At 35.8% G+C, this 71884-nt stretch overlaps 6 protein-coding genes and 1 long non-coding RNA gene across 8 annotated transcripts; 3 read left to right on the top strand and 4 right to left on the bottom strand.

Annotated features, from left to right (window-relative positions):
• The first annotated feature begins 11097 nt into the window (after window positions 1–11097).
• On the top strand, window positions 11098–11974 carry LOC137942566 (uncharacterized). The gene is made up of 2 exons (XR_011110574.1): window positions 11098–11384; window positions 11497–11974. It is a non-coding gene; the product is annotated as an uncharacterized lncRNA (long non-coding RNA).
• A 2625-nt stretch (window positions 11975–14599) lies between these two features.
• On the bottom strand, window positions 14600–17778 carry LOC137934080 (CBL-interacting protein kinase 2-like). Its single transcript, XM_068778304.1, has 2 exons — window positions 17690–17778; window positions 14600–16565 (listed from the first exon to the last, which is right to left on the bottom strand). The coding sequence occupies exon 2, from the start codon at window positions 16126–16128 to the stop codon at window positions 14782–14784; it is 1347 nt and encodes a 448-aa protein (XP_068634405.1). The 5' UTR covers window positions 16129–16565; window positions 17690–17778; the 3' UTR covers window positions 14600–14781.
• Window positions 17779–21830: 4052 nt separating this feature from the next.
• On the bottom strand, window positions 21831–23214 carry LOC137940017 (CBL-interacting serine/threonine-protein kinase 11-like). Its single transcript, XM_068784916.1, has one exon. It carries the CDS (start codon window positions 23212–23214, stop codon window positions 21955–21957), a length of 1260 nt encoding a protein of 419 aa, XP_068641017.1. The 3' UTR covers window positions 21831–21954.
• Window positions 23215–25745: 2531 nt separating this feature from the next.
• On the top strand, window positions 25746–31998 carry LOC137934092 (eukaryotic translation initiation factor 3 subunit F). The gene is made up of 6 exons (XM_068778313.1): window positions 25746–26195; window positions 26935–27014; window positions 30511–30740; window positions 31317–31438; window positions 31565–31678; window positions 31764–31998. The coding sequence occupies exons 1-6, from the start codon at window positions 25974–25976 to the stop codon at window positions 31851–31853; spliced, it is 858 nt and encodes a 285-aa protein (XP_068634414.1). The 5' UTR covers window positions 25746–25973; the 3' UTR covers window positions 31854–31998.
• Window positions 31999–37924: 5926 nt separating this feature from the next.
• On the top strand, window positions 37925–47772 carry LOC137940849 (phosphoglucan phosphatase LSF2, chloroplastic). 2 transcript variants are annotated; one of them, XM_068785976.1, is made up of 5 exons: window positions 37925–38425; window positions 45494–45699; window positions 45956–46126; window positions 46340–46553; window positions 47504–47772. In XM_068785976.1, exons 1-4 carry the CDS (start codon window positions 38149–38151, stop codon window positions 46541–46543), a joined length of 858 nt encoding a protein of 285 aa, XP_068642077.1. In that variant the 5' UTR covers window positions 37925–38148; the 3' UTR covers window positions 46544–46553; window positions 47504–47772. The 2 variants fall into 2 exon arrangements, with proteins under 2 accessions (XP_068642077.1, XP_068642073.1); XM_068785972.1 differs by lacking the exon at window positions 47504–47772 and adding an exon at window positions 47170–47436 and having other exon boundaries at window positions 37926–38425.
• Window positions 47773–54699: 6927 nt separating this feature from the next.
• Window positions 54700–56180, bottom strand: LOC137941285 (transcription repressor OFP1-like). Its single transcript, XM_068786627.1, has one exon. The coding sequence runs from the start codon at window positions 55876–55878 to the stop codon at window positions 54751–54753; it is 1128 nt and encodes a 375-aa protein (XP_068642728.1). The 5' UTR covers window positions 55879–56180; the 3' UTR covers window positions 54700–54750.
• A 12779-nt stretch (window positions 56181–68959) lies between these two features.
• Window positions 68960–71294, bottom strand: LOC137940085 (uncharacterized mitochondrial protein AtMg00810-like). The gene is made up of 4 exons (XM_068785009.1): window positions 71158–71294; window positions 70530–70932; window positions 70420–70443; window positions 68960–69112 (listed from the first exon to the last, which is right to left on the bottom strand). Exons 1-4 carry the CDS (start codon window positions 71292–71294, stop codon window positions 68960–68962), a joined length of 717 nt encoding a protein of 238 aa, XP_068641110.1.
• Window positions 71295–71884: the final 590 nt, after the last annotated feature.

The raw sequence follows: 71884 nt of genomic DNA on the forward strand, positions 1-71884 counted from the left end.
ATACAATTATTCACTTTTTTTTCCATTTTCATACATAATCTCTTTGTTTCTTCACTCAAACTGCATTATTCTCTCTCAAATTACACCGTTTTTGTCAAATTGCAGGATTCCCTCACAAATAACAGTTGTAGCCACTACAAAATATTATTTTGGCTAAAAAACTATCAAAAAAATATTAAAATTGCCAAAAAAAAAATTTTAAGGTGGTTTTTACCATCGATAAATTTTGCCATGTACATTCACCCAACAAATATTTTCTTGGCTAAAAGGAGATTCTATCAGCAAAAAAAAAAAAAAAATGAATTCTAGGTCAAAAATAATTTGTTGACAAAAATTTGGCTGAGCAATATTTTTTATTTTAATAAAATATATTATGAAAAAAATGTGCCAACATACATTATTTTTTATTTAGAAAATAAATTCTATCAAAATATTTTTCATTTTTATAAAATATTTTACTATAGAATTTTTTCCAATAAAATACTTTTTTTAGAAAATATCTTTTTGACAAAAAATTTCTCCAATTTTTTTTAATTTCAAGAAAATATTTTAAGAAAATTATTTCAAATTTTTTTACTAATACATATTCCACCAAAATATTTTTTATATTTTTGTAATATTGCTTTAGATAGAAGAGTTTCCTAGATCAAGAATCTAGCCACTAAAACTCTGGAGATTTTGTAAAGTTGTGTATTTGAGCATAAATGTGACTTTTGAAATAGAGTCAAAATATCGCTCATGTAATTTTCTGCTAATAGAGTTTATTAGTGGAATTTTCCAAGCAAGGGTTTTTGGGCTTTGATACCACTAGAGACGAGTTTTGGTTATGGCACAAGATGCTAGGACAAAAAGGAATAAATTCCTTGAGTAAATTAGTAAAGAAAAAACTTGCGAGAGGACTACCAAATCAAAGCGAAATTCACTCAAAGCGAAATATGTAGTATCTACCTCTCCACCTCTTCAACTAATCTACATGGATTTAGTTAGACCTACTCAACCTTAAGTGTGAATAGAAAACGTCTAACCTTGTGGTATAGATGACTATTCTAGGTTCACATGGGTAGATTTTTTCATTCCCAATGATGACATATTTCTATTATTTGCAAATTATGTGAGGAAGTTCAAAAAGAAAAAGTTGTCGCATTGTCAAAATTAGGAGTGACCATGGAGGAGAATTCAAAAACTCACACTTTTGAGGAATATTACACATGGCATGACATAGGTCATTCATTTTCAACTCAAATTCTTCAATAAAATGGTGTTTTGGGGAGGAAAAATAGAACCTTAATAAAAACAACAAGGGTTATGCTCCATGCATACAATTTGCCACAGAGATTTTTGGTCGAAGCCATAAACACGACTTGCAACATCATAAACTCTTTTTTTTTCCTTTTCTTCTTCTTTATTTGGGTTTACTTTCTTATTATGTTGAGCTCTTATTCTTAGTCAATTGGTGTTGCTAAGCCATTTGGATTATGTACTTTCGGACATGAGTTGTTTACTTTTTCCCTAGACTCAAACGAATAAATATGCTACCAAAAATTTCCATTGGGGGCATTATGAACTACAAGGCATTCTTAGTACACATCTTTAGTGACTAAGTATTTGCTATCATCAAATTGTCTCAATAGGGATCTTGATCCCAATAGAGATTTTGTAACTTCATTTTGTGCTTAATTTTAGTTGGATTAGTGATTTACTCCAACAATAGTTTTTGAACAGTGAATATCATTAAGAGAATATCAACAACAAAAGATTTTTTGTGCCATAGATATTCTTTGTGGTACATGTTTTAAATTTGCAACTATTTACTTTACTTATATTTGAATTTTAATTTAGTCTCAATTCTAGCCCTCCTAATGACTAATGAAATTGCTAGATTAGTCCTACTAGAATTAAGACTAAAGGAATAACTTCAACTTTGACTCCTAGATACACTGAATCTAGACCTTCCATATGCTTATTCAATTTCCCTATTTGTTCGCCAACATGTTCCTTGGTTGAGGGACAATTTGCCTCTTTTGCAATTCTTTGGTCACATGTTGTGGAGGAGTTACTGGCAATTACCTGCTTAATTTTGTCTTTTTACTGAATTGGACTCTACTTTCTATTGCTCGGTCCTATTGACGTATCCCATTTAGGGTATTCTTGTTATACTCTTCGAACAAACCTTCATAGCTAGTGTGGACTGGTTTGGGTTGCTTACATCGAACTGATACAAGTAGTTTACTTTATCACTTATTTCGTTTACTTGATCAATTATTTTTATTACTTTCAAGCACTTAGTTTATGTTTGGCAAGGGGGAGTCGACTAAAGGGTATGTTGGAAGGTTAATTGATGTCGTGCACTGGTCATAAAGAGAGATGGTGAAAAAATGACCAATTTTATGAAGTAGTTAAATAAGAATTTGAGCTGCTAGATGGGTAGAAGAAATTCAACCTATTCTTTGTTCTTCTCAAAATATAGGGAGCCAACTCCTTTTTTAACAAGAGTACAACTTGGCATCCTTCTCTTTCAGACATCCATAATTTCTCTCATTCTCCAAAATGTATCAACTGGTATCAAAGCTGGCGACCTTCATTGGGCCATACATTGTGTATGGCACGAGGGAACAAGAGTGCCCACCACTCGTTTGACAAAATTCTAGTGAAACTTTGGCTATAGAAACTATTCAATTTGAAGGTCATCCATGATAATTATACATCAAACAAGCTTGTTAATACCATCAATCCCTTGAAGAAAAATAATTGCATTTACATGACCAATTCAAGGATTATGTCTAAGGGAGAGAACCTTGAGGTTCTTTGTCCATCAGTTGCACTGAACAACAACCAGTCACAAACATTTGGACTCACATCATAAGGTACGACTATCCAAAGTACATTGATTACAATGAATCGGTAACTTGGGGGGTTAGTCCGTAATGAAGTGAAATGAATTCCCCCCGCATTACTTAGTTCATTAAATAATGTCATTAGTGTATAATGAATTGAATTAAAGTTAAATTACATCACTTCATTCTCTCAAGCAAAAATCGAGGAATTTGGTTTCCCTCCTATTTTGCGAATCAACCAATTGAGCGTTGCTCTCCCCCCTCTCCTCCCCCCCCCCCCCCCCCCCCCCGCGATCCTTCGGCCAAATTTTTTTTCTCCTCTCCCTCCCGTCGACCTTCCTCCCTCTCTTCCCGCCCACCCCCCATCAGCCTTCCTCCCTCTCCTCTCCCTCTCGATCTCCGTCGTAGAGCACGGGAGGCCGAGCTCTTCTCTCTCGGCCTCCCTCTCTTCTCATTCTCGGCGTACCGTTGGAGCGCCGCCTCCGTCGCTGTGGCCCGCCGCTGAGGAAGACGACACGCACCGTGAGGAAGACGATGGTTTAATTTTTCTTTTACTAAGTTAAGGAAAAAATAAACCATCGTAATAAGAATAATAATTTATATTTTTTATTTATAAAATAATTATTTTAATATATTTATTTTATAATTACTATATTAAATTAGTGATTTAATAGTCATAATGAAAATATTTTTAAAATAAATATTTGATAAATTGTTTGGTTTAATTATCCCATTGCTATAATTAATTAAACCAATGGTTTTAAATTTTGTGAAAATATATTATTAATTATTAATACATAAAAATATATTATGTTATTGATAAATATATTTATTTATATATTATATTTATTTTTTATTACTATATTAAATTAGTGAGTTTTAATGTTAAAATATTTTTTATGTTATAACAAAATTATTAAATAATGTCATTAGTGTAGAATGAATTGAATTAAAGTTAAATTACATCACTTCATTCTCTCAGGCAAAAATGGAGGAATTTGGTTTCCCTCCTATTTTGCGAATCAACCAATTGAATTGAGCGTTGTTCTCCCCCCCCCCCCCCCCCCCCCCGCGATCCTTCGGCCAAATTTTTTTTCTCCTCTCCCTCCCGTCGACCTTCCTCCCTCTCGGCCTCCCTCTCTTCCCGCGCCTGTCGGCCTTCCTCCCTCTCCTCTCCCTCTCGATCTCCATCGCAGAACACGGGAGGTCGAGATATTCTCTCTCGGCCTCCCTCTCTTCTCATTCTCAGCGTACCGTTGGAGCGCTGCCTCCGTCGCTGTGGCCCGCCGCTGAGGAAGACAACGCGCGCCGTGAGGAAGACGATAGTTTAATTTTTCCTTTACTAAGTTAAGGAAAAAATAAACCATCGTAATAAGAATAATAATTTATATTTTTTATTTATAAAATATTTATTTTAATATATTTATTTTATAATTACTATATTAAATTAGTGATTTAATAGTCATAATTAAAATATTTTTAAAATAAATATTTGATAAATTGTTTTGGGTTAATTATCCCATTGCTATAATTAATTAAACCAATGGTTTTAAATTTTGTGAAAATATATTATTAATTATTAATACATAAAAATATATTAGGTTATTGATAAATATATTTATTTATATATTATATTTATTTTTTATTACTATATTAAATTAGTGAGTTTTAATGTTAAAATATTTCTTATGTTATAACAAAATTATTAATTTATTTATTATATGCGCTTCTGTTATTTTTTACTTTTTTATTTACTTTTAATAATTTATTCTAGTCACACGTAATTATTGTATTAATTTATAATAAACTATAATCATTATGTAATATAATATAGTTTTTTAATTAGGATATTAACATATTGTAGTACTACACGTTAAATCACTTATAAGTGTGGTAACCATGTTTATTTTGGTTAATTATTTGTTTAGATATATGTTCTATTTAAGTATATTATAAAAGGTTACTCATTCTCTTGTTTATATCATACTTTTTATTTAGGGGCACTAACACTGTAATCTGTTTTCTAGTGCACTTGAACTCGTCTACACTAACACCCAAGGATGAGTTGAAATTAAATCAATTCATTTAAGTTCAATTCAATTCTTCACTTCAATTCAAATTCATTGTGGACTAACCCCCCCAAATGACAATTATCAGTGTATATGGCGGAGGACGACAATACTACAACTACAAAGAAGACGATGCAAGAGCTTTTGATTCTTGATTTGGATAGGATTATACAGTCAGATTACACCTAGGGAGCAATAATAAAATACACAGATTTAACGTGGTTCACCCAAATCGGACTACGTCCACAACTGCTGCAGATAATTCTTTATAGGGAATACAGTCCACAATGTTTACAATTTTCTTCTCATACAAATCCATACATTAATTTACCACTGCAGATAATAATAAATATAGATCTGTAAAAGGAACAATGGAACCTGTATGAAGATCCTGAGACTCGTCGACGCTCAAATAGTACCGGTCAAAAACATCACAAACCAAATACAACACATGTTAGTAGTAAAACGAACCAGACAAAGCCTTTGCGGAGGCGTTCCTTCTTCCTCTGCTCTGCTCTCTCCCTCTACACTGGGGATACAATGCCCTTCTTCCTTCTCTGGTCTCTCTCTCTCTACACTGAGGATAGAGACTCCCAACGGAAAGGAATCACCCAGCGTCAGAGCAGCACAAAAACTCTGTTTCGACAGAAACGTTGCGGTGGGGGAAAGAATAATCTTCTAACTGTATCGGTCGCACAAGAGCTTCTCACTCGAAGCACAAAGATTTCTCTCTCTCTGAAAATCAGTCGTTCAAAGAGCTTCACCGGAAATCTTACTGTTTTTGTTTCTCGCTGTGAAAAAATCACCGCTAAAGGAAAACCTCGGGAGGGAAGATATAAGGTGAAAGGGGTATAATGAGGTTGAGTGTTTCAGACGCCAACCTCATAAAGAAAACCAAAAAATCCCGCTATGTCCCTTTAACAATTCAAACCGAGTATTCCCTAACAATTTCCCACTTGAAGACTGATATCAATCTGTCTTCACACATATCAATGCAGCAACTTTATCTAGGTCTCTTCATTCTTGCAGGCCAACTGAAGCTGAACATAGCTCCAGTTTATCAATAGTCACCGGCTTTGTTTGCATGTTCGCAGAATTTTTATTACCTTGGATCTTCTTCAGCGTTAGCACCTCATCCTCTAACAAAGATCTGATGGAATGATAACGAAGACCAATGTGCTTGGTTCTAAAATGAAATGCAGAATTCTTTGTCATATGTATCGGATTCTAACAGTCATTGTACAAAGGATTCATCCTTTGTTTGAATCCTAGCTCGGTTAATAATCCTTGAAACCATATCATCTCTTTACTGGCTTTTGTTATTGCTATATATTCAGCCTCAGTGGTAGATAATGCAACAATCTTCTGTATCTGCGACATCCAACTAACTAACAGTTGTTGTGCCCACGGTAAACACATAACCAGTGGTGCTTCTCCGGTGATCAACTTCTCCTGCAAAATTTGCATTTGTGTACCCTTGCACTTACAATTCACCTTTGCCAAAGTGCAAACATTAATCTGTGGTGCCACACAGATATCTCAAGATCCACTTTACTACCTTCCAGTGGGTCTCACATAGGTTTGACATAAATCTACTAACAACTCTCACTGCATTCATGACCAATATCTGGTCTCGTACAGACCATTGCATACATCAAATTGCCAATGGCTGAGGCATAGGGAACCTTATCCATGAGTTCTCTCTCCTCTTCTGTGTGAGGAGACTAATCCTTGGATAGACATAAGTGTTTGTCCAAGGGTGTGCCAACTAACTTGGCATTGCTCATGTTGAATTTCTGCAAAACACAAGTGATGTACTCTACTTGAGATAACTGTAATACTCTACTTTGTTTATCTCTTGTGATTTGTATTCAGAGAATCTTCTTAGCTAGACCCAAGTCCTTCATGTCAAATTCTTTTGACAATTGTCGCTTCAAGCTTCTGATCTCATCCATATTTGACCACCTACTAACATATCATCGACATAAAGTAGCAAAATGATATAACTGGATGTGTACATTTTGAAGTAGCAACAGTGATTGACATTGCACTTCTGGAAACCTTCCTTATGCATGAAACTGTCAAACTTCATGTACCACTATCTTGGAGCCTATTTCAAACCATACAGGCTGTTTTGGAGTTTGCACACCATATTTTTTTTCTCCTTTTCTGAGAAACCTTCGGGTTGATGCATGTATAACTTCTCATCCAAGTCTCCTTGAAGAAATGCAGTTTTCACATCTAACTGCTCTAGATAAAGATCTTCAATGGCAACAATGCTCAACACTGTTCTGATAGTGGTGAGCTTTACAACGGGAGATAAGATGTCAGTGTAATCAATTCCTTCCTTATGTTGGAATCCTTTGACAACCAATCGGGTTTTGTATCTCTTAGAGTCATCGTGCTCCTCTTTCACCCGATTGTTATGGAGGGCATTCTTCCCTATGGGTAATTCAACTAGTTCCCATGTCTGGTTGGAGATTAGAGAATTCATCTCATCTTTCATAGCAAACTCCCACTTGCTAGCATCTTCAGTCTGACATGCCTTTTCATAGCATTCAGGTTCTCCTCCATCAGTCAACAATAGATAATTGATGTATCTCCTATTAGGCACATGAGGTCAAGAAAATCTTCTCAATATCAGAGCTGGAACAGGGGATTGTGATATGTCGGATTGTTGTACACTATTCTGTTCAACAGATTCCTCTGGCTGAGGGCTTGCTATAGAATTATTTGGGACATCATCCACATCTACATATATTGGCCCACTCTCTACTGAGTTAGTGTCATCTGTAGTATGTCTGTCCTTATACATCATCCTTTCACTATAAATCACATATCTGTTGTGGATCACCTTTTTGTTTACATCATCCCATATGCGGTATCCAAACTCATCATCACCATAACCGAGGAAGGTACATTTCTTGGATTTGGGATCAAACTTATTCCTGCCTTGATCACTAATATGCACATACTCTATACAGCCGAAAACTTTAAGGTGTGAGAGTCTTACTTCTTTTCCACTGCATACCTCTTCTGGTATTTTGTACTCTAGTGGAACTGATGGACCTTGGTTGATCAAATAAGTTGTTGTGTTAACTGCTTCTGCCCAGAATTGCTTTGGCAGGCCTGATTGTATACGCATACTTCTAGCTCTCTCAGTCAAAGTTCTGTTCATACGCTCAGCTACACTATTGTGGAGAGGCGTACCTAGCACGGTTCTCTCCATGCGGATCCCATGATCATAACAGAACTTCTTGAATCTGGTGTCTTCATATTCACCACCATTATCAGTTCTCAGCTTTTTTATCTTAAGCCCTGTTTCATTTTCAACCATGACTTTCCATTTTCTGAAGGTATCAAACACTTCAGACTTGTGACTTAGGAAATAAACCCATACCTCCCGTGAATGATCATCGATGAATGTCACGAAGTAGTGTTTTCCACCAATGGATGAAATAATTGTTAGCCCCCTAACTTCAGAATGAACGAGCTCTAGCCTTTCCTTGTTTAGAGCTCTGCCATGTGTCTGAAAGCTAACTTTCTTCTGCTTTCCAAGTATGCAATCCTCACACATATCAATCTCTACTGACTGTAGCTCTGATAGTTTCCCCATGGAATGCATAATCTTCATTCATTTCTCACTCATGCGGCCAAGTCTCTGGTGCCACAGGTTGGAACCTTGGTTGCTTGTTGCAGTAGCAATGGTACAACATGCTTGTGTTGTCATGTAGAGAGTACTATTCTTCTTTCCTCGTGTAACCACCAATGCACCCTTCGCAATCTTCCAATCATCACCATGGAAGGTCGTGATGTAACCTTCACTGGCTAGCTACCCTACTGAGATTAAGTTCTTTCTCGAGTCGAGAATTTGCTTGACATTTTTCAGCTCCTATACAGACCCATTCAACTGGATCTTCACTACACCTTTGCCTACAATATCGCACGGTTGATCATCACCGAGATATACCTTACCAAGGTTCTTGGACACATATTTCTCGAAGAGTTCTTTCTGCGAGGTAGCATGAAACGATGCTCCAGAGTCTAATACTCAAGACTCTTCCTTGTTCTCCAGAGAGCATATCAATGCAACATCATTCCCTAAAGAGGAAGCAACATTTGCTTCTACCTTCACTTCCTGATCCTTCGGTGCACTATTACACTGACTTTGGTAGTGCCCATTTTTCCTGCAGTTCCAGTACTTGACACTTGAGTTCTGAGATCTGTTTGGGTTTCTGGATTGAGACCTTCTATTCTGAGGTCTGTTTGGGTTTCTTGATTGAGACCTTCTATTCTGAGAAGTGCCTCGATGAGTTGACCTTCCAGGTCTATTTCCTCTAGTTTTTCCTCTTGCCGCTGTAGACAATGCTGAAGAAATAGTCCCTTCACCCAACGATTTTCTTCTGATTTCTTTACTAAGAACTAGATCATGTACATCATTGAATTTTAACTTGTTGCTTCCTGACGAGCTGCTCACTGATGTAACAGTGGCATTTCAGCTCTCTGGCAGGGAAGACAAAAGTATCAATGTTTGTACTTCATTATTGAATTCAATTTTTGACTAAATTCAATTGGGTTGTAATGATATTGAGTTCGTTTATATGTTGAACTACTGATGCTCCTTCTGTCATCCGCAAATTGAACAGTCGCCTCATCAAATGCACCTTATTTGAGGCTGACGACTTCTCGTACATGTTGGCGAGAGCCTTCATGAGATCTATTGTGGTTTTCTCTTTTGCTATGTTAAATGCAACATTGCGGGATAACGACAGTCGGATAAATTCAAGAAAGAGGTTCCACTCTTCATCCTTCATACTATCTGGCTTCACTCTATCAAGCGATAGGTATAAATTTTTCTGATATAGATAATCCTCTATCTGCATTTTCCAGAAACCAAAATCCACCCCATTGAACTTTTCAATCTTGAACTTCCCTTCATCTGCAGCCATTGGTCCCACTCAAATCTGACTTTCTGTATAACCTAGCTTTGATACCAATTTGATAGGATTAATACAATCAGATTATACCTAGGGAGCAATAATAAAATACACAGATTTAACGCAGTTCACCCAAATCGGGCTACGTCCACAGCTGTTACAGATAATTCTTTATAGGGAATATAGTCCACAATGTTTACAATTTTCTTCTCATACAAATTCTTACATTAATCTATCACTGCATATAATAATAAATACAGATCTATAAAAGGAACAATGTAACCTGTATGAAGATCCTAAGACTCGTTGACACTCAAATAGCACCGGTCAAGAACAACACAAACCAAATACAACACAGGTCAGTAATAAAACGAACTAGACAAAGCCTCTGCAGAGGCGTTCCTTCTTCCTCTCTTGTGCTCTCTCCCTCTACACTGATGATACAATGCCCTTCTTCCTTCTCTGGTCTCTCTCTATCTCTACACTGAGGATAGACACTCCCAACGGAAAGGAATCACGCAGCATCGGAGCAGCACAGTGACAGCAAGCACAAAGCCTCTGTTTCGGTAGCAACATCGCGGCGGGGGAAAGAATAATCTTCTCACTGTATCGATCCCACAAGAGCTTCTCACTCGAAGCACAAAGATTTCTCTCTCTGAAAATCAGTCGTTCAAAGAGCTTCACCGGAAATCTTACTGTTTCTTTTTCTCACTGTGAAAAAATCAAACAGATTTAGTCCTATGGAGCTTCTTATTCTTGATTTACACCAAGATACTATTGTTTCAAAGTCATGTTTCCTCTCCTTCTTGATGATCTACTCCTTCAAAGAGGAGAGACGTGTGCCTCGGACAAAGCTTTATCCTGCTTTTGTTCGAACACAAAGGTTGCCGCAGACGTGGGCAGTAGTGGCCACTAGACCTCTTCCTGTCCCAGTCATGTGTGAAGGACCTGGCCAGATTAAATGTACTTGTGATGGGTAGAAAGGTAAAAAAAGAGTGCTGGTAGTAACTGAGAAAATAGGCTTAGAAGTAAGACGCAGAGTAAGGCCTAGTTCCATGATAAATGGCAAGTTTAATCTAGGCTATTAAATTTTATTATAAACACATCACTACTCGGGTCTTACGTGCTTCTTATGGTAGCCCTGTCTCTGCGCTTTTCTTGTCTTTGTCCGTCTTACGTGCTTCTTATGGTAATGGCACGCTTCTCAAAACAAATTATTATTATGTTATTGGATGGACGTCAAATCTTGCCGGGTCTTGACATTCCCCGGGCAAAGCCACCTAACCCATCTTTCCCCTTTCCCTCTGCAAGTTCTTCCCTAAGAGGGACGGCGGAGGAGAAGACCACCATTGCAACCCCCTTGTTTCGTACATCATTCAAGAGACTCGACAATGTGCCCGCTGCGCTTGATTTTGGTGTTCCTTTCCGCCACATTCGCTGGATTTCTCCTGTTGAAAGGTGTAAAATCCACCCAAGATGAGTTTCGAAACCGCGAAGAAAAGACCCCAATCATTGAAGAAGACTCTCAATCACTTCGCTCGAAGGTAAATATTCGAAAGCATTTTCCTGGCTAGCTGTTTTTTTGGCATATGTTATTTGGTTCTTTTGCTCACCTCGATCTTGAATTTATCGCGTGCCCTTTTTCGGGACGCTTAGGTTTGGACTCGTATTTGTTCCGCATTCTGGATATTTATCGACATGGCTAGTGGCCGTTACTTGTGGACGAATCTGAAATTGGTGAAGAAGCGATCGGACTGATCGTAGGCAGGTTTTCTGCCTTCCTTCTCTATTTGTAAATTGTTAAGAGATACAAGATGCAAGTGTCTGTGCCCTGTGGTTGTTTGAGAGTTTCTGTTGAATGTTTGATTTCCTGCCATGCCGAGAAGGTTTGTTGGAGGGAATTGATAAGAATTGGTGTGAACATCTATTTGCTTATGAGTTATGTGCCTATAAAATTTATCGATATAGCACTTTCTGTAGTTTGTGAAACATGTTTAATGTTCCCTATCATAGCTACTGTTTCCAATGAACCTGTCAAGGACCAGAATTTGATTTAGGCCAATCTTGGTTGCTAGATCTTGTTTAGGTCTCTTCTCCAAACCTATAATCGAATTGTTTTTTACAGTGTTCACAAGTTCTTTTTCTGAAACTATGTTTTTATTAGAGTGGGTTTCAATATTACAGCTTAATTGAATGCAATTAGTCGTTTATTTTTTATGCTGCTACTGACTGAAAAGAAACCTCTATCTTGTCTTTTATTCTTTTGAGCAAGGACCCTTCATTTGGTCTTGAAACTGGCTGTTTAAATTAAGTTTGAAGTTCAAAGAATGACATTTCATAATCGTTTCTTTTCATCTGGATTCTGCCTTAAAGCCCAAGTAGGGAATAAAGAAACTTTAGAAAGCTTAGAAATGTTGCTAGCAAGACTGGTAGTAGAGGCTTATATGATTTTTTTTTTTTTTGAAAAGTACGTATATATTAACAAAAAGAATTACAAAGAAACTGGGTGTAAATCCCTAATAACAAGAGATTGAAAGGCTGCTCCTGATTTGGCGAACACATCTACCACTGAGTTAGTAGATCTCGGAATGTGATACCAAATACAAGAAAATTGAGAAACAATTTAAAAATTTTCCCAAAGAGAATCCCAATGCCGCTAAAAGGCTGAAATGACTTAGTTTTTGATTTTGAATCAAGAGAACTTAAATGTAAGAGTTATTTTTTAATTTTTTTGGTTAAAATCTAGAAGAACTCAAGTGATGTTATTTTGTCTAAATTCTTCAAAAGAGTAAACTTATGAATTGTATGTTCTTATGGGTTTGCTTATTGTTGGATTACATGAAAGAAGAAGAGAGGAGAGGAAAAAGTGTGAAGGGAGAAATGAAAGGAAAGAATTTTGCTAATGGCACGAGCCATAGCTGGAATTTTGCCTTGACATAATATTTTCTCCAACAATAGTGCAATAATAACCAGAGGTCGGCTTCCAATTATTTAGAGTTCTAGTAGAGTTTGCATCGGCATAACCTTCAATATTAATATGTCTATATGATTTATAAACCAACCCCTCTTTAGAAGATTTCTTGTGATACCTTAAAAATCTATAAGGTTTGACAATGAGAAAGTTGAGGTTCGTACATGTATTGACTAGTCATACTTACGAGAAAAGAAATAGTAAGTTAAATTAACTTAGCCACCAGTGAGTGATTGCTATCTAAACTCTAGAAACCTTCACTTTGGGATCCATGATTAAACATCTTTTTATCTCTTCGTATATATAATAATATGTATTTCCCTTGTGACAAGGTTATCTCGTGCCGGGACTGCCACACCTCAATACATATGAAATGTTTTCAACAAGCCAAGATTTTTAGTTTGAAAATATGCATATAAAAATTGTCACAGTTTCTATAGTTTAGCTACGTCACCACTTATGAGAATAATATCATTGGCATGAATAGCCATAAGGAATACACAAACATTTGTTTTTTATTTCACAAACACCAAATGGTCCACAACACATCTTTTAAAGCCAAATTGGAGAAGCATTGAGGTCTATATGTGTGTCAATAAAACATTCAAAAAAAAAAAAAAATAGAAATTCAAGATGTTCCAAAAGCCATTGAGGTAACTGATTCTTTAGTGAGACAATAACATCGGACTAGGGCATTACCTCTAGTGTGTCAACAAGTTGTTCAAGTGGTACGACAAGCTTTTAAGCACAAAGGAGTCAACCCCAAGTTACAAAAATAGAAATTCAAGATTTTCCAAAAGCCATAGCTTTGGCTATATGTCTCTGGATCATATAATTGACTATCAAAATGACAAACAACACCAGGAGAATTTAATAAGTATATTTTTTTTAAATCAGATTTTTTTAAAGACTTTTTTATGAGAGATAGGAACGAGTCTGATTTCTTGCAACAATTAGATTTTTTAACTTGGATTTTGTCCTATAAATACAAAGTCTTTTTATGGCCTTAACAACAAACCTTCAGTGTCCTATCCAAGTGGTTTCAAATGATCGGAGTTTAAAATTTGATATTGAAGACTCGATTCAAGCATTGAGTTAAGTACGCTCGCATTTGATTCTCATATCTCTTGAATATATCTCAAAATTATCTGAAGTTTTGATTATTATCTTATTGATAATTTATTTTTAATTCAATAAACTTTTATTTTGATTACATTTAATTATTTTATATCTACAAAAGTTCTACCAATCAATTTTGATAGTTTCACTTAGGATTCTTTGATGTAATTTTATCATTGTTTCAAATTTGTATATTTGAGCAAAATCTTCTTACTCTTAAATCTATGGGAGAAGGTTTCAAAATTATCGTAAATTGTAAAATGTTGCCTTCAGTTTTTCAATTTCTTAGTTTTTTTAGATTATGTAACTTGAAAAAATACTCAAGATAATATTCTAAATTAAATTAATATTATAATATATTTATGATAAAATTAAATTATCATTTATTTCTTTTCTAGACGATTTTTCCGAAATAATTATGTCTTAAACAAATAAAAAAAATTAAAATTTAACACTTTAAAAAAATAAGATAGTTTTTTTTTTTGCCCCATATGAAGTTGTAACGTGCAAAATCACATCATCCATATAAACCAAGAATGTGGAGTCTCCTATGTAAGTTCAGAAAAAGCAATAGAGAAGTTGTATTTGTTCAGAGTTCGGACCACCCAAGGAGAGAGGAAAATAGAGCTTATCTTGGCTAACTCGGAAGGACGATATATGTAGATGTGATTTTACCACCCAAACGAAGATCACGAGAACTAATAAACTTTTAAGTAGCAAAGTTAAGATACAAACATTGTTAAATAGAAAAGTAGAAATTAGGGAGTCGCTTAATTGAGTAACAATGGTACCACAAAAGATGAATACTATGGAAGAACAACGTGGGCACCCGTGAATATAATTGCTAGACATCAAGATGGTTGGGGCTGCAGCTGTGGTTGTGGTTGTGGCTGTGATGCCTGTGGCTGGTCACCTTGCCAAGCCCAAACAATGTCCTTCAGGGCTGGCCTTATCTCCTGCTTTAACAGATTCTGATATTCTAATGTGTCTCCGCTTGACTTTTTCACCTCTATCAAATGAAATGTGGGAGTAACCTCAAAGATCTCTGCGTCAATGGCCAACACTCCTTTTCTCCCTACCTTCGTCCCCTCCAGTTTCAAGACTCCTCCATCCTTCTTCTTGACTTCGAACTTCAAATGCCTTGCAATATCCTCAAATTTCGAGATGATGGTTGACGCAGGCTGGGCAGAGGTAAACCGTGCCTCTCTTTTGTGCTCGGTATCTTCGAACAAACCAGAGAGGTCAAATCCTGCAGAGAGAGAAATTATATCAAAGGCATTCAACTGCTTCCCATCTGGTAAACTGTTATCGCAGGTACCAACAAGCAAATCGGTATCCTGAGGAGCAACATCTGTATTCTCAGTTTCTGATTTGTTTTGTTTTGCATCATACCCTTTCCTAAACCAAGAATTTTCCATAATATTTGAAATGGAAATTCTAGTGCTTGGGTTAGGATCCAATATCCTGCATAATAGTCTGCGTACATCGGATGGAAACCAATTAGGACACCTAAACTCCCCTTTGCCTATCTTCCTGTACATTTCCATGAGATTTGAATCATGGAAAGGGAGGTAACCAGCCAAGAGCACAAACAGGACCACCCCAGATGACCAAATGTCTGCTTTTGCACCATCATAACCTTTTCTACTAATCACTTCAGGGGCTACGTAAGCCGGGGTGCCACAGGTTGTGTGAAGCAGACCATCCTGTCGCTTTGATTCAGCCAGAGCACTCAATCCAAAATCTGAAACTTTAAGATTCCCATTCTCGTCCAACAACAAATTTTCAGGCTTCAGATCCCGGTGGTATACACCTCTACTATGACAATAATCAACTGCACCAATCAACTGTTGGAAATATTTCCGTGCTAAATCCTCCTTTAACTTGCCCTTAGCCACCTTGTTAAAGAGCTCCCCACCTTTAACATACTCCATTACAAAGTAAATTTTGGTCTTGCTTGCCATAACCTCATAAAGTTGGACCACGTGTGGGTGCCTTACCAGTCTCATCACTGAAATCTCTCGCTTTATCTGATCTACCATTCCAACTTTCAAGACCTTCTCTTTGTCAATCACTTTTATGGCAACGCTTTGTGCAGTTTTGATGTTTCTTGCATAATAGACCTTTGCAAATGTGCCTTGCCCTAACAACCTTCCTAGTTCATACCTTTGCATCAAAATGCTCCCTTTATTTTCCATTTGAAGTCCAAGAGAACTACTTTAGCACACAATACTCAGATATAGTCTCCCCCAGTTATAAAATATATACTATTTACAGTCTGGGAGCTTATTATTGCGGAGACGCTCAACCGTCTTCACACAGGTCGTGATTTAACACGACAGGTTTTCTTGGAGTTGGACGCCCATTGTGCACTATTGCACAGGAAGAGGAGAGTTGAGTTGGTCGACGGTATTTATGCTCAAATTGATCAACGATGAAGAAGGGAGGCTCAACATGAGCAATAGCATCCCAACTTTCAGAGACTGACTTCTCAGCAGTTAAACACATCTTTCAGCATTCCCTGAGCTTTGTCGTCCAAACAAGAAAATATTGAAAAAAATGCTCAAGTCTTCTGAATCAAAAGAAACCGAGTCCAAGATTGCAGCAAGGTTGCTTATAAATGGGTGGATGGGATCTGAAAGAAGAAATAATTAAGAATGTTCAAAGGTCCAATTTGAAATATCTTAAAAATTACCAACAGAAAAGAAGTAAGATAGGACAAAACCATCACAGTTGGTTTAATCTTTTGTATAACTTTGAGAAACAAGCTATACTCTTTCAAGCCTAGAATACCATAAAACAGAACCATAACAAGCCAGTTTAGATCAACGCAGAGAATCAATCTATACTCTCTCAAGCCTGGAAAGCACATATTTAAGCACACCAAGAAGAGGAAGACAAGATCTTTCTATAAACATATACAAAAGATCCCAAAGCTAACGAGAATCATCACAGTGTAAAAATTAAAATAGATTTTGCAAGTAACGTTGCTGCCGCTTTTGCAGCTCATACCTATCATGAAAGTCTACCGATCTCCATGAGTAAAATGCTTAATTTCCTTCTCTCAAGTATCCAAAGAAAGAGCCACGCAGCTTAAATCCAATTCCATACATATATATTATTTGAAGAAGCAGCATATCAATGAAACTGACTTAATTTGAAAAATTAAATAAAACTAGAAAATATCATCTTATCACTGACAGAAAATCACAGTCACATACCAAAGAAATAGTTTAGTGAATACGAGCTACTCGAGCGAGGAGCGAGGGAAAAAAAAAAATTTCAAAACAGCAACACCTCTTAACCCTCAAATTGATGAAATCCTATTGCACAAGAAAAAGAGACATGCATGTCTAGTGAAACTAAAGAAGAGTATATAGAGAGAAAAGCAGAAACTGTTCGTCACGGAACTGACGTAACTTGAAAATATCCAACAAAACAAATCGCAAAAAACATGCCTAGAAAAGCAGGGGACGAAACATTTAATCAAAAACAGTTCATGAAGAAGCAATCAGATCAAGACATACCTAATGGTAATAAAAAAAAATACAAAGTAAATTCATTGGATTACGCTAGAAAAACCAGTTTAGAAAATAAATAGATCGAACCTCCACAAATATACGAGTTAGGCGTCAACGAAGAATTCCACACGAAACGAATGTTTGATAAGCAGATAAATATCACAAATCTCCGACAACATCAATAAAAGGGAAAGCACGAAGCAATTAGGAGAGAGAATCGAAGATGGAATTTCTGTACCTCAGAGAGATCGAAGCCTGAGAGAGCCTGCTCCAACAGATCCGAACCTCAGAGACAAAAGAAAAGGAAAGTGGTGAGAAAGCCCTAGCCTTTATGCTGCGGTCCAGGCGATCCAGCCGTTATCGTTTAAATGTATTATTGGTTATTCATTATTTTCCTCACCAGTCACCGCCTCCTTTAGTTTTTAGATTTCCACTCCTAAACTACCCCTAGTCTTGATCGAAATTACATGGAAAAGGTCTCTCTGCTCTCTCGGTCACATGGTCTCAAGTCTCAACCAGAACCAGCTAAACGCGCTTCCGCTCCGCCAAACACGTGTACCCTCTCTTCTCATTTAACCTAATTGCTCGCCTAACCCATCGCCCTGCACCCATTTACATGTGGTCACCCTCGACTAAGCCCCATAGCCTCGCTCCTTAGTCCCATTCACAATATATATATATATATATATATATATATATATATATATATATATATATATATATAGAGAGAGAGAGAGAGAGAGAGAGAGAGAGAGAGAGAGAGAGAGAGAGAGAGAGAGAGAGAGAGAGAGAGAGAGAGAGAACATTCTTATTTTGGTGAGTCCCACCAGCTCATGTGATCAATGAATTAATGTAATCAGAGTATATGAACTCATATTTATAATAGAAAAAAGTAGTAGAGTCCAATTACAATTAAACTACATTTGTCCTAATTACACCCAGACTCTAACACTTAAAAGATAAGTTCTAGCATAATTAAATAACTCAATATAAATAGAAGACTAACATAACTAAAACACTTTTAAACTGAAACTCTTATGTAAAACCTGCTTCCATAATAATTTTGGTTTTGTAAGACTTCTTATTGTGAGAGTCATCATGATCATGGTGGGTCCCACCTTGTAACATGTATCACCACAACAAAATATATAAACGTAAAACGCCAATATAACCATTTAGATAACTCACCATTATTTGCATTTGTTGTTGAAGCTCGAGACTCATGCAAGGGTTGCCCCTCTATTGATATAGATGTTTCACTTAAAAAAACAAAAAGAGTGAAAACAAACTTAATGAACAAATACTTAAGAATACAAAATAAATTATTTTAAACATAACTAACTAAGTAATTAATTAACTTTTATTCAATTTAAGACAATTTCGCTTATCATGGTGTGCTAACTTTTATTAAAATTAGGACAACCTTTTGATTCGAGTTGCCTCTTCCATTCCCTTCTCTTTACCTCTCTTCAATCTCTTACAACTACTTTTGGATTACCTTTAGTTTTCTCATTCTCAAATTCATTTCCCACTAGTTCAGGTGATTGGAACTCAAGTAATTGCTGGTGAAGGACAACTATTTTCTCTTTTGTGAATTCATATGTATTATTAGAACAATTTGTCATAGATAAGTAATCAGTCCAAATAAATCCCAACTCCCTCATTCAATTAGGTGTTAAGGGCACTACATCACCTCGAAATTCATAGCATTTTTTATCTGAATTAATAGTTATACATTGTGTCCATCTCTTCATGGTGTAATGCTCAGGAAGTTGATCAATATACTTATTCCTAAAATAATAAAAATGTGTCTACAAGGAATACCTTCCACTCAAACTTCATACAAGGACAACAGGCAAGTTGTTGATGTGGATCATATGAAACATTTTGAGGCCGTTATCTTACGAGGAATCAATAGGATATGATTGTGACCCTCCATAAATTTCACCACTTTCCACTTCTTATCATAATCTTTAGTGAATCTAATTAATGCCCCACACCCATCTCTTACGATTACTCGCATTCATTTCTTTGGTATTTTGATGATAATTCACATAGCCTTTACGTACATTGAATCCTCCATCCGTAGCATAATTATAATAAAATGTTTTTGGTTCCTCAATTGAGTAAAAAAACATACCTACTCTAGGCTTTTTATTGTTGGATTCCACACATTGTCCCGTGTATAATTCAAGGTGCCTTCATCATCTAATAATTCTTCACATATGTTTGTTGGATGCTAAACATATTGAATCATTCTTGTTCAATTTTCATATCACTTTATTAGAAGCTTCATCACTCCTCACCGAGATAATAAGCACCCTCAAATCACTAAGATGAATAATTATTCTAATTTAAACAAGAACCGAGATAATAAGAGCTCGTTTAGCATTCCAAAGATAAGTGTTTATGGGTGGTGATAACATCATTTTCTTATCGCTTTCAACAAAAATCAAGAAAATATTCAAAATGTAAAAAAGAAAAAAAATTGCATTCACTAAAGAAATTAATAAAAATTTAAGCAAACAAAGCTACAAAAAAAAAAAAAAAGGCAAATAAGCAGACTAAGCAATGGGAATGGGGGGAGGCGAGTTTGATTAAGCCTCGTTCATACCTTACAATAGAATGGCAACCAGACAGTTGACGGTGTCACCAAGGACGGTGATGGAGACTCTAGGAGAAACTATGGTGGAAGAGGAAAAACAAAATGAAAGAAGGAATAAAGGATCAGGCGCCATTCAAAATGAGTGGTGATGGAGAGGAAGAGGAAGAGGACGACGACAATGATAGTGACGGTGAGCAAGGGGACGACTTCCAAATGGGAATGGGGCGACCGATTAGAGAGAGGGAAAGAATGGGGAATGAGAGGTGAATGGGAGAGTCGAGCAGGGATCTTTCGCCTCCGTCGTTGATCAAGATCTAATGGCTAGAAACGTTGTTTTGTATTTTTCGCATGAAATCGAGTTTCATACCTGATCACACATAGTTACCACGTAAGCAAATTCTGAATTTTTCTCCACCCACGTTTCTTTACTATATATATTAGATTAGGTAAGCACTTTTTTGTTTTGATCATTCGTGGTGACTAGAGCCAACAAGTCTAAATTGAGTGGGCGTGAATCAATCTAACAAAACAAAGTTTGTGGCCGAAACCTATGCTCCTCATGCCCCAAATGTATAGCCAAGATCATTTGATCATCCAAGCATAGACATGAAAAACAAAAAATGAAAAGTAGAGGTTGTGATCTAAGTTAATTTTATGCAAATTTGTCGTACTAGTCATAGATTTATTGATTAAATGAATATCTTTTTTATTTATTATTTAAAAAATCAGTATTTTGGTCCTATCGGACCGTAAATCGGACTACTTGAATCGGGTCAATTTGTGTAAAAGATTTGAAAAGAATTTTATCAGAAGGATGATTCAAAGTTAATATTTTGGTCTAATTTATGATAGGATTAGATTAAAACAAATCATCTTAATGGTCAATCCAATTTTAATAAATAGTGCTATTCATATCTTAAAAAGGAATTAAATTTGAAAATGTACTACTCTCTTAATTCAAGAAATCAATTAAAATGATTTTTTATTTAAACCCTCAATTAAGGTTCCAAAGAAAAGTAAAATTAGTAGAACAACAATTAACCTAAGAGTTAAGGCTTCAATGGCAATGTAACTAACATCTATTTGCAACATATGAGAAGGAATTGAGGAAAATCAAACTCAGCCTACCATGGCTAAAATTGTGGGTTTCAACAAGCAAAAACATCAATTTGACTTGTTTCTAATTGCAAAAACAAAAAACACTTATCTTGGTGAATGAAAGATGTCATCTTTAGATGGTTGAAGCAACAATCCTTCAAATTCTCATTTCTCTTTATTTCAACAACTTTACCATGGCTTTTTAAGCCTCTAATTTGAAAGAAAAATCATTTGCTGAATTCCATGAGAAGTCTAGGAAACTTTTATCTGGGTGACAGGATTATGAGCTTCAACGCCAGCTACAGAATCAGGAATTCACGATTAAACACTTTCATGAGAACTGTCAAATGCTTTCCATGAGTGAAACAATATCGAATTGACTTAATCTGTTTACAGGAAGTTCCATGATTAAAAACTGAAGCCCGCGACGAAGGGATCCGACTGTCCAGAAGGGTAAGTTCTTGACTAATAAGATCCCTGCAAGCAGAGGGTAGAGCTGATAAAGAGTAAATAAGATTAAGAAAGAGAAAAACGAATAGGGTTTCAGAGATGTTATACCTCAACAGTGCTACGAATCGTAAATCCACCTGGAAAGAACAGAGGAGGCAGGCTCTCATGGCATAATTCTCTCTTTTATCTTTTAATACACAAAATTATAGATATTTACTCTGTACATTCTTCCGGTGAGCCAAAAACAACCGGGAAGTCTGTGGGAGATAATATTTTTTTAATGGTGACTGTCTGTGGGATAAAGAGGAAAAACCCCAACTGAAGACAACGCCCACAAGCACCTTAACGGCCTAACGGGTAACCGGCGATCCCTGGTCATTCAAGGCCAGCTTCATCTTGTCCCTCCAGAACCGATCGTACGTCTGTACATCTCCGCCGCTTCTTTTAGCCTCCACCACCACCAACGTCTCTGTCAGTGGGCGGATCTCCACCACGGCACCGAAATTACCATTATGTCCTTCCAGATCAATCCTCCACCCTCTCCCTCTTTTCACCTCCAAACTTTCCCCTCTCGCTAGCCCCTCCACTTTCTCTATTATCTTCTCCGCAACTTCGGCCGACACGAATCGTTCAGGCTCCGGCGCGCACGGCTCGCTGACCAGACCGGAGAGGTCTAACCCGGGCGAGAAAGAAATGATGTCGAAGGCGTTCAGGTGCCTCAGCTCCGCGCATTCTTCTTTGGGCTCCTCTTCGTGGAACTTCTTCTCCTTGAGCCCCTTCTTGAACCAAGGATCGTTCACGATCTCGTCCACGGTTATACGCGTCTCCGGATTCGGATCTAGTAGCCGGTGAATCATGTGCTTCAACTCTGGCGATGTCCACCGCGGGCACCGGAAATCGCCTTTGTAGATCTTCCGGTACATGGCCATGATGTTGGGATTATTGAAGGGAAGGTAGCCCGCGTTGAGCACGAAGAGGATTACGCCGCAGGACCACAGGTCCACCTTTGCACCACTGTAGCCTCGCTTCGCGAGGATTTCCGGCGCGACGTAGGCAGGTGTCCCGCATAAGGTGTGAAAGAGGCCGTCGTTCCGGATCTGCTCCGACACGGCGGAGAGGCCGAAGTCGGAGACTTTGAGATCCCCGTTCTCGTCGATGAGGAGATTCTCCGGTTTGAGGTCACGGTGGTAAACTCCACGCGAGTGGCAGTACCCGACGGTGGAGATCAGCTGCTGGAAGTGCCGGCGCGATACGTCCTCTGGCAACCGGCCCTTGGCTACCTTGGCGAAGAGCTCCCCTCCTTTTACATACTCCATGATGAAGTAGATCTTCGTCCGAGAGGCGAGGACCTCGTACAGTTTGACGATGTGCTGGTGCCGAAGCCGCCTCATGATGGCGATTTCACGCTTGACATGAGAGACAAGGCCGGATTTCATTACCTTCTGCTTGCTGATCGATTTAATGGCAACGCTTTGGCCGGTTCTAACATTCCTCCCGTGGTAGACTTTGGCGAATGCTCCACGGCCGAGTAGCTTCCCAATCTCGTATTTTCCATGCAGGAGCGAAGACTTGTCGCCGGATTCCAGCATCCTCGTGCTGGAAACCGGCATCGTGGATTATAAAATTGGGGAGTTCAGCGCCTTGCGTTGCTCAAGGAATCCCTGCAATCGATATTAACAGGGCTCGAGTGCAATCGACCGGCTTCTCTCCTATTTAAAACGAATGTACAGTTTTTTTTTTTTTTTTTTCTCACTGTTCCTTCAGCGGTTTTATACAGCCCGGATTTTCAAACTGCCAACGACCGTAGACGTACACGTGTCCATATGATGTTCCGGGAAGCACTAGAGTCCCGTAGAACCATGACACGCTTTGTGGCTCCAAAAATTCGCACGAGCAAAGGAGCATTAAAAAAAGGGCGAATTGAAAATTTAAAATAAAAAATTAAGTATTTGTGATTAAAATTAAAGAAGTAAATTAATAAAAAATATCGATATTCCCTTATTGGTAGTTATTGCTAAGAGTTGTTACTTGAGAAAATTTCATTAATAACTCTATTAGCAAAAAAATTATACAAAGGAGATCTCAGCTCTCTTTTAAACCACAAGGATGCTCCAATACATGATTATGAATTTCTCCTTGAGATTGATCAACTAGAATCTAGCTTTAGCAAATTCTCTTGTCTAAATTTTTTCACTCTAGATTAGTTGTAAGAAAAAAAAATAAAAATTTAAAATAAAACTAATACTCTTTAATGCACAAGAGAAAAAGTTTATGGAGCTTGAATTGCTAGTATGCACAAAGAATTTGAAAGAGATATGGAATTTTTGCAAGTTTCAAACTTTTTTTCTCTCAAAAATGGGTTTCTAAAGCGATTTCAAATAAAAATAGTGGTTGAATGTAATAAGTTGACCCTAAATTCTCTTATTACTCTTCACAAGACATTTGGGGGAAAATAGTCTCCCCCCCTCAACTTAGGTATCCGAACTTTAGGTATCCGGGGGTTCTGTGTTGTTCCGACGAGAGCGGTGGCCGACTGATTTGATGGTGGCAGCAGGCGGTGGTAGGAGGGTCACGACGACGGGAGAGGGTCCAGAGTAGCCGCTCTAGTTGGGGTACGACGAGGCGAGGGCGACGCTATGGGAGTCGACGACGACGACAATGAGAGGCAGAGAAGGCGATGAGCGGGGGGAAGGATTAAGTGCAGCGGCGGCGGAAGGGGCACCGACGACGAGAGGGAGAAGGGAGATGGAGACCGAGAGAGGAAATTTCAGAGGAAGAAGAGAGAAGGGAAGGAGGAGACGAAGAGAGCGAGGGCGGGAGAGAGACCGAATTCTTTTTTTTCGGGAGAGAGAGTGAGAGACTCCTGAAAATTTGCCCCATCCCACCGCTCGTTAAATTAATGAGTCGGCTAGCGAACCGACGAGTTGAACCTGGTTTTGCTCGAGCTCGAGCTCGTTAACTTAAACAAGCCCATTTCTGAGTTTGAGTTCGGCTCGAGCTCGATATATAACGAGTCGAACCGAGCCGAACACGAGCCGGCTCGATTCGAAGCCACCCCTAAATTCATGCTCTTTATAGCTCAATATGTCAATTCTCTGTATGATGGATCAATTAGTTACATTGACCGATCATGCTTTTGCCAAACTATATTTTGTATGATCCATAAAACCCATGTAGGTTTATTAATTATGCTTTATGACATATAATGAATGTTTGATTTTAAGCATGGTGATGTAGCTAAGGGGTTTTGCAAGTTTAAAACTTTATAATGCATCAGTTAAATATGATTATGAGAAATATGTCCTAAAGCTCCAAAGTCTCTTTACCTCAAAATCAGAGTTTGGTGTTGTCTTATTCACATGGCTGGACTTCTTGAGATATAGCTTAAACTTTAATCTTCATTTGTTCACTTGTTATTGCTTCTTCAAGATAACTTGACACACTGTTGAGGTCGAGGTTTTGCATTGAGTTTTGCCGGTTCTTTGTGTAGACCTTAATATTTGTCTCTTAAAGGAATTGCATATGAAATGTTTGATTACAAATATTAGTATAAACGTGATTAAGTTTTATTATCATCAAAATATAGATAGAAATCAACCTAGGTAAAAAACCAATCAACTCTAGAAAACTAAAATACACGATCCATCTTCTTTGTAATTGCTCCCTCTAAATTTGTGTATTAAATTTTGAATTAATGCATGTAAAAAAGAGGAACTAGTGCTTGACCGGCCTAACAGAGGCTAACAAGATAGAGAAAGGACGTCGATCATTGAGTGAAGGAGGTTTTTCTATAAAAGATAGTCAGTCTACTTTGTAATTGCTTTAATTAGAAAATTGCACGGAGTTTATAAAATTTTGAACACAGTTGGAAACTTTAAACCAGTTGAAGTAGAACTGGCTCTACTACTCAGTTCAATATCTTTAGGGTTTGTTTAGAACTCCAAAAAAAAGAAAAGAAAATAAAAGAAAATTAGACTTTGACCATTATTCTTTAAAAATTAATTAATAAAAAAATATGATCATTATTTCATTTTTACTAACTATTTTTATGAATAATAATGAATAAATTCTGATTTTCTTTTATTTTCTATGGCTTATAAAGAGACCTTATGGCCCCGAGCGTGCGAGTTGGGCTAAATTAACAAGGTAAACCCTAAGCCTAAGCCAAAGCGGATGAGGGCGGTTGTGCTCTATTGAATCTGTGGTCTCTCTACTGTCTGCTGCCTCCGCTTCTTGTCTAAGAGCTTCCAAAACCCTAGTCGTGTTTCGCCAGACGCAAAGTGTTAAGAGGAAGCCTGGCATCCTGACTCATTACGTTTCTCCATTTTTTCTTCTTGAGCTTGTTGGGTTTTAATTAAACCTGCGGACAATGGCTACTAGCGAAAAGACGGTTTTGCAGTTCGTTCCCTCGTCGTCGAGCTTATCTGCTAAAGTTCATCCCGTGGTTATATTTAGCATCTGTGACTGCTACGTGAGGCGTCCAGATCAAGCAGAACGAGTCATCGGAACTCTGCTGGGCTCTATCCTTCCTGATGGCACTGTTGATATCAGAAACTCGTACGCCGTTCCTCATAACGAGTCCTCGGATCAGGTTTTAATATAATCCACTTGGTTTTTCGCCTTGCCTTCATACTCTATTTCTGAAGTTGTCTGATTCGATTTTTTTCTTGGATTGGTTTGGATTCTTGGGGCCTTTATTTTGGGATTTTGGTTTGGATTCTATACTTTCTCCTCCTCAACCACTTTATTCTACTAGAGGTTTGCATCTAGCTTCACAGGCTTTTGGGATCCCGTGATGTTAGTTTCTATTTCCCATTTCAAAAACAACAAAAATATAATTTTTTTTTCTAAACCTAACGACCCTCTGACAGCTTCAAACATATTGAAATCTTAGTGAGCCAGTGTGTATAAGCTATAGATAATTCAGTTCAAATATGTGTCCTCTAGTAGGATATGTTCTCGGATCTGCTGCAGTATGGGCACAATTTATCTACTCCTAAATAAGCACTTGATAGTGTTCCTAAAACCAACATTACTGCAATACAAGTTTGTGGAATGACCAGGCAAGTACCGGCATCTTAGTTTTTCACAGTCTTATCCTTTAGTGTTTTTCATCGTAATTGTTTGCTGCTGTAATAGTTTCCCATTGATGTTAAAATTTTAAATGAAATGAAAAGAAAAGGGAGTGCTGCTTTTTTTGGTACTACTGTGTGAGCTTTTTTTTCTTTCTTTTTTATTTTTAACAAAAGCATGACTGCTTAGTAAGTTGTGGTTGGTAATTGATAAAAGGTAGATTTTAGTAATATTGTGTCACTTTGTCTTTTCTACAGGTTGCGTTGGATATTGATTATCACCATAACATGTATTTGTCTCACCAGAAAGTGAACCCAAAGGAAGTAATTGTTGGATGGTAAGAGTCTCTTACATCAGAATTTTAGTATTTGATGAATACAGGGACTAAAAGCTTCATTTTATTTTTTTTGATTTCGATCTACTCTTGATGTTGAATAGTTGTCTTTAGCATTTTGCTTTTGTACCATGCGAATTGTAAATATATATACCACATAGTTTGCAGGAATAGTTCTATGGGCATGTGAGGTCCATGGTGACCTCTGTGTAAAGGAACTCGTAGTAACTATTGGCTTATCTCATGTTCATGAGCCTAGTTTGCATTTTTTTCTTCAAATCAGTTAAGACATACTATAAATATTTTAGCAATGCTTTATCATAATATAAATATATTGAATTTTTGGAGAAAGAAAATAATTCATTATAGGTGTGTAAATTGAGTACAATGAGTCTCTATTTATAATAGAGGAAATATATAGAATCAAAGTAAAATTAAACTACCCATGTCCCAGATAAACCCAAAATCTAACTCCTAAAGATAAGCCTTAGAATAATTGAACATTTGTAACATAAATAGAAGTTTAAAACAACTAAAATTCTTTGAACTTGAAACAATTATGTAAAACTTCCTCCTATGAGACTCCTATAAGATTTTCTCATATTAATTATTCCATTATGAGATTTCATCCTATGAAAGTCATGTGAGATTCTTTTATAATTCTTCTTCAACATTTCCTCCCAAGTTAGAGTTTTTAACTTCATCTTGTAAAGAAAAAAATTCTTGGTCGTCAATCTTGGTCTTCAATTTTCTTTGGTTGAAAGAATTCTTCATTGATGCAAACTTTTAATCTTCTGATCTCCCTTGTTCTTTGATATTTTGGTCACTTATAAAATTACCATAACATGTGGAACAAATTACTTTTTTCTTATACTTCTCTCCTTCCATCTCGGGATAAAATAGGTTGTAAATATCCAGTTTGGACAAAACAAATATAGATGAAAAAAAATCACTTCTAACCATATAATAGAACTCCATACACCATCAAAATGGTTTAGGTAATAACAAATCCGCTCAATTTCAAAGGCAGGAAAAAAATGCCCAATGTTGGGGCACAAAAAAGAGATTACTCACTTTTTAAAGGTAACTCAAACAAAAAATCACCTCTTGGGTGAAGAATAAAAGACTTAACTCAAACTGGATGTTGGGTGCACTCCTATTTTGTGCAGGTACTGGATCTATAGGCTTGCAGAAATGATGGAACATAAAAGATGGTAGTTTGAAGAAATACTAGAGGGAAACAAAGATAACTACGTTCATACTTTAAAAGGAAGGATGCCACAATGCAACACTTATACTTCCAAAATAACTCTAAAAATTTCAGTCAGAAGAATTCGACCATGCAACACTACTTTCAAATCAAGTTTCTGAAAGAAAATAAGAAAAAAAACTGCTTATCGGTAGAGTATGATAATTACTAATTTTTTTTTCATTTGGAAAAATTCTAGGGGGACTGTAATGGTAGAATCATAAAATTAACAAAGTTTGACCAAATGTGACCTGAAAGGAAAATTTTTAGGGGTGAGCTAAATTTTTCGGAGATGACGACGTGGAAATATATGCAATAGATGTAAACAAGCAAGCCATCTCAAGGGAGAAGATCTTAGGTCAAATTACTACATGCAAACTCCCCTTGAAACCAAATAATAACTTTATTGAATTTTTATAACAATTCGAGACTGGACCAATTCTATTTGTTTGAACTAGATTTATTTGACCCAGACCTGGATCACAACTTCATATATTCCTCCATCTTTGGCAGCGGCTTTGGCATGAGGAACTTCAATGTTGTATCTAGGCAGAACTTCAAGATGCAACAAACAAGGCATGGAGGAAGCTTCCTCTTCCTCATCATTGTCGTTCTGATTAGTGCGAGAGATTCGAATCCTACAAACAAGTCAAGACCAAAAAATAGGAAACTTTCAAAATAGAAGCTACAACAAGATCTCTTAGTTCAACTAGGAGACTGAATTCCAGAGTCGAATTAGACTCCACTAAATCTCCTCCTACGTCTTTTCTTCTCCGTTTAAGTGGATTTCTTTTTTGTCTTCAACAATGCTAAACGTTTGCATGGCTGATTGCTTGAAGGAAAGTTCTTTGATTCAAGTTAAGAGTTGTATTCGGATGCAATCTCAAAGTTATAAAGAAATAAAAAAACAATCCTAGTGAAATAAGCAATTGCTTAAGTAGAATAGAAACTGGAAGTTTTTGAAGGATCACCTCTGCATCTATCGGTCATTGCGATGATTGCTTGATGTGGAATTTATAGAGTCAAAGAAAGCCTTATTTTGGAACAAACTTGATCTTCTAGTTGTTGTAGGAGGAGTGTTGCTTGATGGTTGGATGGATCTTCAGAAAATTAGGGAAGACACGGTAGTAAGGTACTTGAGCTGATTCTTCTCGTGTTGTCGTTGATTCTTCACCTTAGTTTTCTCGTACCGTTACTGGTCAACTCAAGAACCTCAACAATAAGGTACTCGAGGATTGCTTCTGAGTAAACAGTTGTAGTTGCACCAACAAGCCCATTGGTAGTGATTCTTGACTTTAGAGGACAATGAATTCTGCCTTACTGGAGCCTCGCTTGAGAGGACGTGGAAACAGGCTACTTCTTATTCTTGTTCACGGTTGTCTTTTGGCTCCTTTTTGCAATAAGAGCTATCCAAGGGCCAAAGTTTCTTGGGTCCTCTGAAACTAATGCATGAGTTTGAACTCTTCATTAGAAGCAGCTGCATGGAGCAGAATTCTTCTAATCAGAAAGGAGACTAACTCATTGAGGAGATTTCTAAGGTTATGCTCAAAAGGCAAATTTGGTCGAGGAAGACGAGGCAAAAAACGCTGTTGTAGGCACTAGGATTAGATGAGGCAAAGAAACAAGGAGGAAGATGATGATAGAAGAAGGATGTGGATTTCTAAAACAAATACTCTATTTTTGAATTTCTAGGCTTGTGAGATTGAGTAGGAACAAAACGAAAACTGAGATATATAACTAGGGCAATGAAAAAACGCTAAGCTAAACTAAAACCCTGTTGGGAGAGAGAAACACATCATCTATATAAATTTATAGACCTTGCTCTAACTCCATGTTGAATTTATGGAGAAAAAAATAATTCATTGAAGGTGCTTAAATTGAGTACAATGTAAAATTAAATTATCCATGACCCACATACACCCAATGTCTAACTCCTAAAAACAAGTCCTAAAATAATTAAACAATTGTAACATAAATAGAAGACTAAAATAACTGAAAGGCTTCTAAACACTTGTGTGAGACTTTCTCCCATGAGTCTCCTATAAGATTCTACTATATTAATTGTTCAACTGTGAGATTTCTTCTTGTGAAAACCATGTAATACTCTTCTATAATTGCTCTTCAACTATATATTTATATTTACATAATATATATTAGCAATTTGGTAACCACAAAGAATCATTCATGGTCAAAATTATGGTGAGGCATACCTGTTCTCTGATGTCGATTGATATAATGTCCTGCTTGTAGGTATTCAACAGGCTTTGGTGTTTCAGGTGGCAGTGCATTATTTCATGACTTTTATTCCCGGGAAGTAGCAAACCCTGTGCACTTGACTGTTGATACAGGTTTCCAGAATGGAGAGGCTATAATTAAAGCTCACACATCTGTCAACTTGTCTTTAGGGGATAGGCCACTTGCTGCACAATTTCAAGAAATTCCTTTGGATCTCCGCCTGATAGAAGCTGAGCGTGTTGGCTGTATGTATCTTGTTTTTATTTTCTATTCTCATACATAACCCAAAATCTCCTATCTGAGACTTTCAATGTGCTTCAAATTTTGAATGTTAACTTCTTACATTGATGTTATGGGTACTATTACTATTTGATTTATTTATCAAATTGGTGAATATTTCATTTAAACTCTCAAGGCAGCATGCTAGTTTACAAGGATCCTGAATTTGTTGTTTGTGAGGTCCATGATATCTGTAGTTCTAGGGGTCTTTATCCCTAGCACCAAATTGATCACTCGTTAATTAAATCTGTTAGGAACAATGAAACATATGCTTTTCCCCTGATCCAGAAAATAAGCATATCGTTACTCAAAATCTGTTAGGGACATTGTGCTAAAAATTCATCATGTCCAGTTCCAGGAAATATGAATAATTGGCCTCTTTGTCAGTCCTATGTTCATGTTTTATATTTTCCCTTCAAGAATAGTTTGAGGAAATTCATTAATCATCCGACAAAAATTAATAATTTTCACTTATTTTTTCTCCTGTTTTAGACTGCCTATTTCACTGAATTTTTCATAAATCCTGTTTTCCATGATGGCAGTTGATATTCTCAAAAAGACTACAGTGGACAAAATCCCCAATGATCTGGAGAGTATGGAAGCTTCGATGGAGAGGTTGCTTGCACTGATTGATGATGTTTACAAATATGTGGATGATGTTGTGGTGAGAAATGGACCTTTTTAGAATCCAGTAGTTTTTTTTTCCTTGTATTCCGTCCTATCTTTGTCAATATGATCTATGTGTCACTTTTTAGTCTGAACCATGATATTGTACCAAATTTCTTCACAGGAACACCGCATTGCTCCAGATAATAGAATTGGGAGAACACTTGCAGACACTGTGGCATCTCTTCCTAAAATGAGCCCTGGTGCCTTTGACAAACTCATGAATGACAGATTACAGGTAAAGATACTTCATCATGGGATTTTAAGTCAAATACAGGTTTTCGTATGCATTCTACTCACCTCGTTGTTTGTGTTGTTTCTAGGATCACTTATTGTTGCTCTACCTAACAAGTCTCACCAGGACACAGCTTAGTCTAGCGGAGAAGTTAAATACTGCTGCTCAGATCCTGTAACTTCACTTGATTACTAACATTTGCCGCTTTAGTTTTCTTGACTGAGAGAAGGCTTTCTGTTTTTGAGGAAATTCTACAGCCATTTTCAGACTGAAACATATTTGCTAGAAAAAAGAGCTTATATTTAAGAACTATTGGATCAGCATCCCTCGTTTCTTGATTATGTGGACCTTACGGTTTTTCTTCTTGGGGTAACCCTGTTCTCGTTAGCCTTCTTCAAAGAGTGGCTTCTTCGAGAGTGAGCTGAACTAGCATCTAAGAGATCCTGTCATCCCAAAAGCTTCCAGTTTTAGTTTGTGGATTGGCGAAGAAAGCTGAAAGTGTAAAAATTATGATGAAGAACAAATGAGAATTACTAGAAAGCAAGAGGATGAAATGGTTGTGATAATTCAAAAGAAGGGGGAGAAGCTCATAAATGAGAGGGAGGAAATAGAAAAGGAAAATAATGTGTGAAGTTGGGTCTAAATTTAAGATCTTTACATTTACTAATTGATGTGAGATTATTCCTTAAACGTACTTGGTAGTACGTAGGTGAAAGTTGAGTCAGGTAACTTTGCTCCACAAGAGAAATTAGATCCCGATGTCAACCATTAGCTTGGTCACTATGTGATGTAGCAAATGTTTGAAAATTGAGACAAGGTTTGAACTCAAAATCTCTCAAAAGTGTGCAATAATGGTGGTTTTATTTGTAGATTATTTATGAATTAATGCATAACATACAAATATGGGGAGTAGGAAAGTAAGGGGGAGTAGAAGTGCATAGCAACAAGTACATGCAATAGAAAAGGGGAGAAATATAGTAAAAAATGACAGGAAGAGCATACCTATAGTCCTTGTTGGCCCAGGTGGAGTCTCAAGAGGGGGGTAAATTGAAAACAAAAATTTTAATTCAAGCATTTTTTTATGTTTACAAACAAGTAATCAAAATTGTATGTACATGCACACAACCACAAAGAGGCAAAAAATTCTCTATTTTACTCTACTAGAAAATATTATAAAATAGATTTAGGCTCTCTTTAAGCCAATTGTAATACCCAATTACCCTATCCTAATCTCTCCCAAAAGATATTTCCTTACAACTAGATTCTGGTTTTAGTAGACATTTTCCTTTCAGAATTAAGATTCCGAAAAACCTCTTAAAAGAAAATAGAAAATAGAAATTTACACCTTTTGGAGAGACAACCACTCCCAGTGAGATTTCAAACTTTCGATCATTTAGTCACATTCAAAAAGTATGTAGAGCTATGGAGGAACTTGGAATGCCAAGAAATGCAAAGAGATGTGAAGTATTAGTCCAAAATGAGATTTTTTCTTACAAAGGGTAAAATCAGGAGGTTATGTACAAAATATTTGTTGAAACCTTGGGTATGCTAATAAATTGCTCAATGAATACTTAAGATTGAGTTTGGGTTCTTGTTTATAAAGTTCTTAGCAAAACTAGTCATTTTAGATCGTTGATCGAGTATACTTTTCATTGATCAATCAATCGACCACTAGTGATTATATTTTTGAGCTCCTATGGTTTTTTTATATAGAACCATCCATCAATTAATTTTCACTTTTTTTTTTAAAAGCAGAATGATTAATCAAGTTTTCTATCATTGATCGATCATGCTTTATAAACTTGTCTGGTAAGATTTGAATGATCAATCATGCCCATAGAGGTTGATCAATCATATTTTATAACTTCTTCCTTGTATAATTTTGCATTGTCGATCATCCTAAGGGGGTTGATGGATCAGGCATTATAAGTATGCATTTCAACTTTGTTTTATGAATGATCATGCCTACAAAGGTTGATCGATTATGCATTATACTAAAGGCTTGCTGAACATTGGACGATCGATCATGCTTTTTGGAAGTATATATTATTAGGCTCTAAACATTATATTATAGGCCAAAATTGGATGAATGAAAGATTCTAAAACATTTGAATAAGTTTGAAAAACATGGTTTAAAAAAATTGCATGTCCTATGCACCAAAACATACTTGAAGTATTGGAACTTGGCTAGCTATCATCATAGAAATAGAATTTTTGAGATTTCTCTTTATGACTTAGATTCCAGGTCTTCAATTTTGCGTTCTTCCTCAATGTGTTTCTTCAAGGTGTCTTGTTACTTTATTTGGGTCGAGGTCTTTGCGTCAAATTTGTTAGTTCTTGCTTATAGACCTTATAGTTGTATCACTTGAAGGAAATGCATATGAAATGTTTTGAATTACAAATTATTATTATTAAGAGTAACACTGAGGGTAGACAACAAACAAAAAAAAAGACTTATATATAAAGAACTTCAAACCGAAGATCTATGACTCATATTTCCTAGGTATAGAAGTTTTGCAATCTAATCATTGCATTATCTTGTCGTAGAGGAAGTATGTTCTTGATTTATTAAAATAAACCAGAATGCTTGGATGCAAGCTCATTGATACACCAATGGAACCAAACAGTAAATTGTATTATGAATCTGGGGGTACTGGACAGTTCTAAGGTTTGGTTGGAAAATTAATTTATATCACAATCAAAATAATTGACATATCTTATTTGTGACTGTCATCAGTCAACCTTGACGGTCTCATTGGATAGCACTAGAGAGTACTCTGGTATCTAAAGAAAAATATAGGTCAAGGGTTATTATATAAATTCAATGGACATACTAATATCGAGTGTTTTGCATGCAAATTGGATTGGCTCTCTAGATGACAGAAAAATAACTTTCTGTTATTGTACAACCTCGAGAGGTAATTTAGTCATTTGGAGAAGCAACAAAAAAGATGTTGTAGCTAGGTCAAGTGTTGAAGCAGAATACAGGGTCATGCAGTGAGTGAACTGTTATGGCTAAAATCCCTCATGAAAGAGCTCAGATTTCAGATAACTAAGCTTATGCAACTCCACTGTGACAACCAATTAGCTATTCACATTGTAACCAATCTAGTTTTTTCATGAAAGAACCAAACACATTGAAATTGACTATCATTTTGTTCGAGAAAATTACAAATAGGTGTCATATCCATGCAGTTGTTCCTTCCAAGAACTAATAAGCAAATATTTGTACAAAAGTTATTCCTACAAGCTCCATCTCAACCATATTTACCAAGTTGGGGATATTTGATGTTTTTGCACTATCTTGAGGGGGAGTGTTGAAGTAGTGTGTGTATGACATCTATTGTAATTAAGTGAATGAGTGACATAAGTTGTGATTATGATAGATTTTATGTTTTTTTTTTAACTCATGTACTAGAGTTTCTACCCTGAAACTATAAGAATCAAGCTAAGGGGGAGTACACAAAAATTCGTGCTCTAATTTTCTTTCTCCGTCTCCTTTCTTGCCTTACGTGCCTAGCCTTCTCTCCTAAACTCTCTTCTCTTATGTCCTCCTTTCTCCTTCTTATTCTCCTATACCCTAGTTGTTCTAAGAATAGAACCTTAGAATCTAACAAATGAGTTGAAAATATGTGTCATTGCCAATTCAAATAACTACAACAAGTTCTTCTCTTTGCCTCTCCCAGACAATAATGTTTGTGGTATATGGTTCGACAAGCTTCCACTCTTGTAAGAGTCCTCTCAATCGAGCAAAATATTCATTGAGGTTGTCTCCTTGTTTAATATTATACATTGCTTAGAAGATATCCTAAAGCTTTTGTATGCTATAAGAACTAGAATCCCAGTTGAATAATATTGTTAATTCTTCCATACTATTACTCAACCAATTGATTACTATGATGTCTTCTTTCAACCACTTCTTATTGTTGACATTCCTCTCATTAATGGAGGGAGGTGACTTTCAGATGATTGAACAAGTACCGAGGGATGATAAATCTCTTGATAAATTGAGTCTAAGAAGGATAATTTGAAACACCCTTCAATGGGATTGTAGTTATTTAAAAAAAAATGTTTCCCATAGTCATGAAAGGGAGAATTTGCTGACATGGTTGGAATAGACATTAGGAAACTTAAATACCAAACAACAATTTAATGTCAAAGAATAAGGGGAGCACAATGGCAATAAAGGAAGGGCACATTTGCAATTCCTAAGAGAAGTCTGAAATCATTTAAAAATTGCAGTAATAGGAGCTAAAACATTGGCTCCTCCTTTTGGCTTGCTTTCCACATATAGGAGAAGAGCTCTTTGTGAAAAAAAGAAGAAGCTTTGGGTGGTTCCGGCCCTCAAATTGGTTGTAGATACTAGGAAAGTAAGCAAGACTAATAATTGCAAGATAAAACAATTGCTTACTTAACAACCAAAGCTTCTATAATTTTTTTTTCTTCAAAAAACTGCCTTGAAGTCGTAAATTAGGGTTTGAACATAAAAACACTGAGACAACAACCAGGAAACTCAATGCCAAAGCCATGTAATGAAGTGTCATTTTCGAAAATCACTAATTGAATTCATGGAATGGTTTTAGGTGGTAGGTTTCAAGGATTAATAGAATAAGAGACTCGGAGGAAAAAAGGTTTGTTGGACGTGCATGCTGAATTTGCCATGCATGGGAGAATGAAAAGGATACACTTTGGCATGAAAAAAAAGACTTGGGATTCATAAACTCATCTCTCTACACTACAAGAAAAAAATGAGTTTAGCCAACAAAAAACCCGATAGTCCCTTCTACCTACGGATCTCAAAAATTTGCTCGGAGAATGTTTCACGCGAAATTTTCACCTTCCTAGGAAAAGCTTCTCCCAATGAGTTTTATAAATTTTCTGCAAAAAAGTTCAAAGTTCCCAACGAATTAAACAATTTTCTGGGCCGTTCTTTTTGTTTTCTTTTTGTTTCTTTGTCCTCATCTATCCTTGTGCAAGAACAAAACTAAATTGGAAAAGTTAAAAATTTATATTTCTACTAGTGAATTAAGATAGCTTGTGCATATCCCTATATTAAGATAACTATTATAAAATTTTCAATTAAATCCTCCTTTTAGTTTTTCTAGTTTATAATATTAAGGTTGGTAATGTTATGTGTTACAGGAAAAACTTGATGTCAGTTTCACTAGTAAATCGGCAACACGAGCGAAATTAAAATTCACTGGTAGAGTTTCTATAAAAAAATATTTTATAAAATAACTTCTTTATTCTTCTCCTTATTGCAACAGCCATGTGTGGTCTTCTCATGCAAACAAAATGTAATCAGGCCTTAGAACCCCTACTTTGATACCATGTTAAAATTCTAGAAATTTAATCAATAATAATTGAGAAGAAAAGAGAAAGAAAAAGAAGAAGATGGAGGAGATGGAGGAGGAGAAGGAAAAACTAAGCTCCTAGGAGTAATTGAAATGAACATGTGAGAAAACCTAGAAGATTGGTTCCCAACGCATGCATAAGACGTACTCTTCAGCCTTTATTTATAACGAATAACATTACATAAAAATAATTATGCCTTATTGAAGAGCAAATATGGAAAAATCTTACATGACTCTCACAATAAGAAGTCTTACAGAACCAAATTTATATTGAAGGAGGTCTTAGAGAAGAGTTCAGTTAAAAGGTGTTTTAGTTATGTTAGTCTTCTATTTATGTTTATTCGTTTAATTATGCTAGGACTTATTTTAAGTGTTAGACTTTGGGTGTAATTATGATGAGGGTAATTTAATTGTAATTGGATTCTACTATTTTTCTCTATTATAAATAGATGTTCATGTACTCAAATTACAACAAGTTAGTGAAGTTTTTATCTTTTCTAGAAATTCAACATACCCTTATACCAATGATAAAATAATGAGTGAAACTAAACAAAAGTTAAGTAAAAAACATATGACAACACTATCTTCAAAAATCTAACAAAATTCTATTTGAGCATTTGAATGCCCAACTTTTACTTAAATTTCATTTGATGCATATGGTTAGCTTAACTTGTTTGTTACATCAAAATTAGGTAGAGTATGAATTTTGAGACAAACTCCATACAACAATAAAGACATTCAATATGAGATTAAAATGGAGAGATAGGGAGGGCAAGAGATCTTGTAACCAAGAGAAACCAAAGAGAAGGCAAAGGAGACAAATGACAATATACTTCATGGGTGACATAACCTCAATGATTCATGTCAATGGGGAGATTATTTCTATAGTTTCAATTTTACATAGATTATTCAAAACCATATTTTTTTTTTTTTTTGTGTTGATTTAGGATAATCGATTTTCAGCTATCCAACACGTTTCGGAAACCGAGATGCCCACACCTTCCAGGCATGTGCTGCTTCGCCAGTTTCCTGCACAATCTCGCTGAAAGATTCAGAGAGCACCAATTGTCGACACTGCGGAGATTGAAGTGAGTACGAGGGAGAGAGGGAGGGACGCCAATGGGATCTCTCTGCAGCCACGGAGGCATTTCTTCATTTTTACTGTCTCGTACAGATACTGCCAACAAAAACGAGCTATTTGACTTCAAAAAGAAATGTTTAAGCAAATTCATCATTTGTGCCGGGCTTCCCAGAAACAATAACATCTGCGCAATATCTCGGACTGGAATTGACGAGAACACCAACAGCAAAAGGGAATCACGTGGCAAAATGGAGGAGTACAACGCTGCTATGAAGAGAATGATGAGAAACCCTTATGAGTACCACCATGATCTAGGTGAGTGTCTTCTAAGGTTCCTATTGGATTTTGAAATTTAGGTCTGTGTTGTTGGTAGTGTTTGTTAGGATGCTTTACACTTAATTTTTTCGTCCTTATCTGAGAAAATGCAACCCGCAAAGTTTCATGATTCGATTTTTGTGCTATTTTTTTCCTCTCTAAGCCCATGTTCCCGCAAGATGGAATCTGTTTACTTTTCCAAAAAGATAACTGCCTAATTGATTATTGACTGGGCTATCGAGATTGGATTGGAAGTTGTGGGAACTCGTTAGTTATAAGGGTAATTCCAGTTCATAGTGCTTGTTGGATCTCTTTTGTTCTCCTTTTAGCAGAACCACCGAAAGCAGGAATTATGCTATCTGCATTCTTGGGAAGGGAGTTCAAAGTGCTTGCAAGTATACACTAAGAGTAAAGTAAGAATTTGCTACTTTTAGGAAATAGTAAATTTTTCTGTAGTGGGTCTCATCTAGCTTGTTTGGCACGCCCTTGACCTTTTTTTTTGATAAAAGTGATAGGCACGTCCTTGAACTTGATAAGCAGGTTGAAAATGGCTGCATCCTCGGTTGGGCCATAACAAGATTGAGGTCCCCAAGCAGGCACCTCAACCACCTAGTTATCTTGTCTTCTGAATTAGATAATTCTATGGAAACCCCTGTTTTGACATAATGTTTCTCTGTAAGAACAGGTGAAAACCTGAAAATCTTAATGTTCTTTGTATTATTCACTTAAATCTCTTCAATAAATATTTAGTTGTTTCTGAGCTATAATTATGTTCCATGTTGTTTTCAGCAGTGACTATATGGGATAACGAAAGTAGGATTTGTTTTCCAAGTTAGATAATTATATGGGAACTCTTTTTAGTGACATAAATATTTCTCTGCAAGAACAGCTGAAAACCTGAGAACTTGTCTGTTTCTGTGTACTATCTGATGAACTCTTCAGCTATTATTCAGTTGTTTCGGATCGATACAGTATGTTCAATGTTGTTGTCTGCAGTAATATTTTGGGATAAATATAGTAGGATTTGTTTTTGTGTCGGTTAAATGCGTGTATATGTGTGTGTTAAATTCATTCATAAAAAATTCAAACCATGGTCCAAAACATGATATTGGTGAGATCTATTAGCCTTTAGATAAGTCGACCTAGCTAACTAATTTAAACACGGTCCGGGACAACATTCCATCATAGTTCACCCACAAAATCACCCTGCCTACATCTGTTAACTACATCTTTAGACAATACTTCAGCTATTTTATACACTTCTCTATAATAAATGTTGAATCCTCCACATAGTCCTCTTCAAAAAAAGCTTGCATATTAGGTTTCTAATCTTCCATGGTCCTAAACACTTCACATTCAGACAGTTCATATAAGGTTGCAGTCCCCATGAATCTCCACATATCATCATCATCACCTGCAATAAATCAAGTAACAAATGCACATTCCAAGAAATGCCTCAGCTTTCAAAGGGCCAGAAAACATGCAGTTATACTCTCACTTTCATCAGAAATGCATCCTCTGGTCTCTACCCACAAATTAGAAGCCTGAGCTGCCCCGTCAAATGTGGCCACAACTTGTTGCTTGTCAGGATTGCCTTCAAACGATCTTTTGCTTATTCTTCATGACAGGCTCAACCTGTGCAATGATTCCAAGGCTTGCATAAACACAACCTGACTTTCGTTTGACAGCACTGTTTTTTCAGAAGCAGTAATAAATTCTTTCATCAAATTCCAAATTTTCTTCAGGGATGCCCTTCCCATGAGGATTTCTACTTGAAGGTTCTGCTGTTCTTTACCCCCAAAAGCACTTTCAAGGTGAATATAAATTATGCTTTCTTAGTAAAAGAGGCACAGTGTTGTTCTTTTACCTCCAAAACACTTTCAGGGTGAATACGAATAATGATTTCTAAGAAAAAGGGGCACATTTGCTTGGGAATTTCTTTGAAAGGCAGAATAAGGTTGCATGCCAAGACCCATCAAATGACTCTCTAGAGCAGCAGCTCTTAAGAGAACACCAGACCACATTTGTTTAGCAAGTGCTGGGAAAGAAAATAACATACTATCTGCCGATTCTGCCTCATGAAGACAAAATTGCTTGCTGGATAGATAATCAGGTTCCATGAGATCAGCTTTTCTCTTACCATTCCAATGCGAGACATGGTCAGCAGTACCTCGGTGTTCCAAAATATGCTCGACTCGTTGAATGGAGGTAAGAGTTCTGATACTCCTGATTGCACTAACTACATACACTTCCCCAAATGCTTTGGGTCTCATACTTGCTTATCATCTTTATTAGTTGTTAGAACAGCGCTATTTAGGGGTGTTATTGCATTTAGAACTGTTATATTAAAAATTCTTTTGTTGGAAATTCATTGTAGGTAAATGAGATTTTTGAGTAAATTTTTTTAGAATTCTAGAGCTAGAGAGACAACGGGAATTCTTTTATATGTTTCTTATTAATACAAAATATAGTGTTAGTTTAATTAATTGGATTTTACAAAATAATTTTTAATATAGTTATTATATTAAAATATTATAATATTACTGAATCTTTTATATTAATAGAGAAATTATTATTATTTTATACTTATTAAGAATTTTTTATTATTTAAATAAAATAAATTTAATAATATATAATATTTAATCATTTAAGTAAAATAATAAAATAAAATAAATAATTCTGAATATTTTAAATTAAATTATAATTAGTAGATTATATTAATTTAATAAATGCATTGATTTAAATAAAGTGAAATGTTATTTAAATTAATTTTAACTTCTTAAAGTTATAAATAAAATAGTAATCCATATAATTAAAAATAATATTTAATATTTTCATTTTACTTGTCCATTTAATAATCGAGAAAACATTTTTAATTAAATATATTTAAGTATATTTTTATTTAGTTACTTAAAATTAGTAACATATAATAATTTAGTCATATAATTCTATATAGTTTATTATTAACTTCTATATATTTCATAAATGATTTAATTAATAAAAATAAAAAATAAAATTTATAATTTTTTATTATGCTAAACTCTATGAGTGCATTTATTTAAATAAAGTTCAATATTTTTTTTATAATAATATATTTAAGTAAGTTTAATCATTCAAAAATATATTTAAAATATTATTTATTTATTTAAATAGTTAATATATATCATGTGATTTTAGAATTGTTATATTTGTTATTAAAATAATCATTCATTTTTATTATTAAGATAATACGTGCTATTGTTACTATGTGAAGTTTTATCTTACTAATAATTTTTTATTACAGTGTCTCAATTATAAATGATTAAACTGTATTTAATGTAATTTTGTAATTATTACCGTGTATTTAAAATAATATATTTTTTCATTTTTATGTTAATGTTTTATCATATTAAGAATTTTTCAAAAACGTATTTTATCGTATTACTAAATATTTTATAATAATAAAGACGTTATATTCTTTAAAATAATTAAAAAAATATTATTATGAATGTAAAATTTAATTATGAGATTATAATAAGTTAAACGAGTGTGTTAATTTAGACAAAGTAAAATATGTTTTCAACTTAATTATAATATATTTAAATAACTTTACGTAATTATGAAATACTTAAAATATTTAACTTAATTTTAAAACATTGTGCCTAATATTAAAATATTTATCTGTTTTTTTTATTAAAATAGTGACTAAATTTATTTTTTCTTAGTTTACTTCCCTCTTTAAATTCCATTTCAGTTCTTGGAGAGCTGAATTAGAATTCTATAGTTACTAGGAAAGTTGGGGTTTCTGGAAAAAACTTTCCACAACTAATTCCAAACATGCTAACTCTGAAATCAGTATTGATATGGAATTGAATTCTAATTCTAGAGCAATTCAAGATAGTCTAACTCCCCTTTTATTATCTTCTCTACAATATCATCTTCCCATATACTTTGAAATAGAACTTTTTTCCATCTTTAGCATTCTTGACTCAAAAGCTCACACACTTTAATGCCTAGTGAAAGGATTAATTTTACTGTTTGCATTTATCAATAGATATTCTGTAACCCATGGGTCTGTCCACATTTTGGATGCTTTGCTATTGCCAATTACTCTTTTATACCCAGCCTTAACAGCCTCTCTGGTCTATTTATGCTTTTCCATATTAATGATTGACCTGGTATGTTTGGATTATTGGAGCACGATTTTGGGCAATACCCTACTTCCATCGTCTGAATCTATTTTAATTGGTCGCCGAAATCTGGGTCGACGCGATCGCCCACGCCAGGAGTCGAACTCGCGACGTAGCGCCTGCTCTGATACCAAATGTTAAGTACCTAGCCAATACTACCCAAAAGACCGGTCAGGTAAGTAGCGGAAGACCAAGTACTTAACCCAAGACCATAACATAATACCTCGTCCGACCACCTTAGTTGGCTTGCACACTTGTTTCGATCACATTAGTTGGATCTCTTGATTATTCCTTCTGCCCCTAAGAAAGGTTCTGTTTTATCATTAAAGCTACTCTAATTGTAACAAGAATGTGTCAACAACTAAGAACATTATTGGGATCATTTGCAATGTTGATTTTATTAAGGTTACCCAACCTTCCATGGGGAGGTATGTAGACTTCTACTAAGCAGCCTATACTCACACACTAACCAAAAAAAAAAAAAGTAGAAACTTCTTTTACCTATTTTTTTTTTTATCAATAACTAGGAATTCCAAGTTTTTTTTTTTTCAAACTTCTCTATCTTTTTCACACCTATACTTCTAGCAATTTCCCTTGTTTTGTCTTTGAACGGCATTAGCAAACTGAATTTTTGTTGATGTACATTCACATTTTGTCCAGCCTCATGTTGGTATTTTCGTAGCAATTTGCTTATGTAAACTAAGAAAAAAAGGAAGAATTTTGGAGAGAGAAAGTGAGGGAGACGAAGAAGAAAAAGAGGAAAAAAGACTGCATTCCAAAACAGTCTGGTTAGTGTATCTGGTCGGCCCTTAACCCTTTTATTAAATAGCTTATGTGGTTACAAGATAAAAAGACCAGAATACCCCTATCCTACCTATCTCACTTACAGCCATAAAAAAGTAATAAGAAAGAACAAAAATTACATCAGTGAATATATCTAATTTTTCTTGCTAACTAAACCTTCAGAATACAATACACTCTAGTAAAATTATCAAATTATCTCTGAACTTTAACAGTCCCCCTCAAGTTGGGGTTTATATTTCTACTAATCCAGCTTGGACCAAAAATCAACGAATAGACGCTTTCCAAGGGCCTTGGTAAATAAATCTCCAACTTGGTCAATGGTCCTTACATACGTAGTAGTCACTTTACTGTTTAACATTCATCATGAATAAAATGGCGATCCACTTCTATATGTGAAACTTTGGAGTACGTGCGACAAATATTGTTGCATATTGTTGCTTGGTTATCACATTTCAGTTCCATAGGACCACTTCCTTCTAGACCAAATTCTTGCAACACAAATTTTATCCACATAAGTTTACTTAAAGTTTGTCCCATCGCTCAATATTTTGCTTTAGCACTTGATCAAACAACTACTTTTTGTTTTTTATTTTTCTAGCTGATAAGATTACCTCCAAAAATACTCAATATCTGTGGTAGATTTCCTGTTTAACTTCGAGCCCACATAGTCGACATCTGAAAAACCTACAATATTTAAGTGTCATTGTGGTTCCAAATGCAACCCTTTTCCAGGAGCCCATTTTAAGTACCTTAAAATTCTTTGTGTTGACTCAAGATGCACTTTCTTGGAAGCAGCCCCTTTCTAGGAGTCCTTTTTCAGTACCTCAAAATTCTTTGTGTTGATTGAAGATGCACTTTCTTGGAAATGTCCATAAATAGACTTACAACTGCAAATGACATATCAAGCCTAGTAACGGTGGCATAATTAATTGTCCAACCAGTTTTCGATAAATAGTTTTATCACTAAGTTGTAGACTATTGTCATCATGCAATCAAGAGTTCATTTCCATAGGGGTGTCTATAAGTTTTGCACCCAATAATCCATGTTCACTCAGCATATCGACCACTTATTTTCTCTAAGATAAATTCATACCCTTTTTGCATATGACTACTTCTAATCTTAGAAATCAAGGTCCTTACTTTGAAATGTTGCTTGAGATGATTCCTCGCATCCTTGATACCTTCAACATCATCCCTAGTAAGCACAATATCGTTTGCATACACCGCTAGTACAACAATACCATATTGCTTGTGCAAAATAAATAGTAAATGATCATAATGACTTTTGATGAATCCAAATGACATTACCACCTTACTGAATTTCTCAAACCATACTTGTGGGCTTTGTTTCAAACTAGATATAACTTTCTTGAGTTTGCATACTTTATGTATCTACCTCTGAGTAACATACCCCGGAGGTTGCTCCATGTATACCTCCTCTTGCAAGTCTCCTTATAAAAAAAACATTTTTAATATCAAACAAGTATAAAGACCAGCCCTTATTGACAACCACCTACACCAAAATCTGTATAGTGCTAAGCCAAGTTGGAGGGAAAAAGTGTCAAATACATCAACACCATACGTTTAATTGTATTCCTTAGCCACCAATATAACTTTACCTTAAATCCAAAAAGAAATCCATATACATACATGAGAGAGAGAGAGAGGGCTCAAGTCCAGCTTCAGTTGGTTGCACCTAATTTTTTTTCTTTGTACAAGCTATGCCATATACAATAATGCCATATATTTTCTTTTATTTACAATAATGCCTATGTCTCAATTTTATTATTATAAATTGATAAAAATAAGAAAAAAATCTCAAAATAGCAACAATATGAATTCACAGGATAATAAATAAGATTTAAAATATGAAGAAATCAATTTTAAGTCATTCCATTCAATTTTAATGGTAAAAATGAAAATTGGTGCACTAAGTTTATATGGACTTTTTTGGCCATATGTATATATATACTGAGTTGCTGGGATAAGTCATCCAAATCAAAGTTTTCAAATTGTCCGATTTGATCCTGAATGATGCAGCTTGCATTAGTTCTTTACTTTGAGAGTTATTAAGCTTGTGTTTAACACCATTCAGGGATGAATTACACTCTTATTACTGAAAATTTAATCGTGGGTTCCCAACCTCAAAAGCCAGAGGATATTGACCATCTGAAACTTGAGGAGGATGTTGGTTACATACTAAATCTGCAACAGGACAAGGATGTTGACTATTGGAGAATTGACTTGGAGTCCGTCATCAAGAGAAGTAAAGAACTTGGAGTCCATTACATCAGAAAGGCTGTAAGGACAACATTCCCTTTGTTTATTTATTTTTACTAGTTGGTTTTTTTGCTATTGTTGTTTTTTATGTTATTGTCATTATTATTATTATTATTATAATTATTTCAATGTCCTTAGTTTTCACTAAAGATCTAGACTACTTTGGATCTTAATTTCCACAATTTTGATTGTGTAAGCTCAAAGTGACACGGAGTATTATCTGTGAAATTGGATCTTGTTAACGTCTGACTTTTGAATGCTTTTGTCTTATTGTTAGGCTCAGGATTTTGATCCAGATTCCTTGAGAAGTGTATTACCAAAGGCCGTCTCCTCATTGGAATGGGCCCTCTCTGAAGGGAATGAAAGAGTTTATGTTCATTGTACTGCAGGCTTGGGACGGGCACCTGCTGTTGCAATTGCGTACTTGTTTTGGTTCTGCAGCATGGATGTATGATTTAAATTTAAATTTATCTGTCAGTCATTATATATCTAAAAATTATTATGAAACTGTCAGTATTTGTAGATTTAACTCCATCCAGCCCTAGTGTTGTTCTTGTTGTGTTTTTTTTTTTTTTTTTTTTTTTGATAAAGATATGTCTTGCACCTTCTCAAAGATCTTGTGCTCATGGAACTTATCTTCTTCTATATGGTTGCTGGACAGCTCAATACAGCCTATAACACGCTTACATCGAAGAGACCTTGTGGGCCTAATAAGAGAGCAATCCGTGGCGCTACATATGATTTAGTGAAGGATGATCCATGGAAAGAGCCTTTTGATAGCCTTCCAGAATCTGCATTTGAAGATATAGCAGATTGGGAAAGGAACTTGATTCAAGAGAGAGTTCGTGCCCTCCGTGAATCTTGAGAAGTTATTGGTATGTTTCCTAACTTGCCACAAGTGAATCTTGAGCCTAGTTGTGATACAGTTTACCATAATGACAGTAATAACGTTGAGCAAACTATTCTATCTTTATTTACTTGAGAGCATGAAACAACTTGCTCAAGTTCTTCATTATACTCTATGACAATGTATGTTCAATCTTCAAATACTGATCCAGCTCTCATGTTCTTGTTCTTCTTATAACAACAAGTTCCCATTGTTTATAGGAAGTAGAAAATTTTGAATAGCATATATGCATAGAGCAAGGCCAACAGTAGACAAGTGGAGTGAGAAATCGAGAATCAGATTAAAAATATTAAACGATATTTAATAGCAAATCTCAGCATGAAAATTTTCATACGAAAATGACCGTCTTTAAAATGATATACATCTTTTTACAGCAATCTTGATGCTAGAGAATAAAATTTGCTGAACTTTTTCTTTTCAAGCAAATTAACACTTCTTTTTCGATTAGCAACTCAACACTATGTTAAGGTTCTATTGGCACAGTTTTGCTTCTGACAGATTTCTTTGCAAATTATCTTGTTGAATTTTGTGGAATTGGCAAGCATTGTAATATTTTTGTTTTATTTTCAATCTGTCATCTGTAGTTGGCCAATGATCTGCTTGGAGCCAGATTTAGAATTCCCTGTCGAGCTTGTCATTTCCATTTTGTAAGCTGCTATTGTAGATTGATAGTTTAAGATTTCATCTACATATAGATGCTCTTGTTGACCTTAAGCCAAACTTTCGTTTTTGTGGCTGGAATTCCATGGTTATTGGAATTATATGGAGATAATTGTGAACTTTATTCTATCAATTTCTCCTTAAGGAAAATTTCACTGTATCAAGAATCCCTTGTTAAACCAGATAAAATATGTCCGCTCTAGCTGTGGATTTGAGAGTTAGCCTTCTTCTTTGAAAACTGAATTGATCTTCTCTCAGAAGTCAGAGACAGAATACTGGAACATGATTTTGGGTATGTGGCCATTGAATTCAATTTCATGAATTGAAGCAAGGTGATCGACACTGCTGATGTTCACAGAGATGGTGCCAGAGTGATGTTTTAGATAACTGTTGTCTTCAATGACGGCATCCGACCATGATCGAACTGCTGAGATAACCCATTTCGCACTAAATGGTTTTTCGTATTAGATAAGCCGTGTAAATGGTTGTTACTTGTTATCATCTTTTGGGATTGAGCTCAATTACATTCTAAAATGATTGGACAAACTTTATAACCTAATTATTTTTATTAACACTGCTCAATGTGCCACTTTTTCCCATGCAATACTCTCCTTTGTCTAGGCTTATACATAATGAGCATGTAACATGTCTAATAACAATAATAACCTGGTTTTCATATCATGGAGTTCATACAACACAAATAACCTAGGGAATATACACTAAGCCGTGGCACATGATAGAACTTGTTCTATTTGATTTAGTGTGGTTCCAACCCAAAATAACTAGCCATTTAGGAGGTTTAGAGTTAAATCGTATAACTCAATTATTTTTATTAACACTTCTCAATGTGAGACTTTTTCTGATTTAACACATCTAAATTTGGTAGAAAGACCGACCTTGAGACCAACATCCCCCTATAAACAAGAAAATGTTTTAATAAATATTTTAATATTGTAACTATAATTTTTATTATTAAAAAATAAGTGTAATATTATCACAAAATGGGAGATCTTTTGTAAAAATAATTATTAGTCACAATAAATATTAAATATTTATGACAAAAAAAAAGAAAACTTAGTTGAGACAATAAAATAAGTTATCACAAAAATAGAATTTGGTGTAAATATAATTTCTATTATTACAAGCAATAACTATAATAATTGTCAAAAAACATGAGATCTTTCGTAATAATAATTATTATTATTAAAAAAAAAGCTATATTTTTTACATTTATTGTTGTTAGAAATTATCTAAGGCTTTTTAAACCTCTATGAGGGGGCTTTCATCCCTAGGCCATGGAAGCTCCATTTAATAAATGGTAGAATGGTTGAGAAAAACAGAGTCTTGAATTCACTTGGGCCTACTTAACAATGACATTTCACCCAATAAAGCGTTATTGTTTGTTTATCACCTACTACTGTCTCCTTTGTAAGTTATTTAATGTGTGAGATAGTGAGATCTCTTGAATATGATGGATTTGATCTGACTTTTTCTTTTTTCTTTTCCATCGTATTCTCGAGGGGTGGTACCAAACTAAACCGACTTGCAAATAGTTTGAGTTTCGATTCAATTCAGTTTTTATTTAACCTCGGCTCGAGTTCAAACTTGAAATAAGGCTCGTTAAGTATAACAAGTCAAACTAGAGATTTTCTAAGCTCGAATTGTTAGCATAATTTTTTTACGAAAATATATTTTACTCTAATTGCTCTCGTCATTCACTCTTTAGATAGTTGATAGTCATTTTTATTTACCTCAAAGACGATCAATTGTTCTGCTCTTTTGGGTCCCTCAACATCTAATGTTGTTGTTTGCCAATGAAATAAATATTATTGATTAAGGTATTTGTTATTTTTTTTAGGTCTATTAAGCTTGTTTACTATACATTAGTATGCTCCATTGCAAAGTCTTAGACTCCTCTGTGATACTTTGAGGTTCAATGGTACCAGGGTCATCACAATATTCTCTTTATTTATTTTTATAGTTTCACATTTAGGTTGGAGCTCAAACCCAGTTAAAATTTTTGGGCTCGAGTTCGAATTCGAAATATTCAAATCAAGCTAAACTCGAACATATGCAGGGTCGAGTGTGGCTCGGTTCAATGCTATCCCTAGTAAGTGTGACTAGGGTCTTTTGGAATGATTTAGCCTTTCGTAAGAGCCTCAAGTAGTTGTTCGAGTTTTTTCTTGTTCTTGTCCTTGTTTACCTTTTATTTCTCCTCATCTCTTTGTTGGAAAAACTTCAAGTAAAAAATGAAACAAAACCACTCAAAAATCTGTCTTTCATGAAGAAAGACAATCAGTGTGTAGTTAACTATAGGTCTTCTAGTGGTGAAGATCACCTACAAAATGACATTTACTCTCTTGGAACGGGCTTCAGAAAAGGATGGGAAATTGGTCTCGCTTACTAGCCTCTTGCTGCTGCACGCATGGGACTAGCAAATCCTCACTCCATCTACAGCTACGAGGGTGGGTTCAGTTTAAGAGACAAATCATAGCTTTTGTTTCAATCTTTCGCATTTATCTTCTGTTGACGGGTCTCTAAGAAGAAGAATTTTAAAGAAGAAGATTGGTACATGCAAGGATAATAGGCCAATGGACTCTTAAATCCGTGTTTGGCTTTTTAAAGATGAATGCAGACTGGTCCGTGAATGATCACTATCTTTGATGGGGACAAGTTGGGATTGCCATTGGGCTTGCTTTTGTAATAGTTCATGTCAGAAAGCTACAAGTCGTTACCTCACTTCTGTCTTCACAAGGACTGACCAGTGGAACAGTTGGTGGCTGCCTCTTGATGTGGTCCTCGCTAGGGAAAGCAAAGGGATCTATCTCTTCTTGTGGTCCTGTGATCCTGAGATAAGGCTCCCTTTCCTTTCCATGTGAGAGTCTTCTAGTCCCCACAAAAAGTCTATCATCCATGCCAGTGGTTTTGCTTGACCAATGGAAGGCTCGAGTCTCGGAGGTTTCCTTCCTCTTTCCTCTATTTTCAGAACTTCGACTTTTGATGAAGTTAAGAGTTGTTGTGCCTGATTCTTGGCTGTGTTTATGCTCAAAGGCTCGATATCAGTGAAAGCAACATAAGAAGGCGTTGTCCGATTGCCTTGATCATTGGCAATGATCTGAACACGGTGTGCTACCATACACTAATGCACTAGAGCAAACTATCAAGGTAGAAAGGAAAAACAAAAATTCATGTCGAGACAGGGAATTCTAAAAACCATAGTTATGAGTCCTGAAAACTAATGTTCTGATACCATGTTGATTTTCAAGACTCCGGATTTCACTCATGGAGAAAAAGATAAACGATATCTTGGGGAGAAAATAGGAGGAAGAAAAGGTTATGGACTTTTTATCCTAACTTTCCCCCTGAGGCTCAATTTATAGATGAATAATATTATAATAATAAAATAATTACCATAAAACTTAAACTAATCATCTTTATGAGATAACTCTTTATTTATTATAATGCCATCACTTTGTGTGCATGTGGGCCTTCTCCTTGGTCTGCACAAAGATAAAAATGGACGTAAGAGATTGGGTCCTTGATACATGTGGTGCATGTGAGTAAGAAGGATAGTTTCCTTCTTTAGATAAATCCGAATTTTTGAGAAAGATCTTTTACGATTTGATTTGATTTGGAGATCCTTTCTAAATTGAGAATGATGTGGGATTCATTCCAGATTATGTGGGCCAACATGTGGAGTGATCTATCTATGTTTTTAAGTGCATGAATGAATTGAATTATTGTTTCAGTTTCGGCTTGACTTCCCTCAGTTTAACACTTTGCATGCAAAGTTGGTTTTTACCTTGAACATTGATTAATTGATTTGATTTATGGCTGAGTATGTGAGTATGGTTGGTAAGAGTGATTTGTTTAAGATTACTATTATACCCTTAAGAGGGTTATCAAACTATTTGAGTTGGTCTCAATCGGTTAAATATTCCTTATAACTAGAGATCTCGAGGAAGATAATTTTTATACTAAATGGCTTAAAGATGACACCTTGGTTATCAATTGGTCAATAAACAGTATAGACGAGTATGTGGCAAATGATGTTGTCCACTTTGAAACAACTAATCAAATATAGGACACTTGTCTCAAATTATACTTTAGTACCGAGAACTTGCAAAAATAATATGATGTCTTTCAGACAATGTTTAATACAAAACAGGGGGAGAATTTGCATGAGTATTTAGCTCAGTTTAGAGGGTTTATTCAGGAGTGGAAAATCGTTCAACCCTACTTTACTGATATCTCAGTTAAAGAAAAATAACGGGAAACTTTAGCTGCTTCTCGATTTTACAATACTTTCACCTTTTGATGATATAAGTGCTACATTGTTTCGGATTCCAGACCCCTCTTCCATACCTCAAGTTCAAATATCTTCAACTATGTACTCTAGTAATAACGATACATATTATTGCAATTGTTCGAACCAAATGAGGAAATGTCAGTTTTTAAAATTTTAAAATTTGAAAAATCTATGAAGTGAAGCAATAAATAAAACTGAACCGTAGATCAGAGGGTAGCCACGGGTTAAGCTTTGTCTGACCAGAGCAGAGAAGAAGAGATGTAGACGATAACACCGATTATGTTTTTCAGCGACGGTGTAGGTTGAGGCTGTTTCCGGAACTTGTCGGTGGTGGCTGCCGGACACGCCAGGGCAACCGACAGTTGAAAATTTAGACTCTCCGTAAACCCCGCACGAGAAGAATACCTTCCAATTCTCAGAATCTCAGCAACTGCAGCCTACAGCTGCGAATGGCCGAATGCAGTCACATAATCTACTACTTCCCTGTCGGAGCAGTCAACGACACCCGAATCTCCGCTTTTTTATCTCTGTTTTTCCGGCGATGTTTAGTTTCTGCGTCACTGTTTACCGCGGGGAAGACGACAAGATGTTGCACGTGTGGGAGAACAAGAATCATATATGAATGTGACTATACTCCCACGACCTCAAAGATTTGTTATAGTCAACAAAGGTGAGCACAATGGCAATCTTGTAATTATTTGTTAGGTAAGTGAATGGAATCCAATGAACATAGTTTTTTAAGCTTAGCTACCAAACAATAAATAAAATCCAATGCAATTATATTTCCCCATGCATTCCACATCTGCAAATAAGTGACAATGTACTTTCATTAATGTCTGGTTTTATATATCTAAAATCCGATATGATACATAGTATATGTACGATATGCTAATTATAAAAATATTATTAATGCTCGATATATATCGACTAGATACACGTCCCTCGGAGATAAAAGGCCCCGCCATAGTTAATCGTCTAGAAATTTACTATCGTGCCATTTACCCACCACGTGCGGGCTTGTCGGTATTGGGAACTGCAAAGTCAAGGTAGGAGATGGATCGTTCTATGGCGATCCTTTTGGCATCATTTTGGCCTTTATTATATTTATCGATAAAGTGTGAAGGCCATTAAATTGGTAAAACATATAGTATAGTACATTAAGTAAACCTTTCAAGGCAATTTTAATTGAACTAAAACAGTAACACTAAGAATCCTAATTTGTCTTAGCTCATAATCCAACAACCTCCTTTGAACTAGGACCATTATGCAAAGATAAAATTTACCTCATTAAAAAGTGATTTAGCTCATGAGTTCTATTAGCCTCCTAATTAGTTTAAGGAGACTCAATTGAATCTCCTAATTATACTAAGACACATATCTCCTAATTCCGTTGACAATTCTACTTAGTTTATGATATTGTTGGCCTCCCTCAAACTAATCATACTATACAAAACTATATAGCAATGTTTACTGGAAGTCACCCCTTCGAAATTGGATCTGGCGAATTTTGCATGTCGTTTGGATGTTTCGCTCTTTGGTCTCGGGCTATGAGACTTACAATGACCAAACTGTATGCACTTAAAGTATTGGATGCGGGATTTGTCTTTCCCTCATCATTCTTGGTTTAGTAGATTTGCTTGGCCATTAGACTGTCTGCTAGACTTTCTTAAGGTAAAAGAATTAGTTATCGCCCAAATAGTCAATTGACAACTAAGATAGATTCGAGGGTATGATTGTTCGTTATTTGCTCCTCAATACATTAACAATATGAGTTTGATAGCTCTCCCCATCTTTAATGTTAGAAGAAGAGGTTTTGCATCACCAGCGGTAGATAATCTTTTGCTTCAAGCACAAGACATTCTTCCTGATAGTCAAGCTTTGATACCATATGACCTTCACTAGTTCATGTGTACACTAATGGCGCATAAACCTTACTATTGTTTCTTGGAGCAAATTTTGCTCTTTTTTTCATGTGGGACTAAAACTTAATAACAATCCTTTGACGGAATGAGAAAATTGAAAATTCAAAAGTTTGGAACTAAATTCGACTATTTTTTACATTTCTTCTGGTTAATTGCATTAGGGTTTTGGAACTCGAGGGATCTTCTGTATCGGTAGATTTGCCACAGTGATATATACTTCATTCGTGTTTTTTCTTTCTTTCTTTCTTTTTCACTAGCTCTTATGTGTAATCTGGTTTTTGAGCTCAAGAATGTTAAGAACCATCTTCCTTTAAGAAATGGAAGAAAGAAGTTTTCTCTTTTGTTGGATTTTTCCTTCTTTATTTCATGGCAAAGTTACAATAACAAGATGCTACAAACAGAAAGAATTTTACTGTTCAAATATCAGCAAATATGGGATACGGAGTAAAGCCAACCACTTCAATCTTCATAGAATCTTTCACTGTTTTTGTCTTCGTTTTGGCTCTTCCAGATGTTAAAAACAAGGAAGCAGTTATGAACCCACTTCCTGCGGCCCTCTTTTCCAATCGCTTCTCTGTACTGCATCTCTGCTCATCAAATTCTGAGCTACCTTTGAACAGTAATCTTGGAGAAGCTCAAGGACAGTAGTTTTGTAGAAATTCCAGCCTCTACTCACTGTTCATGGATGAAGAACCGAAATTTGATTTTCAATCGTTTCCAAGTCTTGGAGTTTGATTTTACTGTGTGAGAGTAGTTGCAATTTATTCAATTAGCTACTTGAAACTCGTTGAGAATGCTAGTATCAGTCCTGTTGCGCTTCTGTTTGAGACTGTTTTGTATAATTTCAGTGGTGTATAATAAGCAGTAAAACTGTTCCATGAAGGCGACTTTCAAGAATAATCAGCGGCGAAATCTCAGAAGATCTCCTTGCCTTACAAGATCCCCATTCGACAACTGAAAATCTGCTTTGTTTTTTTACCTTTCTCGTTTTTTCCCCCTGATTTCAGAATTTAGATCGTCAAATGTTTCTCAGAAACAGGTTGTTCTCGGCTTCTTGAAGAACTATTTAGTGGGCACTGTCGACAGTGCAATGAACAGTAAAAGTGCGGATCGATCATTGAAATCTACAGTGAATAAAGAACAGAAATTCTCTGAAGTTAAGACTCTGAATGCAGAGAGGTGTGTGTCGAGTTGATAAAATTCAGAGAAAATCAACTAGGACAAGGACCAAATGATGCTACATTATCATTCATATGTAGAAGGATGGGACATTGTTACAGACGAATGTCTGTAAGATCGAACCAAATTTGCTCAAAAACTTTTACAATAACATCATGGTACTCGTTGGAATTCAAGGAAAGATAACAAGCCAGAAGCTCTTCCAAATCCTTCGAAGCCCGAATGTTGTTCTCCACAATCATTTCCACCATCGAATCCCTGAAGTCTTTCTGGGGATCGAACGACGATTTCACCACAGCGAAGCTTTCTGTCAAACTCTTCTTTCTCGCCGTCGATGTGCCTCTCCTGTTGTACGCCTGTATCTTCTTGCTTGCCAGTCTTGGAGAATTCGAATATGTGCGAATTCTAAGACCGTGCGAAGCTGGGGAAATGGATCGCCGAGCAGGAGTCCTGTCTTCATTGGTGTACTTAACAGGGATCGACCCATGAGTGGCATGGGAGTCATGAGAAGAACGAATGATTTTTTCCTCCAATTTAGCACCGTTTCCAAATTTCATCTTCGGCTCTGCTACTCCGTCAGTGAGATCGAGTATAAGATCATTGAATTTGGGAGGCTTCGTCAAGATAGGCGGCAGGTCCAGCTCGGTAATTGATCCAAATTCATCATCCAACTCTTCCACCTTTCGATTAAAAGACTTCTTAGCTTCCATATCATTCACCAAATCAGTGGCCGAAGAGGTGACCCAAGAGCTCGACCACGACGCAATATTATCAAAGGGGTCAATCGCCGGTGGCCTCGAGACGACTTCGAGATTGTTATCCGGCATGACGGAGTCAAATGTCGTCCGGCATCTGCAATCTGCAGAGACGGAGCTAGACATATGCTTCGACGAGTATGATTTGACACTTCTCCTCTTTCTGTGAGACTTTTTCCTGGATTTCATCGGCGGGTCAGGGAAATAAGTATCTGAAAACTTGGGATTAACCGGAGAACCGAATAACTTCTCTCTAAAGTCAGAGCTGAAGTAGTGTGACTGCCTGGGAGAAGGAAGTGGAGGCGTTGACGATGAACTTTGGAAATGCTTCTTCTTGGTCTGGTTATTGGCGCTGGAGTGCTGCTGGTGCGGGTAGTGGTGGGTTTTAGATTTGGTGCTCAAATCCTTGAGCTTGTAGAACCAAGCATTTGGGATCATATCTGATAATCTGAATCGGTGATTGCCCATCGCTTTGCAATGAAGCTCTTTCTCTATAGGTGGTCTTTCTTCCTTCTGCAACTGATGAAGGAAGAAGGACTCCTCGCTTTCAGTCTTTTCTTCTGGACTCTTCTTTTGAAGACTGTAAAAGGATCTGAATTCTGAAAGCAAGACTGTCTTTCCGCGAAACTTTATTTCTTCTCCAAAATCTCTATCGGATCTTTAACTTTCATGTCTGCTTTCTTGAGAGGGGAGGCAATTGGGATAAATAGAGAAAAAAGATAAAAAAGGGGCCGCCGGCCCCGCGTCGGAACTTGGAAACTCCGGCAATTCCTCGCGCCGTAAAAGAGGAAAATGAAAATTAGCCGCTGCCGAGTTGCCGAAGTGGCGGGGGCATTATTGTAAAATATGGAGAGGAATTTGGATTTCACGTTGCGGGTTCCGCCGGGTTGGCCCACCGGGTCTCTTTCGTTCATTCCATCAACCATAATTATTTTTCTATATTGGAATACTATGTTATCATAATTATTTGATAGCATAAGATTATGGGGTATATAACATAGCATTCCACTATAGAGTAACATAGTTCCTATTTATTATTTAACATAGCATTTAATTGTAGAAGGGATGGTTGAGTTACATAAATAAGAGTCGAATCGAAATAATTGTCGGACCGAAACCAAGAGTATTTTCGTCCCAAAGTCTATAAATCGTGAATTTAACATCGATTAATCTATGATCGTTTAATTTTTCTTGTAAGTATAAAAACCAAAAAAACATGATAAAAACAATTTCATATAAGTATAAAAATTTAAGATTGATACAAAATCAATTGACCGAATCAGGTTCATCAATTCGACTAGTAAACCAATTGATAGTCGGTTGACATCATGAAAGAAAAATTTACCCCATGCAACACAACAAATAGGGAAGAGAAGATCAAGGGGTTACACCCCTCCTCCCCCTCCTACTCATAGTAAATAATGTTTACTAAAAGTGATAAGTGGAGAGAGGGCACTTCTCCACATAAATAATGTTTATAAAGAATGGTGTTAGACTAATGAGTATAAAAATCATGTCGGTTTTCATTATTTGATGATAACAATATGGGTAACTTGACAACTTGCAACTAACAGTATTATTAGGGTATTTAGATACAAACCTTCGAACACAAGCATATGTGGCTTGTGGTAGTAACTCGAGTCAAACGTTAAAAAAAAAAAATCAAGTTGCCAAATCAATTCCTGAAGCAAGAAGAAATTGAAGAAATAATGTTGTCGAGAAGAACTTGCAAGAAACTCAAGAATTGAAGACTAGAGTCTAGAATACAAGCCCAAAACTCTTGTAAAGTAAGAGTAGTTTTGTCTTTCAAAGCTTCAAATAGCATTAAAGGAGTATTAAGTCATTCATATTTATAACGACAAGAAGCTTTTTGAGATTTGTTTCTCTTTGGTGGCTTTCTTATTTCTTAGAGTAGTGCCAAACAAACGAAGCTTTTTGAGGTTTGCTTTTTCTCTAGTGCCTTTCTTATTTTGAATAGTAGTGCCAAATAAAAGGAGCTTAGTTGTGTACCACTCTATGAAGTCTATGGAGAAAGACAAACTTGTACTGTGCAAGATTAACTTTTGATTTTTTTTCTTTTCTTTTGAAAGTAACTTCTGCTGCAACTAGAAGTATTTTTTCCTTTGCGTCGGAGAAAACAACTTCTCACGATGAGGAAGTCGTCGAGCGTTGCTCTGTTGATTTTTACAATCCAAGATATCTTGCCGTACTTTCCATTTTGGAGGTGGAAGACGACTCTGTTGTGTTTCTATCTATTGCTGACATAAAGTTTCTCGTTATAGCTGTCAGAAAGTTCATTGCTACCTATCTTTGAAAAATTATTTTGCGTTGCTGTTTTTTGGAAGTTGCCGAGGTCATCAAAATCTTACCTTCGACGTTCTGCTTGCTTCCCGGTGATGTCTCTTATTTCGGAAAGTTTCTGTTTCCAATTTTTTCTTCAACATCTCTCTGGATTGTTTTGCTACCACCTGAAATCAAGCCACACCAGTCCGCTGAGAGTCCTTCGGCATCGGGGAAGAAGCATTATTGAAGAATTATACGTTTCCTAAGTTAGGAAACTAATGAAATTCGGGCCGAGGTGTTTTGCCGCAGCCCGGATCAGATGAGTTCAACCAGCGAACCCGTCAAGATTTTAGTCTTCTGCCTGAGCCGCACCAACCAGTATTCCGAGCTAACTCGGACCAACTCAAGCCGAGTCAACTCGGTTCGGGTCAACTTAGGTCCAGGTTAACAAGACTTGGGCCACTTATTTTTTACCTCGGCATACGTGTCTGGACCAAAGCTTATACATATTTCTACCACGACTCGGATATATTGATCTACTATTTGACTCGGCGCGACTCGGTAAATTTTTTCTATGGCAGGATTATTATTTTTGAAGAATTGACAAAATATTTCTTGGTCAACATATTATTTGGTACAGATAATGGGTCATTTTACAAGGATTATTTTAGTTCGTGTTATATGGGCCCAAACCCATTTAAGTTGCTGCTATTGTGTCTCTTTTGATGAGATATTATTATTGAAGAAGAGGTAGCTTCATATCATTATTTATTTGTCCACGTAAAAAATATCAAAAATATTTGCGGTTGGGATTCCATGACAGAGGAACTTAATACCCCGTCAAAAATATAAAAAATGTCAACGATTTTTATTCCGGGACGAAGGAACTTAATACCCCGTAAAAATATAAAACATTTCAATAGTTTTGATTCCATGATGGAGGAACTTACTACCCCGTAAAAAATATAAAAAATGTCAACAGTTTTGATTCCATGACGGAGGAACTTAATACCCCGTAAAAAATATCAAATGTCAACGGTTGGGACACCATGACAGATGAACTTATTATTATAGCTATGTTACTTCCCTCCATTAGTGTCATATATTACTTTACCACTTGAGAGTCATTGTCCTTTGGACGGACATGGTGGTGGAGGTGGACACTTAAGAGCAATGCTGATTGACACACTACCTACAGAAGACAGAGTGTGCCCTACATCCAGCATGAGTTAAAACTAGAGTATGGAGAAATGCCTTAGCGGTTAGGAGTGATTTACTCTCACCTATATTATGCCTGTTGGGCCTCATGAACGAGAGCATCAGCGTGAGGGGGAATGTTAGAAGATGAAGGTATATTGGAATATGTGCCATTTCATACAAAAAAGACTTTATACATCATTTGCAGCAAGTTGGGAGTTCATGTTGTTCTCTCACCCCCAACTTGAGGGAGAGTGTTGGAAGATAGGGCCCAAACCCACACGACTAAGGAAATCCCACATATCCAAGTGTATTGGAAGATGGGCCCAAGACCATAGCCCAAGAATGACCCATGCATCCAAGCGATATAAAACACATGCTTAAGGCCCATAGATCAAAGAGAAGGCTCATAGGCCCACATACAATGATGACAGGATGGTAAATAAAGAGTCATCTCATAGAGATGTCATTGATGTAATTAAATTAAAGTTCTAGGGTTAAAACCCTAAACCCTATATTGTAATATAATAATTTTATTAATTTATAAATAGAGTTTCATGGGGAGGGTTAGGACATCAAGTCCATAACTCTTCTTCCTCCAGTTTTTTTCCCAATGGGTCTCTCTCACTGTTTCTCCATGAGCTAAATTCATGGAGTCCTAAAAATCAACAAAGGAGGATTAAGGATTTGAGTGATGTACCTAATCCTCCCCCCCCCCCCCCCCCCCCCCCCCCCCCCCCCCTCAACATCTATTTATAATATTAAAAGTATCAAAATTATATCAATACCCTTTACCCTAAGAAGGGAGGCAAGGGACAAGAAAGAAAGATATATTACTCATTACCACTATACTTGAGTAACATCTTTCAACACTCCCCCTCAAGCTAGGGGAGAGATAAACATCATAGATACCCAGCTTGGCGCATATAGTGGTCTGAATCTTGGGTGTGACCGACTTCGTAAGAATATCTACCACTTATCCTTGAGATGAAATACGTATGAGAGATATAAGGTATGCTTGTAATTTTTTTGGTATGAAAAGTCAGTTCTCTTGTAGAATACTAGATTTGAAGCAATGTGGATGGTTGCCTAGTTGTCACAATGTAGATCCAAATATGCTTCTTTGCGGAACCCTAATTCAATGAGGGATTTGATTTATAAAAAATCTCTAACTGCATGGGCCTAACTCTATATTTTGCCTCAACATTGGACCTTGCAATAACATTCTATTTTTTACTCTTCCATGTGACCAAGTTTCCTCCAACTAGTGCAATACCCAGAAGTGGATTTCCTGTCATCAGGTGATCTAGCCCAATTTGCATCCGTAAATCCTTCAATGTTGAAGTTGCATGACATTTATATAAGAGTCCTTTGCTTGGAGCTCTTTTTAAATATCTAAGGATCATCTCCGAAACTTGCTAATAAGTAAGTTGTGGTTTATGCATGCACTAACTAACCACACTTACTGCAGATGATATATCTAGTCTGGTCATAGTGAGATAAATAAGTTTTTCCTACAAGTTTGTGATATTTACCCATATCAACATCTTCACTGAAGCTTGCACATAACTTCGTATTAAAATCCATAGGAGTATATGTTGGTCGACATCTTATCATTCTTGTATCCTCAAGTAGGTCAAGAACATATTTTCTCTAAGATAAGACGATGCCATGCTTTCACTGGAAGACCTCAATGCCCAAAAAATATTTAAGAAGTTTGAGGTCTTTTGTTTTGAATTCATTGCATATTTTCTCTTTTACTTCCTTTATATTATTTGTATCACTACCAGTCAATACAATATCATCCACATAAACTATAATACGATTCCTCTTGAGGTATTCTTTACGGAGGTGGAATGATCTACTAAACACCTATTGAATCTAAACTGCAATATCGCTTGGCTAAATTTGTCAAACCAAACATGAGAAAACTGTTTTAAACCATACAAAGATTTTTTTCAATATGCATACTAGCTCCCCTAGATCTCCTCCTTAATGTCACCATTTAGGAAAACATTTTTCACATCCATTTGATATACCAATCGAGAAGAATTTGTAGCAAGAAATAACAAGATACATACTGAATTCAACTTGGCCACAACGGGAAAAGTTTCCTCGTAATCATCTCCATAACACTGAGTGTACCCCTTTGCTACTAGATAGGCTTTGAGACGAGCCACAGAACCATCCAGATTGTGCTTAACAGTAAAGACCCATTTACAGCCCACAAGGTTTCTTCCTAGAAGGAAATGCAAACAAGGTCCAAATTTGATTCTCATATAAGGCATTCATTTCCTCTTTCATCGCTGCCTTCCATCCTGGATGTTTCAAAGCCTCCTGATATGAATGTGGGATAGATACCAAAAAAATAGATGCAAAAAAATGACAACAAGAAGGAGACAAACGATGGTGAGAGACAAAATTAGTCTAGTACAAGTCTTAGGTTCCTGATGGAGAACAATAGACATAGTATCAAAAGGTAGACCAAAAATAGAAGGAGAGGATGAAAGATTTACCTTGGAAGGATCCGTAGACTCCATAGGTTTGTTATCGGGCGATGCTTCAAGGGGCTGAAGAGAGATGTCCTCATCAATGGGTAGAACAAGCTTAGGGCTGCTAGAATTGAAGAAAGACCCGAAGGAACATCCTTGGAGGAGTAAAAGGGGTTATCTTAAAAAAAAGTCACATCCTAGGAGACAAACAATCTTCGAAGAGAGGGTTTATAACAAACATATCATTTTTGGGTGAGAGAGTAACCCAAAAAAGATAGATTTAATAGCCTTCGGATCTAACTTACTTTTCTATGGGGATGTGACATGAACAAAACAAGTGCAATCAAATACCTTCAGGGGAAGGGAAAAAGGATCATAATTCAGAAATAATACAGAATAAGGAGACTTATTATTAAGTATTGTTGATTTATAGGGACAAGTCATAAACACAAGAGATCTCAGGAGAAGGAGAGAAAACTGGAATCCTAGTTCTTGGGAGAAAGGAGAGAAGAAACTAAGGGAGAGAAGGAAGAGGAAAAAAGGCAGAGACGTATGGACAAATTTGAGCCAAAAGGAAGAGGTTTGAATTCTATATCCCATGCTTTGAGGTTGTACTTATAGTTGTTTGAAGGTTTTTATAATGACTACAATATCCTTAGGGCTATATGCTTCAAAAGAAAAAAAGACATAAGAGAACATACACCAACTTGCATAACTACAATTCTATGTCATCTCTATGAAAATTCTTCTTATTTACTAGCCATGCCACCCCTACACATGTGGGTGTCACTTAACACTCCACCTCAAACTGGTTTTTGTAACTTCACTTGCAAATAATCTTGATCAAGAAACTTGTATGCTTGAAAAAAAATTCTAATCTTGTGTGGCTTGAAAATAAATTTTGATTGGCTTGATTTTATTCTTGTAGTCTTCATCTTGTTCTCATCTTGCCTTTCCCTTTATTGGTTACCTTTTTCTTCTACTTCTTCTTCTACTTCTCCCCCTCAAGTTGAGGATCTCTTTGTTCTTATCCAAGAGACCCAACTTGCACATCATAATGGTGAAAGAAGAAAAATCACTCCTAGCCATAAGACAAACCTACATACACCAATCAAAACAATCGTAGTTTGAAACACACTGCACTTAATTTCAATGGTGGAAAAATAGCCCAACTTTATTGTACAACAAAGAGACTACTCACTTTCTAAGGGTAGCTCAAACAAAAAACATCTCTTGGGTGAAGAATAAAAAAGATTTGACTCAAGCTAGATATTGGGCACACTCTTATACTTTTTAGGTAGTGGGCATTGCTTTGAAGTGATTTTAACAAAATCAAATTGAAGAAAGTACTTTGAGGAATTAAGTGTGTGAATAAAAAGATAGTAACTCTCATACTTCAAAAGGAAGGAGACGCATAATGCAGCTCTTGATACTTCCAAGTAAAAAAGGAGTGTTTTTAGACCAATAAATGGATAAAAAGTTACCAGGTTTTATTCAAGAAGGAGGTAAAAAATGTAATTCATCCAAGAACATGATAATTGAGGACTAAAAAAATAATTGAAAAAGAAAGTTTTGAGATAGAACATAATGATGGAAACTTTCTAAAAAAAGACTTCTCATATAAAACAATTACCTTTTTCACACAACTTAACCAATTTACAAAGAAAGTATTCAAGAGATAATTTATGAAATGAGAGAGGTTTTAGAGATTTGGAATTTAGAATAAGCAAACAAGATTTTTCTAAATAAAAAATTTCAGACTTTGTCAAAAAAGAAAACTAAACTCCTAAAGGGAAATACTTTTCTTAAGGAAACTAATGTAACATGAGATCAAACAAAAAAAAAATTAAGGAAGGAAAGATACTCAAGTTGGTAAAATATTAACTATATTATGAAAAAAATAGGAAATTTAACCAACATTAGCAACTGAAAAAGTGAAGCAAAAAATTCAACTTAAATTCGAATATTCGCATGCAACAGGATACCAATATGACCTTTGATTCTTCCAATGTGGATATCTCTCTCTCGAAATATCATAATGAAAAATAGTTTATTGGGATAGAAAATTGACTCACATAAATTTCTTTTGAGATATAATTCTTAATATAAATCCTCATTAATGTTGGTACAAACCGTTCAAGAAGTTGAAGCTTTCTACTGCTTGAACTTTACTGCTTCAGATGTCGATTTCTCTTTCTTGAAAAATAGAATTTCAATGATTATTTTGAGTTGGAAACTGGACTCAAATATATTTCCAACGGTATATAATTTGATATATGAAACATATGGTAAGAGGGTGAAAATCCAATGAAAAATAGGAATTGGGCAAGAAGACAAAGGAAAAATGAGTAACTCTTCTTCTTTTTTTCTTCTTCCTCTCTTTTTTCTCCATTTTCTCCTCCTTTTCCATGTCAGATCTTTGCCTGCTCTAATACCATATTGATTTATAGGGACAAGACATAAACACAAAAAATCTCAGGGGAAGTAGGGAGAGAGGAGAGAAGAAACCAAGGGAGATAAGGAAGAGGACAAGAAATAGATGTATATGGAAGAATTTGAGCCAAGAGTAAGAGGCTTGAATTCCCTACCTCATGCCTTGAAGTTGTATTTATCGTTGTGTGAAGTTATTTATAATGAATACAATGCCCTCAGGGCTACATGCTTAAAAAGGAAAAAAATATAAGAGGACACAGCAGTTTTTGTAATTACAATTATATGCCAACTCCATGGAAATTCTCCTTCTTTATTAGCCACGCCACCTCTACACACGTAGTGTCTCTTAATAAGTACAGAGGATGATAGCCTAGTAATGGGAAAATAAGTTGTGAGAATCGCATGTGGCCAACAAAAGTAGTGCTTAATCATGTAGTAAAGAAGACCACGAGCCGCCTCAAGAAGATGTATGTTATTTCTTTCAGCTACATCATTCTATTGAGTGGTGTAAACACATGAGGTTAGATGGATAATGCCATTATCCTTACAGAAGGTTTGAAACTCTCCTGACATGTATTTTTTGACATTATCGGAGCGAAGTACTTTTAATTTATGACTAAATTGAGTTGAGCCCATGACAAAAAATGATTTAAAATAGAAAGGATTTCAAATCTATCCTTGAATGAAAATATCCATGTCACTCTATTAAAATCATTGAAAAATGTAATAAAGTACTTAGTTTGATAAATATTTGAAACACTCAAAGGTGCTTATACATCAGAATGAACCAAGGAAAAAGGAGCAATAACTTTCAGCTCGAGGAGAGTAAGAAGTCCTTTGGTATTTGCTCAATTGACAAGCTTCATAGGGAAAGAGACTTCAAAGAAGGAAACATGTGCTGAAGTGATGACAATTATGGATGCCCTAATTTGTTGTGCCATTGTTGTGCCTCTGATTGAGAAATAGAAGCCGCAGTCACTTGAGGAAAATTGAAGTAATAGAGACCCCCTCTTTCATGGCCTCCACCAATAACTTGCTTTGTTTCCAGATTCTAAAAAATACAAGAAGAATGGAAAAAAGGTAAAAGAACAATTAAGCTTCTTGGTTAACTGGTTTACTGACAATAACTTTAATAGAAACTAAGGAAAAAGCTGGAGTGTGGGAGTAGTAGAGGAGGATCCCATCCCAAGGAGCTTGGTTTGGGATTCATCTGCCTTGGTAAAAATTTATCTAATAGACATAAAGACAAAGAATGTAAAAGATTTTTATTACCTATAAGATGCTCGGAGGCCCCAGGGTCAATTATCCAGGATGTAGAAGAGGAAGTGGCAGAAATCATACCTGAGATAGTAGTAGCAGTGGTAGTAGTGGAGGAAGGTGTGGTTGTGGGTACCATCAAAGTTTTCAACCTCTGGAATAGTTCAAAGTCATCATCTGAGAGTGTTTTCTTTTCTTTCTGTGACTCGGTTTTCTCTTCATTTTTTAGTACTATTAATTGAGGTCTGATTGGCAATAGCCCAATCCAACTTGCCATGAAGTTTCCGAAAAGAATCAACCATATGGTTTAATCCTCGATAATGAGTGCACACTCGATTATCTATCCTAGAGGAGTTTGAAATAGCTCTACCACCTCTTCCTCTACTTCCTCTAGAATTTCTATTGTGCCCTCTATTGGTTGAATTTGTACCCCTATTACCAGAGTATGTAGCTGAAGATATCTCAACCTGAAGAGTGGAAGAGGAGTCTAGAATAAAAAAATGATGTGTCACTTATATCATCAAAGGAAGAAAGTGTTGTGGAGTTGAAAAGTCGTGATTTAGAGCCGCCTCTTGGTATGGCTTAATATTGGTCAAGCAAATAACAACTTTTAAAGATTCTCACTGTTTTTCCTGAAATAAAATCTTTGTTGAATATGGCTGAAAAATTTTGTACTCTTGAATAAGCCCTCTAAACTTGGCCAAATAATCATGCAAAATTTCCCCCTGTTTTGTATTAAATATAGTTTGAAAGGCATCATATAACTTCTGTAAGTTCTAGGTATTGGAGTACAATTTGGCACAAGTGTCCCATATCTGTTTTGCCGTTTCAAGGTAGACAATATTATTTACCACATGCTCTACAATACTATTTATTCACCAACTGATAACAAGAGTGTCATCCTTGAGTCATTTATTTTAAGAGTTATCTTTGTCATCGACGGGTGAAGCTAGTTTGGTTCAGTGTCCTTTGAGGTCTCGAGTGATAAGGAACCTCTTAATTGATTGAGACCAACTCAAATAGTTTGATAACCCTCTCAAGGGTATAATAGTGATCTTAAGCAAATTACTTTTACCACCATGTCATCTTCAACCATCAAGTAATAAATAATAAACACTTATATGCACGATATCAATTGAGGGGGAGAGAAGAAAATCAGCCCGAGGCTAAGTAAATCAAAGCAAGGCTTAACAACTTCAAACATGCACTTAATCAACGAGCTAATTACTCCACGTATTGGCCCATATCATCTAAATAAATCTCATATATTCCTTAATCAAGAAAGAATCTCAAAAATCAAATCAAATCATAGAAGATCTTGCTCAAAATCAGAATCTTTCAAAAGAAGGAAACTTTCCTTCTTGATTATGAGTGCCACTTGTACAAAAAAAATCACAATATTTGACTTCCCTTATTGCCTTAATTATTTTAGGTAGGGAATTCAAGAAAATAATTCAATATAAAAAGGATTAAAATTTTTGCTTAATCCAACAAATTCCTTTCCAAATAAAAACTCTCCCTTTGCATCAATCAATAGCAATCAATGGAGAGAAAATCAACAAGACAATCTTGAAAACCAGTCCTTTTGAGCTTCCAACGAATTCACCATGGAACTGAACATAGTATCTTACGATTACATTAAGAAAAATCGTAAGTCTTAATCCAAAAAATAATTTTCCCAAACATCCAAACAGTAATAATATATAAAACTGCTTCTCTATCAAACTCCATTAATTTGAGAAAACCGATTTCAAAATTCTAGCAAGACTTAATCCTAAATCCAAATATCATGAGCATGTTCATTCATCAGCCTTCTTTCTGAGGTCAAGAACCTATAAATATCTCAACAAAAAGAAGAGAGAAAAAAAAAACTTACCTTGACTGAGCTGAGTCTTTAACTTTGCTCCTTGCTTGACCAAAATTCCATTGTAAAGCTTTGATGAAAATAACTTACCTTGACTGAGCCGAGTCTTCAACTTTGCTCCTTGCTTGACCAAAATTCCATTGTAAAGCTTTGATGAAAATAACTTTATCACCACCTTAAACTTGGGATCTTAAATGCCTAACTATGATACCATATTAGATTTAGGATCCCATGATAAATAACCTGAACTGATCAATCAAAGGAGAAAAGGAACCAGAAAAAGAAGAACAGAGAGGGACCATTGGAGATAGTTTGAAAAAGAGGGAAGGAGGATTAGGGATTTGAGTGACCTACCTTATTCTCCCCCTTAGCATCTATTTATAATATTAAAAGTGTCAAAATTATATCAATACCCTTTACCTTAAGAAGGGAAGAAAATGGACAACAAAGAAAGATATTTTACATCGTTACCGCTGTACTCGAGTTACATATTTCAACAATATTGTTACTCCTCTCCCAGTGAACCCTTGCCTTGGAATTAAAATTCTACCATGATTTGCCAAATGACATCTATAGAATAAAACATAAAGGGATCGATTAGAACACATGTACAAACACTTTGGGACTTATTGCCATCAAGTCTAGGTACAAACACCTAGACTCAAAAGTTTTTTTTTTTTAAATACAACTAGTCAATCTTATCCAATTAATCTATAAGAAATGATTATTTGCTTGACAATGAAGCTTGCATTTGCATCTTAATAGACAAATTTCAAATTGAAAAGCAATAATACAGTAACACCAAGTTCCTAGGTGAAAATACAAAATGATCAACCATACTAATGTTAAATTTCTAGAGAAAAGAAATAATTCATTTACTTGATTTTAACTAAGTTCAACGACCATAACTAAATTATCATATCCTATTTATACCCAAAGTCTTAACTCTTACCGATAAGTCTTAAAATAATTAAACAAGTGAACATAAACAGAAGATTGAAATAACTAAAACACATTTTAACTGAGATACTTCTATAAGACCTCCTCCCACGAGACTCTTATAAGATTTTTTTCATATAGAAGTATTGTTATTTGAGACTTTTTGCTGTGATAATTATATAAGACTCTTCCATACCTCCTTTTCAATACTCCTCAAATTAGAATTTCTTTTCTATCTACAATCTTTTTTGGTATTAAAAATTTTTTTTACTTAAATATTCTGGTCACATAAAATTTTGATCAAAGATCGAAGAAAAAGCCCTCGTCTCTGCGATTATGAAACCAAAACCCAAAGGAGAAAGGAGGAACGATGGCTTAGGAGGATAGCTTGAAGCCACTTCCCACTGTGAAACGCCGGAAAGCGTCACACTGTGCCAACTGCGCCATGACTCTAACCTTTGCTCCATCTGCTACCAAGATTACAAAATTAGACAAAATCAGGCAACTTCGGCTAAAGCTGTCACGAGAAGGTTCCTCAACACGCTAAAAACCGAATTGATCGTGTCTCAGACCGCGTGTCAGCATCGCCTTTATCATCTGGACCAATTTATTCATCGTCATCGTCTACGGCGGCGACCATGGTAGTCGTCGTGTCTATATCGGATGTGACGCCGATGGCACCATCGAGTTTGGTGGCGGTGAAGAGCTGATGCTTTACGTATAGGAAACGTTTGGGGGTGATGGGATTCGCATGTCGGTGCGGGAGCACTTCTTGAAGTGTTCACAAGTATCCGGAGAAAGACGCAACGCTCGGTGGCATTCGGACAATAACTTTTAGGGCGCGGTGTTTATTCTTCTCTCTCCTTCTGTCACTTCTACCCTCGTCCTGTTCGCTTGTTAGTCATGTGTTCTCTACCAATCTCTGATGATCTCGAAGAGAAACTAAGAAAGACGAAGAAGGAAAAAACCTGTGACAAAAGCCGTAACGGATGTCAACTCAAACAACAAAAGGAAAAGGGATACGAAGCGCAGGAGAACCGACTCAGACGGATCAATGCCAGACCGTAGTTCACCCGGGAAGAAGTTAAGCAAAAAGATCAAACAAAAGGAAACTTGTTGGGTCGAGGAACAGGAGAGTTCTGGACGCAGCAGTCGCAGTAGCACCTAGTGCTACAGCCGCTGCCATGGTTCTACTTGCAGGAAAAGAGACGAGGATAGTGATGAGGATTCCTGTGAACTGAATAGTTGACGAGAGAGAAACAACTCAATTCAAGAACAAACAAAGATCTATCAAAATCAACTCTTGGACTAAGTAACAAAACTTATAAAACATTTTAAAAAAAAGATCTTAAAAAAGAATTAGAAGGTTAATGAGAGGAAAACATTATCTATTGATATTATATAGAATTTAATTCACTTATTTGATTATAACTAAGTATAATAATCCTCTATTTATAATAGACGATATAGGTAAAATCAGATTACGAACTAATTAAAAATAAATTTAAGAATAATTAAATAATTAATATAAATAAAAAATTAAAATAACTAAAATACTTTTTAACTGAGATATGTCTTTGAGATTTCTTTCATGAGACTTTTTTAAACCATATAAATGGTTACTCTGTGAGACTTCTTGTTATGAAAGTCATATAAAACTCTTTCGTACCAAAAACTTCTTGCAAAATATCAATATATTGATAGCACTTATAAAAATCATAAAATACTGATTAAATTTTACTTGTCTTACTTATCATTGTAGAAGGTCACTAAAACAAATTGAAGACCTACAATTATGGCTTTTGGAAAGTTCCAAATTCCTATATTTATAGTTTGAGGTCGAATTGTTTATGCTCCAATGACTCTTGGGTTGAATCTTCTTGATGTAGTTGACTTCTATACATTGCTCTTTCCTACATAGTCAACTCCTTAAATAATTCAAGACTTACTATTTTTTCGATTTGACTCCTAATTTCCTTGTTGCTTGTTATATGGGCTTGACTCATTACCTATGGGGTTTCCTTTTCTTATTTAAGTATGGACTCGATTTCAAATTTTTCTTCTTTGGCTTTGACTCTTTGCTTTTGTATTCAATCCCATGTACATATACATGACTCTATGTGCATGTGTTTGACTCATTTTTCTCTCCAATAGTTGTCTATAGTGACTTTGTTAAATGATAGGGTTGAGTCCATATGAACTAGATTTGAAAAGAAGAAAAAAAAAATATGAAGAGGAGAGATTGTGAGAGGCACGAGTTGGAGTGAAGATTAGGGTTTAAAGAAGAGTTCAATAATCCCCTTCCCCCTCATTACATTACTTATATAGGTGGGCTTGAATGCCCTAGTACATAAGCAAGTAAAAAAATAACTCTCAATTTATAACTAATTATAACCTATGCCACTCACTCTCCCAATTACACGATATACCACTTGAATGTCTTCAACACTCTCTCTCAAGTTTGTGAAAAAAAAACATCAAATATTCCTAGCTTGGTGTATCTATGAGTGTCTTTGAAGCAATAACTTTTGTAAAGATATCTACCAATTGATTCCTTGAAGGTATATACTACATAGATATCAATCCAACTTGGAGTATTCAGCCTCAGCACTCGATCTTGCTACCACATTTTATTTCTTGCTCCTCCAAATGACTAGATTGCCTCCAAGTATTGTGCAATATCCAAAGGAAGATTTCCTATCATCGGGAGACCCGACCCAATCTGCATCGACAAAGTCTTCAATTTCAATGTGCCCATGACATTTGTATAACAATCCTTGTCTTGAACTCTTCTTTAAGTACTGAAGGATTATTTCTAATGCTTCCCAATATGATTGTTGCGGTTGACACATATATTGACTAATAATACTAATTGAATAGGATATGTATGGTCTCGTGACTATGAGATAGACCAGTTTCCCAACTAACCACTGAAATTGACTAACATCAACATCACTCCCAGTTCCACCACACAACTTAACATTAGGTTCTATGGGTGTATCAACTAGCTTACATCCAAGCATCCTGATTTTCTTCAACAGATTAAGTACATACTTCCTTTATGATAAAATTATACCATGTCTAGATTGAAGAACTTCAATCCCTACGAAATATTTGAGAAGTCTGATGTCCTTTGTTAGGAACTTCTTGTTTAGATCCTGCTTAACTTATTGAATGTTTCTAAGATCATTACCTGTAATAATATTATCATCCACATACACAACCATAAGGATGTTTCCCTTAGTGGTGTTTTTGGTGAACATTGAGTTGTCACTTTCATACCTCTTGAACCCGAGTGTTGCAACCACGATGGTAAATTTATCAAACCAAACCCGAGGAGACTCTTTCAACCCATAAATTGTTTTATTCAGTTGACATACTTGCTCCCCCTCGACCACATAACCTGGTGGTTGGCTCATGTAGACTTATTCAAATAGAGTCCCATTCAAGAAATCATTCTTGACATCTAACTGATGAAGCTCCCATTTAAAATTGGCCCCAAGGAAAATGAGAACCTGAAAAAAGTTCATTTTTTCAATAGGGTAAATATTTCATCTTAATCAATACCATAAGACTATGTATAACCTTTAGCAACAAACAGAGCCTTGTATCAAGGAACAAATCCATCTGGATTATACTTGAGTGAGAATATCTATTTTCACCCAATTTCCTTCTTTCTAGGTGGAAGAGGAACTAAATTCCAATTGGAATTATTGTACATAACCTGTATTTCTTCATCCATGGCAAATTTTGCTCCACTAGTATTCTATGAAGGGGGAAAGATGTCGGCAGAGACTCTAGTTGCATCACTTCCATCTGGTCTTGTCTATCTCCATCCTGTGAATCATGCTCATTTGTATCATTTTGATGTTCACTACTATAATTTGAATACTCACCACTTGTAGTATCCAAGGTGTCCAAATGATGATTAAGGGTCTTCAATTCAATCCTATTCTCCCCCTGTATTGAAGACTTGGGAGTAGAATAATACTTGTTATCTCCGTGAAAT

This window comes from Aristolochia californica, unplaced genomic scaffold (genome assembly GCF_029961685.1).
Source record: "Aristolochia californica isolate CCGP_79_NKW_82.1479 unplaced genomic scaffold, dmAriCali1.0.hap1 SCAF_10, whole genome shotgun sequence".
NCBI lineage: Eukaryota > Viridiplantae > Streptophyta > Magnoliopsida > Piperales > Aristolochiaceae > Aristolochia > Aristolochia californica.

Coding starts and splice junctions, on each gene's coding strand:
- LOC137934080 (XM_068778304.1), bottom strand. CDS start 16,128: ATGGAAAATAAAGGGAGCATTTTGATGCAAAGGTATGAACTAGGAAGG.
- LOC137940017 (XM_068784916.1), bottom strand. CDS start 23,214: ATGCCGGTTTCCAGCACGAGGATGCTGGAATCCGGCGACAAGTCTTCG.
- LOC137934092 (XM_068778313.1), top strand. CDS start 25,974: ATGGCTACTAGCGAAAAGACGGTTTTGCAGTTCGTTCCCTCGTCGTCG. Junction 26,196..26,934: donor ATAACGAGTCCTCGGATCAG/GTTTTAATATAA, acceptor TCTTTTCTACAG/GTTGCGTTGGATATTGATTA. Junction 30,741..31,316: donor AGAAGCTGAGCGTGTTGGCT/GTATGTATCTTG, acceptor CCATGATGGCAG/TTGATATTCTCAAAAAGACT.
- LOC137940849 (XM_068785976.1), top strand. CDS start 38,149: ATGGGATCTCTCTGCAGCCACGGAGGCATTTCTTCATTTTTACTGTCT. Junction 38,426..45,493: donor TGAGTACCACCATGATCTAG/GTGAGTGTCTTC, acceptor AACACCATTCAG/GGATGAATTACACTCTTATT. Junction 45,700..45,955: donor TCCATTACATCAGAAAGGCT/GTAAGGACAACA, acceptor TCTTATTGTTAG/GCTCAGGATTTTGATCCAGA.
- LOC137941285 (XM_068786627.1), bottom strand. CDS start 55,878: ATGGGCAATCACCGATTCAGATTATCAGATATGATCCCAAATGCTTGG.
- LOC137940085 (XM_068785009.1), bottom strand. CDS start 71,294: ATGAGCCAACCACCAGGTTATGTGGTCGAGGGGGAGCAAGTATGTCAA. Junction 70,933..71,157: donor GCAACACTCGGGTTCAAGAG/GTATGAAAGTGA, acceptor TTTATCATAAAG/GAAGTATGTACTTAATCTGT. Junction 69,113..70,419: donor TACCTTCAAGGAATCAATTG/GTAGATATCTTT, acceptor TCAACTATTCAG/TTCACAGGAATCCTCATCAC.